The 72,089-nt window shown below is 44.9% G+C and overlaps 1 protein-coding gene across 4 annotated transcripts; it reads right to left on the bottom strand.

Moving 5' to 3' along the window:
• Positions 1-14,136: 14,136 nt before the first annotated feature.
• DAGLA (diacylglycerol lipase alpha) lies at positions 14,137-62,280 on the bottom strand. 4 transcript variants are annotated; one of them, XM_066583148.1, is made up of 20 exons: positions 62,201-62,280; positions 45,817-45,954; positions 42,264-42,475; positions 42,074-42,175; positions 40,047-40,185; positions 39,857-39,944; positions 38,396-38,530; positions 35,846-35,923; positions 35,635-35,759; positions 35,071-35,230; positions 32,925-33,008; positions 32,753-32,830; positions 31,800-31,880; positions 29,244-29,386; positions 29,091-29,159; positions 28,584-28,656; positions 28,290-28,486; positions 28,067-28,196; positions 25,499-25,689; positions 14,137-21,694 (listed from the first exon to the last, which is right to left on the bottom strand). In XM_066583148.1, the coding sequence occupies exons 2-20, from the start codon at positions 45,909-45,911 to the stop codon at positions 20,770-20,772; spliced, it is 3,105 nt and encodes a 1,034-aa protein (XP_066439245.1). In that variant the 5' UTR covers positions 45,912-45,954; positions 62,201-62,280; the 3' UTR covers positions 14,137-20,769. The 4 variants fall into 4 exon arrangements, with proteins under 4 accessions (XP_066439245.1, XP_066439246.1, XP_066439247.1 ...); XM_066583149.1 differs by lacking the exon at positions 62,201-62,280 and adding an exon at positions 61,922-62,032; XM_066583150.1 differs by lacking the exon at positions 62,201-62,280 and adding an exon at positions 46,479-46,569.
• Positions 62,281-72,089: the final 9,809 nt, after the last annotated feature.

Genomic DNA, 72,089 nt, shown 5'->3' with positions numbered 1-72,089 from the left:
TCAATTAAAGAGTTAAACTTGATCAAACGTTTTACAGGTAATGCATTCTGTGCCAAAACAATCAGCTTGTAACACTCAGAACTTGCAAATGAAGCCCAAGCGCTCATTAGAGGTCACTGAACTCATAAATGGCTGTTTCTGCAAAATCAAAACCACAGCCAATAGTGTTCACAGTGAAGCTCCATTTTTTGGCTGTCTGTCCAAGGGTGGTATGTCACTGCATTAGCCGCCGCGATAATCCGACCGCGGGTAACGCAGTAAATGCTTCCCATAGGCTGACTATGGAAAGCGCAGCACGACATCTGTGAGCGGAGAATCGTTGCGATTCTCTGCTCGCGGGATTGAAATCGCGGCATACTGCGATTTTCCGTCATTCTCCATGGTGAGCCCATCTATTAGATAGGCTCATCGCGGAGAGCTGTCAGTGCTCCCCCCTCCTCCCCTAGCGATATTCTGTCACGGCCGTGGACAGGCAGCCTTAAAGGAAATTCTGCAGGATTAAAGCACAGAACGCTTTACTATTTCTTGTACGTGTGTAGTGGCCCAGAGTGAACTGGGCCCCTCCATTATGTTATGTGTTTGTCTTGTGCAATGGTATCGTCAGTGTGTTCTATGTAGTATGCCTTTGATGTGTATTGCACCTCTGCAGCACTGAATGGGTTAAAGTCTGGGTTATGTCTGAGAAATGTATCTTGTTGTAGGTCATGTGATTACGTCATATATATGCGTTTGCAAGGTGTAGTGCAAGGGTGTTCTCTTGCAAAAGTGAAGCGAGTGCTCTTCTGCAAAGTTTTCTGACAAGTTAGTAGTAGAGAATAGTCTTAGTCTGCAAGTGCGCCACACGGACACGGGATGGTCTGTGAGGAAGAGAATGGAAGAAGCTGAGCAATTCCCTACTGCTTGGCCTGGGACTATTCTACCAGGGATGTGCCAGTGCTACCACTCACACTGAGTGAGAAAGGGATCGTTGCTTAGCGAATGAAGGCACAGGAAGCGTGAGTGTGGACCGGTAGAGAGTAATTGAGAGAAAGAGTAGCCAGGAGTGGGATCACACAGATAACTAGGACTGTGGATTGTTCGGATTGCCCCGAGAGTCCTCCCTGTCACATCACCTTCTCCTGTTGTATCTGTGCCAATCTACTGTTGTACCGTGGATGTTCATGGAAGTTACAGTAAACTGATATTACCGACCGTTCCCGGTTTGTCCAGCAAGTTATCCCTGTGTGCAGACTATTTATTAAAACACCAGGATTCATTGCAGAGAACAGAACGGTGGCGTCACGAGTGAAAAGAAGATTTCAGGTAACCTTTGGTTACACTTTCCCTATGACCTCCCCCAGCAGTAACTTGGACCGGTCCCGAGTTACCCCCAGGGCAGGAGATAGTAGAGCCACCGTGACGTAATCTTCCTGATCTACCCTGCCATCTCCTTGGCTGGGGGCCTGCTCCTCGGACACTGCATGTGCTCGATATAGCAAGGACTTCACAGCAATCAAGAAAGCCTAGTTTATGCAAAAAACACTACACTACTAAATTGATATAGATCAGTGGTTCCTAAACGTTTTCAGCCATAGAATCCTTCTTGAAGCAAAAGTTTCTCATGGAGCCCCAAGGTGTGGTTGGGGGAGGGGTTAGGGGCGCGACTTATCACAACATGTGATTTTTACCTCAGTCATTATAAAAAGGACAGGGCCATTTAAAAAAAAACAGAAAGGAACTCTTGAGCGCTGGATGGGCTATTGATATACGTTATATTTAAAATTAACATTCTGCAGAATTAAATACCGCACCACATGTCAATATCCACGCGGGTTTTGTGCAGATTTTTTTGCACAGCATGTGGATGGGATCTTCAAAATCTCATCCATTTTGCTGCTACTGTAAATTCCACAGCAAAACAGCCCCATGTAGTAATAGTGACCCCCTATATTAGTGACCCCAGTAGTAATAGCGTCCCCTATATTGGCCCCAGTAGTAATTGTGCCCCACATATTGGTTCCAGTAGTAAGTGCCCGCTATAATGGTGGCCCCAGTACTAATAGCACCCACTATGTTGGTGGCCCCAGTACTAATAGCACCCACTATGTTGGTGGCCCCAGTACTAATAGCACCCACACTGTTGGTGGCCTAAGTAGCAACAGCACCCACATTGTTGGTGGCCCAAGTAGCAACAGCACCCACTATGTTGGTGGCCCAAGTAGTAATAGCGCCTCCTATATTGGTCCCAGTAGTAATAGTGTCCTCTATATTGGTCGCCCCACTAGTAATAGCGTCCCCTATTGCAGCCCCAGTAGTAATAGCATCCCCTATATTGGCCCCAGTAGTAATAGCGTCCCCTATATTGGTGGCCCCAGTAGTAGTAGCGTCCCCTATATTGGTGGCCCCAGTAGTAGTAGCGTCCCCTATATTGGTGGCCCCAGTAGTAGTAGCGTCCCCTATATTGGTGGCCCCAGTAGTAATAGCGTCCCCTATATTGGTGGCCCCAGTAGTAATAGCGTCCCCTATATTGGTGGCCCCAGTAGTAATAGCGTCCCCTATATTGGCCCTTAGTAGTAATAGCATCCCTTATACTAGCCCCGGTAGTAATAGTGACCCCCTATTGCAGCCCCAGTAGCAATAGGCTCCCCCATTGCCGACCCAGTAGTAATAGGGTCCCTCATTGCTGCCCCAGTAGTAATAGCATTCCCTATATTGGCCCTAGTAGTTATAGCATCCCATATATTGGCCCTAGTAGTTATAGCATCCCATATATTGGCCCTAGTAGTTCTAGCATCCCATATATTGGCCCTAGTAGTTCTAGCATCCCATATATTGGCCCTAGTAGTTCTAGCATCCCATATATTGGCCCTAGTAGTTCTAGCATCCCATATATTGGCCCTAGTAGCAATAGTGACCCCCCCCCCCCAAGTGTGGCCCCAATAGACATAGCACCCCCCATTACCACGCCAGTAGTAATAGGGTCCTTCATTGCAGCCCCAGTAGTATTAGGCCAGTCTCACACATGTCGTCGGTAAAACACCGCAATGTTAGTTTCATTTTCAGATGCAGGGACCGATGCTTGTTTCTTGCGTGGTGAACTGTCGTTTTTATTGTTACCATTTTTGGGTACTTATAAGTATTAAAAAATTTTATGAATTTTTTTTTAGAGGGCGTGGAGAAATAAAATACATCAATTCTACCAATTTATTTTTTACAGCAGAAAAAATACATTTATTTAAAAAAATGATACATTTTTTCTGTGGGTCGGTACGAAAACTACAATGCCAAAAGTATTTTTTTTTTTTTAGTTTTTTCCACTTTAAGGGCTTATTTACAACGTTTTCATGGCCTGCCGATATATGCTTCCTTCTAAGCAGTTCTCCCTTCCCTCCCACTCACCGGCTCTCTGCCTCTCTCCTCTAGTCCGGTGTTTGCAATAGTAGGGGGCGAGGCGGGGGCAGAGCTAAGCTTTGCTCTGTTCTGTCCGCTCCCATTGCTGGCTATGAACAAGAGAGCTGGTGAGTGGGAGAGAAGGGGGGGGGGGGGGGACTGCTTAAATAAAAGAGTACATATGGTCTGCCATAAAAAACGTTGTCTAAATAAGCCCTATGGCAATAAAAACTATTTATTTTTTGGGGTGGGGGGAACTTAATTTCTTATTTACATCCTTGCATTTAAAGTCCCATAACTTTATTTTTCCATCCACAGAGCTCTGTGAGGGTTCACTTTTTGCATGTCGAGCTGTGGTTTTTATTGGTACCATTTTGAGGGTCATACGGGTTTTTTGATGACTTGCTGCTTTTTGGGGAGGCAAAATGAACAAACATAAGCATTTTGCCTCAGTTTTTAAGAGATTTTTTCTTACAGTTTTTGCCATTTAGGATAAATAATGTGTTCAATGTTTTGTACAGGTCATTATGGTTACGATACCAAATATGTGCGCTTTAAAAAAAAAAAAAAAAAAAATTATAGAAACAAAGGAAAAATGTGTTTAAAAAAAAAAAAAAAAAGAAAGCTCTGCAGGTTTTTTTTTTTAAACATTTTTTCATGTCCTTGTAAAGCTGAGATCCCCAACTCCAGTCCTCAGGGCACCAACAGGTAATGTTTTCAGGATATCCTATGGTAGGAACACCTGTGGCAATGTCTGAGGACTGACAATAATTACATCACCTGTGCAACACTGAGGAAATCCTGAAAACATGACCTGTTGGCGGACCCTGAGGACTGGAGCTGGGGAACACTGCTGTAAAGGACTTGAGCCATAAAAGCTCTGCTCGCTACGGTAATGCGATATCTCACAATAACAATCCCAAGCCCAGACACTAGTCCCGATGTCAAACCCTTTACATGCCACGATGTACATTGATCGCAGCAATTAAGGGCTTTACGAACGGCCAAGTCCCGCTGTGGGATGGCTCTGGCTCACTCCTAAGCCCACACTATCCAAAGGACAAAAGTTTATGTCCTGTTGCGTTAAGTACGCCTCAGCCAGGATGTAAACTTCCATTCTATAGCATCAAGGGGTTGTCAGAGTTGTAATATCTGGGTCCAACCTCTTCTCCATGCAGTAACATAAAATAATAGTCATATATTCACCTCTCCCTGCTGTGTTCTGCACCAGAGCCCGTCCCCTGTTCCGGTCTGTGCTTACAGCTGCAGTCCTGCCCAATTTATGGGACGTCACGGGGGGGGGGGGGCTGCAGTCAATAACGGGACTCAGTGAGCGATCAGTTGTAGAGCAAAAAGATACATGTCTACATATGGAGTCCGATAGAGCAGTGCTCCCAAACTCCAGTCCTCAGGGACCGCCAACGGGTCATGTTTTCAGGATTTCCTCAGTATTTCACAGGTGATGTAATTATTGTCGGTGCCTCAGACATTGCCACAGGTGTTCTTACCATAGGATATCCTGAAAACATGACCTGTTGGCAGTCCCTGAGGACTCGAGTTGGGGACCCCTGCGATAGAACATGCATTATATTAACTCTGAGGTGTAGGGTTGTGCAGTAGAGGCCCCATCCAGGTCTATGGAAGTCCTATTATGGCTTCATCCAAACAGAGCTGCAATAAGGCCGTATACATGGGTCTAGAATTACATGATTTACTCTTATGGCACCATTAATACCTGGAAGATGAAGAGGCTTTCAGTACAGAAAGAAAACAACAATAAAGACCCTACCCACCAGGGTTTACAATCTACGATTACCTACGAGACATATTAATATGATACAAATACTATACAGGAGCTATGTTTGGGTATAATCGGCCATTGTTAAGTGCGATGGATATGCAAGTGTTCCGCTCCTTTCCAAATAACCTGGAGTGAAAGGGATTAACTCAAGGGAAAAGGTGAAAGGTTGCACGGGTGGAAAACTCCCAGACACTCCACTTTTGTTCGTTATCTTCTGTCACCTAAGCAACAGCTCTGGTAAATATCTGCATTATTAATAATTAACCAGGAACATGACATTAGGTAAGAGGACGGACACACGGAGTAGCCTATAGCCCACACCGAACATTACTGTAGATTTCTCAAATTTTCTCTGAAACCTCATTCATGCCGTGGGGGGTTAGGGTATTTAGACAGAAGATATAGAACATCTCTTTCACTTTCAAACATGCAAATTGGCCCTGGGGTATCTTTCCCAATGGTGTAATTTTAATTTCAGATGGATCCGAATTATAGAGAAAAAAGGTTCTTGGACACACTGTGTTTTAGATATCCTCGCATGGCATTAAACTGATGTTGATTGGCTCTGACATGTAGATTCTGGGTTGTTCGGCCTATGTATTTTTGATGACAGGGACGCTTTATCAATTATTAGATCCACGGTTCAAAAACTGTCTTATAATGAGGGGGTTAATCCGTTCCAGATTCAATTGTCTTACGTTTATGACAAATGTTAGCACAACACTTGCACCCACTCTTACCACATCTGTAGGAACCTTGAATAGAGGCTCCCATCTTATTGATAGTTGGAAGTGTGCGACTCCTTCGTGGACGCGATGGAGCCGGGATATTTTCAAGGTCTTATTTCTCTTAAAAATGTAGTCCCCGGTGACACCTTCTGCCTCCCAGCTACCTTCAGCATTCCAATTCTTCAAAATCCCAGATCCATAATTTACAGAAATGTATTGTAGACCATCCCCAACACCAAAATGGCTAATGGTGGGGAACGTACTGAATATCCACACTACACGGGTTTCTATATCTGATTCAGATGAAATAGAGAAGTGTAAAAACTTACCTTGCCAAAGCTGCCTCTACCCAGTACCTGATGGAACCTGAACCCGTGGATGGTAAGTCGGGCGCTGGACCTGGGTGTAATGGCAGCGTTGGGTCCTGAAGGGAGAGAATAAGGAATACCTTGTGGAAGAAGTGTAATTAGACAAGCAGAGAACACGAGATGAGTCTCTAGAAAACGGTTGTCTGCGACCTGCTGAGTGATACCCAAGAAATATGGTATCAGAATCATAACGACGGTGGCTCTACCAAACTTCTCCCCGGAGGGATGCGTACAGCCTGAGCCAAGGCACTGCTAGGCCTCTTCCAGGAAACCCTGGGACAGCGGTTACCTGTATAGTGGTGTAGTGGACTTGAGAAATTGTCACACGTGATGCCACCGTTCCTTCACACCGTTGGATGTCTGGCGGGAAAATAATAGAGTCCACACACAGTTATATTTGAATACCTCAATCACTGGGAACGGGTAGTGACTGGAACTTTACTTCTTCAATGCAAACTTCTCACACACCAGTGCAGGAAGAACAGTTCAGAAGAGGTCAGGGAGGAGAACACAGGATGACACCGGGCCTACAGTCGTAGTTATCTGTATGACTCAACTCCTGGACGGACACGGACACGGACATGGACACGGACACACACACACACACGATGAAACCAGGCCTACAGGCTTAGTTACGTGTAGGACTCCACTCCTGGACAAATGCACCGGAGGTAGACACAACACTCCACTGTCACTCACAGTTAAGTATCTTAAACACTGCGCCGTGGGTTCCTTTCTCCAATCCCTCTCTAGGTAGGGGTCCTGGGATGGGAACATCAGGATACCTCCCCTCAACTTCCATTCTTCACTACATGAGGGTTGAAGGTACACCCATGTGGCCAGCACTCTCCCTCCACAGTCTACCGTTGAAGCAATGAAACTCAAAAAGCCCACACCTTTTGGCTTGCACTCATATTTATAACTTACATACTCACGTGACAAGACAATTTGTTACATTTTCCAGACATGTCCCAGATATTCAGAGACATTAACTTCTTACATGCTGCACTTGTGCAATACACATAACTAGAGACAAGACAGTTTGCCCAGTGCATCTACACTGAAGACATAACATGTATGACTATTATGGAGGGGCCAGATATATAGACTTTGGGCCACTACACCAGCAATGCCCATATTTCATGTCTGGATCCTGGAGGGTGATAAGTAAAGTTGCTGGAAGTTAGGGCAGTTCGGGAGATGAAGGAAGGAAATAATCCGGGCAAAGGGCAGTGCAGCGACTGAGGTCCAAGGCACACCACTGAGTAGATGACGGGGTAGCGGTTTAGGATTGTCACTGTGGCACTACCAACTCTTTCCCTGAGGGATGCATGTAACCCTTGGCCAAGGCCCTGACAGGCCTCTCCAGGCAACACTAGTGCAGTGGTTACGTGAATAAGTTGTGTTGTGGACTTGTAGAATTTTGTCAAGGGTGACGCCACTGTTCCTTGCTCCGCGGGGATATCCGACGGGAAATAAGAAAGCCCACACAGAGGTTAACTTGATAACATTTAGTTGCTGGGAATGGTCAACACTCCACTCACTGAACACTCACTTCTGTAGGATTCTCGACACTGCACGGTGGACTCCTTATTTCTCCTTCTTCCGTGCTCTCACTCTCTCTTAGGGTAGAGGTCCTGGCAACAGACCTCCAGGATACCTCTCTTCCATTTCCATTCTTCACCACATGAGGGTTAAAGGCACCCCCATGTGGCCAGCAGTCACTCCTCCTCTCTCTGACTTAGTCAAGCAGGTTCTCTCGATCTCTGGTTCTCAGGATCGCTCTTCATTTTCGCCTTGCACCCACATATATCAATCATACCCCGGTGACATCACAAATTGTTACATTTCCAGACATAACCCAAACATTCACAGACAATAACTTCTTACATGCTGCAGGTGTGCAATACACATAACTAGTGACAAGAAAATTTGCACAGCGCATCCACAGTGAAGACATGACATTTAAGAGAATTATGGAGGGGCCAAATACAGGTATTTCGGGCAACTATAGTAGTTTTGTCCAATACTCAGTGCAATGACTTGTCAATCATTCTGTATCTTCTGCTCTTACTGGTTACATTATCACTGGGGTCTGCTCTAAATGATCACATTGTAACTGGGGTTTCTCAAGTGTATAGGGGTGCAGGAATACCTGAAAATGCTCTCTATTTTAACCTTTTAATGACTGACCCATGTTAGGTCTTAATAACTAACAATTTTTCAGTTTTTTCATCATCACATTTCAGGAGCCGTTGCTTTCTTATTTTTTCATTGACATCGTTGACTGAGGGATCGTTTTTTGTGGGGAAAGTTGTATTTTAATGGTACTATTTTGGGCCACAGATAATGTGTTGTATAACTTTTTTTTTTCTGGGAAGGATGGAAAAACTGAAATTCCTTGTCGCACGGGGGTGGGGGGGGGGCTGTCTTAATTTTTCATATGGGGGTGGGCGCTGTTATAACTTTTAGCAGGGGGTGCTGTCATAACGTCTCGCATGAGGGTGGGTGGGGGGCTGTAATAACTTTTTGCATGGTGGTGGGGGAGGGGGGCTGTCAACATTTTGCAGTGGGAGTATGAGGGGGCTATCATAACTTGTTGCACGGGTCCGTGGGGTAGGGGGCTGTCATAACTTTTAGCAGGGGGGTGGGGGTTGTCCTAACTTCTCACACGGGGATGGGAGGCTGTCATAACTTGTTGCCCGGGGATGGGGGAAGTAATTACTGTCGCTGCCACCAACAGACCCAGCCACTCACCGACCTGTGTAATCCTGCCTGTGCAGGAAGGAGAGGAGGCGAATTGTGACTATTGTGAATGGTGGGTCCTGTGTTACCTATATATAGGATGTCTCCTCTCAGTGTAATCCTGCCCTGTGCAGGGAGGGGAGGAGGTGAGCTGTTACTATTGTGAATGGTGGGTCCTGTTACCTATATATAAGTATCTCATCTCAGTGTAATCCTGTCTGTGAGGGAGGTGAGCTGTGACTATTGTGAATGGTTGGGGTGCTGACAAGTTGTTACCACGGGGAGAGGGTTAGGGTAAGGGGTGCTAACAAGTAGTCGCCGTGGGGAGGGGTGCTGACAACTAGTTGCCGCAGGAGGGGGCGAGGTACTGAAAACCAGTGGGAAGGCAGCACAACGGAGCCATCTTTGAAAGCTGCATTGAACATCAGATTACAAAGTAAGAAACTGACACTCCAGCTGATCCGCCTGCCAGTCTGAGCCCCTGTATGCTGTGCGTTACCATGCTTACTGAAAGGAGAGCAACATTTTTATTAAAAAATGTCACCTTGCATAGTGGGACAACCCCTTTAAGTATAGAGCATGTGCATAGTGGAAGGTCATATATACAGAGCTAATGCTGGTTAACTCACAGCATGATCCACCATGGTATTACTCAATTCCAATCTTCAAGTCCCCACAAATGTCCTGATTTGGTAGATTATGTGAATTAGGATTACTACAACAAGGCTGAGCAATGAAATGTATGCGAGGGCTTCATGGATTGCACAGGACTGCTGTACTTCCTCCTGTGAACCCTCATGGGCTTCTAACGCCACTTACTGGCTATTGTTGGAACAGAAGATAGTCTGAAGACTTGCAAATGGTAGAGCGGAGGAGAACACCTCTGAACATAGGAATCGCGGGATATTCTACGGACTCCATAAGGAAGTAGACAGGAAAAGAAGGGTAATGCCTCTGCATGAAGTCCGAGGCATTTGGAGAGAGGAGGGAAAAAAAAAAAAAAAAAAAAAGTCACAGGCTGCTCTATCCTGGCCTGTATTATGTGCACACGTATGCAGAAATTGTATAGTGAACGCTCTGAGGCCTTGTTTTCGCGACTGTATGAGCTGGCGTGCAAGAGCCTCGCGCACCGGCATGCAATGACATGTCTACTTACTGTGTGCCACCACTGCCCATGTACTATCTCAGCATATGTGCGCACATTATACAAGCCAAGATAGAGCAGATTGCATTTTTTTTCTTCTCCTCTCGAGAGTAAAACGCACACGGAAAGAATGCTGGTGTGATCTTGAACCTTCTGAGGCCTTACTCATGCGACTGTGTGAGCTGGTGTGCCACGTGCAAAAGTGTCGGCAGCAGCACGCAGGGACATGCATACTTACTGCATGCCACCAATCCCCAGGTACGACTATCCTACCAAGTAATTGGAGACCTGAGCAAGAATCAAAAGTAGTATCTATTTCCATATGTTAATACTTAGTGGGACCTTTTTGGCCCTAATGACATTGGATATTCTCAGTGGCATAATTTTTCTTTTTTTTTTTTTTTAAAAACATCTGATATACTTCAGCTGGTATTTCCCTTCATTCATTCTACAAATGTCTGGTGAGTTCCCTCAAAGATGGACGCTGTTAGAGGTTTCATGACCCAACATTCCAGTTTGTCCAAAAGATGTTCAGAAGAGTTTTGGTCGGACTCTGTGCAGCCAGTCCAATCGTGGAACATCCATATCCTCAAACCAACATAAACCAGCGTTGGATTGATGACAAGGTACGGTGTCTTGTTGGAAGTATGGCCGACCATTCCCAGAGTATTACCACATTGTCAGCAGCACGTTGTTGTCCAGGATGTCAAGGTACACTTCCATGTTCATGCTTCTTGCCACTACAACCACCACACCGCACAACACATCCCCAGACGAACCTCTGCCGTACTTACCGTGTTTTCCTGATAAGCCCTACCCTGACTTATAAATTCCCTCCCCCCAAAATAAGCCCTAGCTATACCACGTGACAAAAATAAAAAATACTCAACCAGCAGGTGCCATCCTGATCCCTCCTGTTGAGCTGCGGTGCTCCAGCAGGCTTCCGTGCAGTTCTGAATACCCTGCCTCCAGCAAGCGATTACTCTGATTGGTTTAGGAGCGCTACCTCAGTCAACCAGAGCAATCGCTTGCTGGAGGTGGGGTATTCAAGCCCCATCACCAGCAAGAGATGCTCTGTCGCCATTTAGGACTGCTACGGCGTGGAACCAGGTTGTCACCAGCAATGAATCCAAGGTGTTTAAAAAAAAAAACCAAAAAAAACAAAAAACGACAACAGCTGTATGTGTTTGAAGACCCAGGGGTGAGCGCCTCAATCCTGCCTTTGCTGTGGACACTTGTCCCCACTGCTGGTGTGATCATTAGGGAACCATCAGGTACAACAGTCGGTTCCCCCTAGTGGTGGTATGAGGGACAATGACAGGTCAGCGATATGTTCAGCCACGTGTTCCTCTCATGGCGGCTTCCAGGAGGCATCTTCCAGCTGGATAATGCTCGGCCGCACACACAAGGGGGTCACAGGAGCCCCCACAACATTGTCACACTTCCATGGCCTATCTGGTTACCAGATGTTTCGCTAATGGAACATGCATGAGCCCACCTGGTACACCAACTTCGACAACCTACAAGTTTGCATGGTCTAGAACAGTGTTTCCCAAACTGTCATGTTTTCAGGATATCCTATAGTAAGTACACCTGTGGTAATGTCTGAGGACTGACAATAATTACATTTCCTGTGCACTGAGAAAATCCTTAAAAAACATGACCTATTGGGGGTCCGTGAGGACTGGAGTTGGGAAACACTGATCTAGAGGCTCAGTTACAGCAAATGTGGACAAATACTCCACAGGATACCATACAGAACTTTTATGCGCGCCTGTATCACATCTTACATCCAAGCTAGAGGCGGTACAACAGGGTACTAGAGCCTCCATGCCCACTCGTATCAAATCTTAAATCCTAGCTAGAGGCGGTACAACAGGATACTATAGCCTCCATGCCTGCCCATATCACATCTTGTATCCAAGCTAGAGGCGGTACAACAGGGTACTAGAGCCTCCCATGGCTGCCTGTATCACATCTTGTATCCAAGCTAGGGGTGGTACAACAGGGTACTAGAGCCTCCATGCCCGCCTGTATCACATCTTGTATAGAGGCGGCACAACAGGGTACTAGAGCCTCCTTGGTCACCCGTATCACATCTTGTATCCAAGCTAGAGGTGGTACTACAGGGTACTAGAGCCTCCCTTGAAGTGTTCAGTTTTCTGCAATAAATTCTCCTTTTGCTCTGATATTGTGATCACTTACTTCTATCAACATTACAATCACAGAGAAAGTCTGTCAATTCTGACAACTTCTAGAGATTTTTTTTTTTTACGAGTGTACCAGCTGAAGTGTGTATAAAGTATTCCACACAAAGTATGTGATGTCATTTGGACCAAAGGAGGCCCCACTATGTAAATACTTTTTGATCAGGCGTCCAATTACATTTAGTGGGTTCGTGTATTTTTGTTGCTGGATAGTAAACTGCATGTTATATCCGAGGAGACAATATCCCAGGGCGTGACAGTGGCATGTGTCAGACATAAAGTAGAGAACATCCCCGTACAGAAAGCATCCCATGGAGCAGGTAAGACACCAGTTGGAGGCCCTGCTGCTCCTTTCTAGGAAGCCAGCCTCTGTACATTGTTCTACAGCCTTTGAGCAGACGGCTCTGAGCCCTCATACTGGTAAGTTTATGGGACTCCAAAAGTGAACGTTTTTTTCATAGGGTGTTGCCAAATATTCATATTTTGTGACATGTTTAAAACCTAGCACAACTGAGGATCTAAACAACGAAACTAAGAGCATTATGGATCCCCAGGATGCTGTGATTGCAGGTCATTCGGCCCATAATGGAGCCTGGACATGTAGTTATCAAGAGCCCTGTGATGTCTGCACACTTGAAGGGGTTATTGAGTATTAGAAAAACATGGCTGCCTTATTCTAGAAACACCACACCTGTCCATCCATAGGTTGTGTATGGTATTGCACCCTCAGCTTCCCTAAAGTAAATAGGAGGTGGGTAGCAATACAACATGACCTGTGAACAGGTGTGGAGCTCGGTTTTCGCAACCCTGTCTAGTGCTGCACCCCCAGTGCCTGCTGCATGGAACCCGGAAGAAGCGGCAGAAAGTCACATGGTGTTCATTGTGCACATGACTGCTCAGTCATTCATGGTCAAGTAGACAGCTCCATTCCCACTGCGGTGGCCAGGCTTAGTATTACGCATAAAGTTCCCATTCACTTCAATGAGAACCTTGCCTTCAGCACCAAGCCTGGCTACTGCAGTGAGAAAAGAGCTGTCTGCTTCTTGCAGTAATTAGCTCTGTGCATAAAGCAGGGCAGCCCGACAAACAGCTTATCAGCAGGCGGGAATCCCTGGTGGCAGACCCTTGCAAATCTACTCTTCATGGCCAAACCTAAGGGTAGGCCAGCAATAGTTTACACCTGGACACGCCTTTAACCCTTTCCAATCCACTGTCTGATGTCTCAAGACATTATGATTTAAGGCTGTACAGCTCTGATGTTGGAAGACGTCCGTCGGGGTTCTCTTACTGTATATTGCCAGCCTCTCTGCTGTCGAAGCCTATCCAACGTGTCACCTCATGCAGTACTGGCTTTAGCCAGCAGATAGTGCTGTTGTGTAACAGCAGAAAGAGTAAGCACCATAGGTAAACCAGAATAAAAATTAGATTGGAAAGGGTTAAACCATGCACACAATACTGATAAATGCATTGCCTACATATATACCATCATGTAGTTTTTATCTAGGAAAACAATAGCTATTAGGGCATCAGAGAAAAAAGTTCCTCCATCCAGAGTCACTATCAAGCCATGGCTCACATGATGGGCTCTGGCTATTTAGCTGTCCATTTAATACAGTACCTATTCATGTGACTGGCTACATGTAATACCAGGTTTTACCTGTAGGGGCACTTGTAACTTCCACCATCAAAATCAGCTAGTCAGAAGTGGTTTGTAATGAGAAATTGTTACTGTACCACAACAAAATAAAAAATAAAAACACACCGCGACAAAATAAAGAGTTTCATTTTTTTAATTAATCTTCAGTGCCATTCCAAAATGCAAACTTTTTTTTTCTTTAGTGTTAACATAGTGAGTCAGGAATTAGGGTTACCCCCCCATCCCATCACTTGGCAGGCTCACCATGACGGTTATAAAAACAATGGTCCATATTACAGGGATCACACGCAGGCATAGTGTTAAAGTATGGCCACGGTAGTATGGCCTTGAATTAATATGCAGGCAGGAGGTCCGGTAACACTGCAGACAGATGAGGGAACTGTGAGAACATCACAAAACCTTCATAATCCACAGTGTGTGGAATTAGAGCATTAGTCGCATCGACAGACTCATTTTGTTATTCGTTAAAACAAATCATTTGTGCAAGTTACCATTTAAAAAGCAGTGTAGAAAAAGGATTGTTATAAGACTTACATCACATTCTTCACTCATTATCTTCTTAGACCGACCTATTATAGAACAAACTATGCAAAGCCATTTAGAGCCAATCCATGTGACAGACAGAAATATTACTGGGTAACAAGTCAGATGGCAACTTAAAGCGACACTCCAGCCGTGAGCATAACATCTTATACAAGTCGTCAGGACCCAGAATAGAGGCTTACCTGATATTTATGTGCCTTGTGGCTTTTTTAATTATATTTCTATCTGCATCATTAGGTAAAGCTGCGACTACAATTCACCTACAATGTCTAGAGGAAGTCTGAGGTAGCCTGAGACACACCCTGTCTCATCATTGGTTCAGGCTGCTGCTCTGCCCCGCCCCACTGCAGCTCTGCCTCCTCCGATTGGCTGCTATGTATACACACACAAGTTATCACAGCCTGACTAGGAAGGCAGTGGACAGAGAGGTAATATGAATTACAGTAAAGACTACTAAACCATTACTGAGAAAAGCACGACTATCCAGTAATGGTCACATAAAAGGCAAATGAGCCTTCAAGGGGTTGTGCCAAGATACACTTTTATCATTTATCCACAGAAAAGGTGGTAAAAGCCTGATCGTTGGGAGTCTCACTGCAGAGACCCGCACCGATCCCAAGAATGGGGGTCCCACTTCCTCCATCCTACTAGCTGTGGGCTCGCTGCACTCCCCCTACCACCACAATGAGGAGACTCAATGGAGCCATGATCGCGCATGCTCAGTGCCCCTCCATTTTTAACAGGACTACAGGAGACAGCCGATAAGCCATCAGCTATTTCCCTCAGCCCCACTGAAACTAATGGAGTAGCAGCCGATTGTGTGTGGTCATAGCTCCATTCATCAAGATGTCACTGCGGGTGGTAGAAGCATCCACGTGATGACGGGAAGAGGATGAGGCGGGACACTTGGTCTCAGAATCGGTGGAGGCCTCAGTGGCGAAACATCCACTGATCAAACCTATGAGAAGTTCATTTGGATATAACCCCTTTAAGAGTAGCAATACATATTAAATGTATAAATCAGCCAAAGCCCCCCCAATTACCTAATGTGTCTGGGGGCCTCCCAACTCTCCCCAATGGCAGATGTTTGGGGAGAGGAGGATCAAGGAGTTGGATTTAATTTGCCCCAAATCCTTTTGTTCACAGGGAGATAAGCCGCTGCTGGCTTTCCCCCTCTCTACATTCAGAACCCAAGCACGTTTGGCCGGGCCATAGATGCTTATCTACAGGGTGTCAGGAGAGATAGCTGTTGGCCAAATGAGCGTCTGGCAGATTGCCATCTAACGTGTATGACCAAGCTTAGTAAGAAGGAGACTGGAGAGTCGCTTTAAGGAATGCTACCGAGTGCCATTTCTTATAAATTGGTGGACAGTTCTATGTTCACATCACAATCATCTCTATGGGCCATATCAATAACTGTGCTGTAAGTAGTGAAGAAATATCAATACAGTACTTCTATTATACATAGGTGAAGGGTTGTCCTGTAAGGAATGCTAACCACAGTGGCAAGACTTTTTGGATAGGGTTTCCATGACATAAACTAGATTAACCCATTACCTATACACAGCCATTTGTGAGTATATTGATTTACCATGAACTATAGAAAAATCAGACTGCCTCATGCTTTGGCATTGACAATATTACCTTGTGGATTATAAAACCCGCATTGCTGTCCGGTACGATACTATTGGCGACAGTGCTAAAGAATATGACCGACACCATCAAATGGAAATCGTGCCTGGTACAGTAGGCAGGACAACACAAAACAGTAGCGAGTCCCACTTCCGTCCATGAGAACGACAGAGCTACCGTTGGTGGTGAAATCATGCAGCAATGTCTCCTGGTGGGCTGGAGGTTGATGCAAACCACATCAGTAGAATGAAAGGCTATCCACTGTAATATAGGTAACCGGTCGAGTAAAAGCCTCTATTAATATAAATAGATGGCACAGATTTTTGGCACGTTCGTAGAAATAAAACCAAACATGTCTTGCCACCAATGTGTCACTGCCTGGGTGGGTTTTGATACGGATTTTGTTGCGTTTCCCTCATCTTTCCGTTAAGACCCCTTAATGTGGTTCAATGATCCAATGAAATATATACAGCCTGAAAGACGGGATTGTACGCCCTTCCCAGGGTATGGGGCCGCCCGTCCCTTTTTTTACAGTCTGTATAGAATATACAAGAACATATGTATATATTTATATATTTATAGGATATGCTATATCTTTTATATGCTTTTCTTTACAATATTAAGTTTTGTATTTTTTTTTAAATCTTTTTTTTTTTTTTTTTTTTTTACATAAAACTACAAGTGACACCGGGCAATGGCACAAAAAACACAGCAGCGGGGTGGGGACTAGAACATGCACAGTAGCTTGCCTCTTAGCAAGTCGTCCGTCCCTCTGTGCCTTTGCGAGATGGCATCTGCCTATAAATACTACCAAGGTGGCAAGGGCTTAGAGGAAGGAGTTGGGTTAGAGGTTCTCGGAAATTAAGGCATTCTTATTTGCACAGAAAGAGTTCAGCCAACTATTCGGAAAATCAGTAGCCCAATAAGGCACTCAGGTAGAGGGGTTCAATAAAAAAAACCCTCATATGGTAAGAGATGTCCTGAGTGCCTGCTGCCCGGGCAGTGAGATAATACTAGGGCACCATCTTCCCCATTAATATGACATGCACCTCCGTTAACAAGATGGTATGATGTGCAAGGTCCGGTGAGCCCTCAAGGTTTGTCAAGCCAATAGGTCTTGGCAAAAACTGGAGGTTGAATGCTCAAGTCCCAAGGAGGCGCAGCCTAACCACAATGGAAATTGCACTCCTTACAAGATCAAGAACTTAAAGCAGGGGGTGAAATTAGCGGTTAGTGGCAAAAATGTGCATTTGGAAACACTGTACTGAACAAAATCGAACACGCTCATGAAGTAGCTATTGTGCAAAGGACATAAACTGACTCCAGTGTTAAGATGTCCCCTGCGAGCCTGAGAGAGGAGAAGATAACCCATAGGAGAACCACAACAACAAAAGGGCCGACAAACAGAAAAAAAAAACACGTATATAAAACATGGGATATGAGGGGACAATAAATACACGATTAAAAATAAAAAAGGCATTAAAGTTCCAAAACACCACATTAAAAGCTGTAAAACCAGTTAGGGCGTCGGGACTTCAGTGCAACTTGGAGGCCATTTGGCCCTCCTAGGAAGCCTCAGCCCCAACGATTTTGACACATGAAGGCATCTTTCAAAGAACACATTATTATGTGCACAACGTACCATGCTATGAACAGTTTAACGAGAGGGACAACTTGGCTCTTCTCTGTATTTAAAAAGAGAGGAATCTGTCTCATTTCCTTCCCATACAAAAAGATAATCAAGAAGACTTTGGATTTTTAACCCATTGCTGCTAAGAGAGTCTCAATTACATAAAAGTGCCAACCACAATGGCTCCAAAGAGTACAAATCTGGCACTCCATACGTTGAGTAATTTACTTGCCAGCCCCACTGCCTAATAATAAAAAAACACAAAAAAAAAACTGATGCCATCCCAGATGGCACTGCGCATCTTGGCACTTTTAAATCCCCCCATTGATGTTATGCTGGAGGAATTGCTTGTCTACCATCCTCTTTGACACATATAGTAGGTTAACAGTATCTAGCTTGTATACGTTCTACATCTACATTCCCTACATAGCATTCACGTTAACTCTTCCTTTAAGACCTTAGCTGTTCATGATGGCATGAAAGTGTCTAGTAATTGGCAAATGATTTGACTTGATCAACATACATAAATTTGGCCATACGGCAGATGTGTATCACAGAGGAAAACAAAATAAATACTGCATTATTAGTACGTACAGAATAATCTTCATATAATCCATGGTTTGTTCTAAAGAATCTCTAGAGTAATGATGGTAAAACACATTGATAGGGGAAGGGGGTTAGAGTGATGAAAATCCACCACCAACTTTCCTTTCGTAAACCAGATAATTAAAAAAAAAAAATCTGGTAGTCGTAGTCAGAACTTTAATACAACTTTTTTGAATTGTTCCGATTGCATTAGGGTCTCTACCTTTTGTAGATCAAATAATAACTCAAGTTAATAGTAATATACTCCAACAGTATAGCAAATAGTGCTTTCACTTAGTTTTTTTCCTGGCTGCAGCCATGAAAGAGATTAGGCTGGGGTCAGCCGCTCAGGACCCTGACCAATCAGGTAACTGTTGTAAGTGCTGCAATACAGAGCGGTCAGAGTGGAAGTTGCTGCTCCGACCTCTGTGTAGTGGCCAGCACTTGTAACTGCAGGTGTAGCTCCCACTGATTTTAATGAGAGCTCCGCCTACTGGGGTCAGAGCAACGGCTTCCTCTCCGACCAGTGTATTATGGTGCTGACATTGTCACCCGATCAGCAGACCCTTGCCGATTAACTACTGATTACTTTCCCCAAGGATGGGTCATCAATAGCAATTTCCTAGAAAACCCTTTTATACTTTTCTTGTCACATGCAGGATATTAAAAGGCAGTCACTAAGTTGTAGTGTTGGTATTTGTGCTGGGTAGAGATATTAATGATCTCTACTCTCTATAGAACACTTTTTTTTGCCTTCCTCTGGATCAACATGGGGGGGGGGGGGTTGAGAAAATAGATTGAACTTGATGGACATGTCTTTTTTCCAGCCTTAGATACTATGTAACATTGTTTGGCTTGTTCAGACAACCAGCCATGTTACTAAAGCTCTGTTCACATCAGGATTACATGTCCCAACATTTACCTTCAATGGAAGGCTGCAATGTATCCCATTGTATAGACATGGACAATGTATACCACACATTATACATTTTTTACCACTGTAGATGTGTGTGTGAAATAGCAAACTGCACTACGCTATTCCATATAGAAAAAAAAAAGTGTACCGCTAAGTGGAGACCTAAGGACACTCTTGACATCAGTCGAGTGAATGGAGCCTTATGAATACAGCAGGCATATACAATGAATACAGGCTGCAACTATGTTATCAACATAGCCCATGGAAGTTGGAGAAAGGTAGTTTTAACTACTGCCGTTTGGCTAATTGCCATCTTCGGTTCATGACGAGACTAATTGGGGCTCATATTTCTTTTGAATCCACATATCCAGATTCCTGTTTCTTCCAGATCAGCAGGAAAAAAAAAAAAATCTAAATTTGGTGTAAAGGTAGAGAACCCCTTTAATTACCCATAAGACATGGCTAAGAATATAAAATACAATCACAGCTGACACCTATGTGTTTATGGCATAAGATACTTCCAATGTGTCGAAAATGTGAGGCAATACTTTGTTGATTGAGTGTATGGTCGTGAGAAAGGCCGATCGTAGTGGAATCTATGAGGTCTTCATAGTAGTGCACGAGGGGTCTGAGGAGAAGAAAAAGGCTGAATAACTGTCAGTAGGATCTAGGTCTATGGCTGCCTGGAAGAGAAACACTGCCGCAACTCAAGATGGCAATGGTTATATGTTCCTGCGATGATACAATCAAGAACAGAACGAATATTACTTGCCCCACTACTTCAGATATAACTCGGGGACAGGTCCGGCTTACAGACTGAAAGATTAATAAAGGATGTCTCACTTGGACCCGGCATGGTTGCCATTCTCCTCTGACATTCGTCTTTTTAACCGCAACATGGCACATAAATTATGTAATGAAGGCAGAAGGGTGTCCTCGTTTGCCCCACTTTCAATTACCGTTGGTACTCTACCTACACCTCCTTTACACAAATTGTAATAGTAGAACCTAATATAAATACCCAATGGCAGACGGAGTTAAAACAACCCTGAACGCCAACACAGTTTTTTTGTCTGTCGTCAACCACAACATCTCAACAGACTCGTGAAGCAGATTGGCAAGTAATCTTGGCTGGTAAAAGACAAGCCATGCAAGACTGCCAATGTGGTGGCATCTTCTTAGTGCAATGTATCACTTTTCCTTGGTTTGTGATCTTCACAAAAAAGGTTCAAAAAAATCCCTTTCAGCTGCCGCGAAGTCTGTAGCACAGGGGTGCCACAGGCATAAAAATTGATTGCAGGAGGGCAGCTCTCTCCCTTCGACTCAATTACCACAGGTAACCAAGCTCTGGCTTATCTCTTCCTAGTGTAAGCTTGCATTATTCTACTCCTAAAGCTGCATTTCCAATCAAATATCCTCTACTCGATTGCTTATGTGCGTTTTGCTAGAGAGCGGAGATGAGCAGTTCTTCCTTTTTGCCGTGAGTTGGCCCTGTGGGTGTGGCAGTCCGGGTGGGATCGGGGGTCAGGCACTCCTGGCTGCTCATCCCTGTCGGTGTAAGGTCCATGAGCTCACCTGAAGAGCTAAGAGGGAAGGAGGCAGAAACAGATATGCCAGATGACGGATCTGCTGAGCCAGCAAAGAGACGGGGAGGTTTCGGTACCAGATTTGGCTCAAATTGTGCTCTTAGCAGTATCTCCTGATCACTTACAGATTTGGGTATTTCACGGTCTGTTCCTTCTGATACCATCATATGATAAAGGTCCTGTAAAGATCCACTTTTACTGTCTAGATTGAAAAGACTGTCTATAAATTCTGCAAATTCTAGCACTTGAGGGCTTGGAACTTGTGTGAGGCGTCCATTCTGTAAGGCCAGCTCCTCCTGAGCTGGGGTCTGGACCCGAGCGGTCTCTGCTCCTGCTGCGGCCGCTTCTTCATCCCACGGTGGCAAATCTCCAGGCGACGAACGACCACTGTTATGGATAATCTCAGTGTGCTGACTCTCTTGAGAGTGCTTAGAAAGGGCATCCGCTCCAAGTAGCTCTGTGCGGGAGCTCAGGGATGGATTCTCCTCAGGAATGGTGGGGTCAATGAAGAAGCAATGCGACTCATCACGCTCCAAAACAGCTCGCAAACTTGGTGAACCGCGAATACTTCGGAACCCGGAAGAACGCCTGGAATCGAAGCTGTATACCGACTCGTTGTCCGAGAGGCTCTCCATGGTGGCTAATGGTGCTCTACGGTCTTGTAAAGACACGGCCAGGCAATCCTTGGTACTCATGAGTAGAAGCTCAACAGGATCCTTTAGCACCGGGGACAAAAGCCGGGAGTCATAAAATCCCTCGAGGCTGATTTCAGACTGCTTACTCCTATAAAGAGGAAAAGAACAAAAACAATGTGATATAAAAAGGGAAGAAGATAAATGCAGAGATAACATTCTGCCTTATTACTAATTTAATGAAAATAATACGTAACAAATACAATTTAGTGATAGTAATATTAATTGAGTTTTTATTCGGTCTGCATTGACTGGGGATGAGTTCAAAGACTGCTTCAGCTCAGTCAACATGCCAGCAAAATGTATTGTACTCTATAGCTGCAATGGCCAACTAGTGGGCTCAGGATTACATGCAGCCCTCATGCACCCAATACATGGGGTCCCTAGATAAAAGCACATTTATAGGGCGCCGCTGACTTCCACAGGGTATACTCTTGTACATTGGATGCTCTGCTCAAAAATAGAGAAAAGAAAAGCTAGCCTCTCCTGTCCTCTGTGAGGGGGGCACTGTGGTCTCTTAATCATCTCCATAAGTTGTGGGCAAGTTTTTGTATCCATATAAGGATCTTGGCTGGGGCTTTAAAATTAAATATGTGGCTAGAACTTGGTCACAAACATAGCTGTGTCTACCCTCAGAGCTGACTTGGCTGAATGTAATGTGCAGTCCTTAGACTTAAGGACCCCCAAAAATGTTGGGTTGACCACCTGTTTATGGCCTACATACTGTATTAAGCCTTTTCCTATCCAGTGTCAGACCGTGTCCGGCACTGAGATTTCCCTGCATATTTCGGATAATCTGGCGAGGTTCGACACAGGTTTCTAACACTATGCAGGACAGAGCTCCAATATTGGAGGTTGTTCTGCATATGTAAATTACACTATGCAGGACAGCACTCCATCAGAATTTTTCTACAACTAGGCAAAAAGGCCTTTCTGTTTTTTTTTTTAAACTAAAGCAGCACCACTATTGTTCATGGACCATCCCTGATATTGCAGCATAGTCATCATTCACTTAAAAGGAGCAGAGTTCCAATACTAAACACAATCCAAGGACAAGTGTGGTGCAATGACTTGGAAAAAAAAAAAGTTGACTTTCTCTAATCTCATACAACCGGATTGTACTTTACAGGTCAGGTTGTAACATGACAACCATAACTTTTTGTCAGGACTATGGTGACCTTATGGTGCTGTGGCTGTGCAAGGAGCAAAGTTGAACACAGATGTAAAAAAAAATTCAAATAAATTCCCAGTGTGACTAGCATTCTAATTCTTTGGTCATCAGAAAACCATGATGGAACAAGGGGCATACCAGAATATATAATTGGCAAAAAAATTGAGGAATTCTTGTGCCTTTGCACTGCCCTACACATTTTTCACGAATAAATAAATCCACAATTACAGCATTTGCCACTTGCAGTAACAAATTTTGTAGTGTGATCATCAGACATTTCAAATCAATGAGGAAGATTTTCATTGGTCAAAACCCAGATTTTTTAGAACCAGAGAAACTTAACATTAACAAGTCAACAAGTACTTGTATACAGGTGGCAAAAATGGAGGAGGGAGGAAATATTAAAACATGACCTGTTAGAAATACCAAGCTAATGGATTTTTCCTATCAGTAGTAATGCCAACTGAATGGTTATTTAATTAATTAATTGACCCCCTGCTTAGCATGTGGTTTTAGAGATTTGCAGTAATGGTCATCGGGGGTTCAGGCAATCCTCAGATTATCACAGCTGCCTAGTTCTAAAAATCTGCAGTGGTTGAGGGTAATGGACACCAATGTAATCTCCTGACATGTCAGATCACCTTCGTCCCCATCTGGATAAATTCCCATTAATATTTGAGGAATCACAACATAATACTGAATGTAGTTGGAAAATTAATAGATTAGACACCGAGTGCCAACCAAAGAGCATTGCTCTTCTTGAGAATGTGTGGCCATGTGATCAGTCATAGAAATCTGCTTTAAAATCAATATGTGTGATGACTATTTCAACATCAATATCAAAATACATCAGAACTGACAGAACACTAACCAAATTACTCAGAAATGAGGGGGAAATCCTAAGGGGAATAGTCCTATTTCTAAAGAAAAGTTTAGTGGGCCGTTCAGTTTGGTCAATCCCATTGTGGATTGTACAATCTAATGACAGGTCACCGCAGTGTAGATTTTAGCACTGTGGCCCTTTTAGTTGAGAACCTCTAATGCTGCCAATAAAGGTAAACCCTTGCTAATCTGACTGCCATTCCTCCACACTCCCTAAATCCATATACATGCTCACTCAGTTTGGTCTGGGGTCAACCAGGAGAGGATAATAAATTGCTGCCAGACACCTCTGGCAGTAGCTTATCTCTAGTCGGTATGTCGATATGCCCAACTCTTCTCCCTCCTCCCCATCCGTCTCTCCAACATCGGACATCAGGATTTGGGCATACACAATATACACATTAAATCGGCTGATTCTGCCAAAACCAATGTGTATAAGCATCTCAAGGCTGAAGGAAAAAATAAACTTCTCCTGAGGTCCCTGGACTTCTGTGCATTTTCCCATACCCACTGGATGTATTCCTTACCAAGTTCCAATGAAATGTATTTTAAGTTTATTTTCTATCTACACAACATCCCATATAGGCTTAACCCATTGCTGAGTAGAGATCAGGTGACAACGTCTTAAGGCCCTTAAAGGCAACCTATCAGTAGCCTTAATAGAAAATCAGAGGTCAAAAGCCGAGACTGAACAGCGATGTGTTGCTTTGGAGTCGTTCACATCATGCTATAGCCTTCTGTTGAGGGGGGTGGGGGGTGGGGGCGTTTAAAAAATTTTGTACAAATTGAGATTTACTCAAATTGAGACTTCTTCAGAACACAAGTCTGAACAGAACTTAAGACTGTTGCCCATATCAGAGATCAGCTTTCATTTCTTAATTCCCTCTGGTAAAAAATGAAAGCCCAGCTCTGATTGGTTGACAGTTTTGATTAATGAGGCCCACTGCGTTAGTACCGGGACCCCGAAAGCAGTGGAAGGTTCCCCACACGCAAGCATATTTTGGGCTGGGTTCTGCCTGTGCTGATCCAAAGAGACACCAGTCGGCCCAATTATATACCTATGACGATATGAACATTGATATGTTTTCGCGTGGCCCAAAGGTGCGCATAAAAAAAAAAAAAAAAAATCCTCCTTGCATTTTCTATTTATTTGTATAACACCAACATATTTCTGTTCGTATCACCGACGAGAAATAGGACATGCAGGTACATGTTAATGGGAGTCAAGCATCTTGGGCACAACTTGCATTCACAGCTAGTGTGCCCCCCCCCCCTGCCAAATCTATGAAACACAAGCCCACATTCACATTAAGAGCAATTTCACAGATTTTTACCATTGCTTGCAATAAGAATTCACGTGACAGGAGTTACCAATTCACAGAATTTAGGGACTAATGACAACACGATGTTACTTACAGCTATGATACAGGATGATAAAAAGACATCATAATTGTAAATATGATAAAAGATTGAAAAAGACTCACAGATGAGAGATTACTAATCACGACACAAACAGGCCATGGTAATGCAAGAAAAAGTGACAGAACAGTGTCCATTACACAGATGAACAAAGAGAAATGACCCCAGACAGGACCCTGAATAATGAGGACAAGAAACATGAGTAACGAAATGGGGGAAGGGGTTACATCGGGGGGGAGAAAAAAAGAAATGAAGAATGGAGTCATAGAAGATCACACCATAAAAACATTCAATGGATCAGCAGAAAATTCCACAACCCAAAAGATAAGGGGTTAATCATTCACAAGATAACCCAATTCACGGCACCCCAAAAAGGTCAGCAAACATTCCTCTCATAAATTGCCCTTCACATTCCCAACTTACTTGGTGCTGCTATTCCTCCTGTTGGCGTTTGTGCCAGGCATGATGGCAGGGATCACCTCCAGAATGGGAGGCGACAGATGTGGCGGCTGATTAAAGATCAGTTCTGGGTTCAGATCTACTTCTGTTGGACTCACCATCACTTTGGCAGCTGAGAGGAGGGCAGTTTTGCCCTTGTTATAATTTTCTAACACCTATTTTGGAGGAGAGGATAAAAGTTATTGTACATACAACTTACACCCGTGTTCACATATGCTTTAGAGGCTACATGCAGAACCCCTGATACATATCTGGAATAGAATTCGGAACGAAATAGCCCGTTGTGCTGTGCTATGTTCCCAGGAAAATGCTGGGCAGCAAACCAGCAGCACAATGGGCACCATTACACTGAATGGGTTTGGTGGGCACCATTCGTGGCAGGCATGTTCTTGATCAGCACTTCTGGTATTTTTTTATTGTGCGCTTATAATGGATCTGAACTACAGAAATATTTACCATAGATATGAACATGACATAAATTAATGAACCTCGGTTACAAATGTAGACTAGGCCAAAAGTAAATAATCATCCAAGTTAAAAGGGCTGTCTGGGGCTAGAAAAAAAAAGGGGGTTTTTTTCCCCCCCCCCCCAGCCACTCTTGTTCATGAGCGGGGGCTCGTATCATAGCGCATGTCAATTAAATTGAGCCAAAATGCAATACGGGTGGAAGGGGGAAAAAAGACCCCTTTTGCAATCATGGACAATGCCTTTAAACCCAAATGTTTTAGTTAGTTTTTAGAGATGAGCGAACGTACTCGGATAGGCACTACTCGTCCGAGTAATGTGCTTTATCCGAGTATCTCGCCGCTCGTCCTGAAAGATTCGGGGCGCTCCACTGCTGACAGGTGAGTCGCAGCGGGGAGCGGGGCAGAGCGGGCGGGAGAGAAAGATCTCCCCTCCGTTCCTCCCCGCTCTCCCCTGCAGCTCCCCGCTCCGCAGCGCGTCCCGAATCTTTCAGGACGAGCAGAGAGGTACTCGGATAAAGCACATTACTCGGACGAGTAGTGCTTATCCGAGTACGTTCGCTCATCTCTATTAGTTTTCCCAATTTTTTTTTTTTTAAGAAATCTCAGATTGTGCAAAAGTTTTAGACGTGTAGAAAAAGTGCTGCAAAGTAAAAACCTTTGCAAAAATAGAAGTAGTCTGATTGGCTTTATGTTTGGGGTCATTACTACAGAATAAATTTGGAACCAATGTCATCAAGAATTAACTACAGTATAAAGAACAAGGAGTCCTGGAAGTGAGGATATGGCCCCCACAGAGCCCTGATCTCAACAACACTGAGTCTGTGTGGGATTACATCAAGAGACAGAAGGATTTGAGCAAACTGTCATCCCCAGAAGATCGGTGCTTAGTTCTCCAAGATGTTTGGAATAACCTCCCTGCCGAGTTCCTTTAAAGACCATGTGCAAGTGTACCTAGAAGAACTAATGCTGTATTGAAGACAAAGTGTGATCACACCTCAGGGCGCTTTCACACGGCCGAGGAAATCACGCAAGGTTTGTGCGTCACAAGATGTACAAATCTTGCATCAGTATGAACCCCATTTTTTGAAGGGATCATATACATGAGCAATTTTTTACTGTATTGTGGTGTTGGAAAAAAATCGCGGCAGGTCCTATCTTTGGGTGTTCCCTTGGAACATATCGCCCATTACTTTCAATGAAGCCGGTAAAAAGTATCGCACAGCGTGCAAGGTGCATGCGAGTGCGATGTGACGGTTTCCATTGACAACAATGGGAAATACTTGCCTCCACGTGTCAGAGGATCACTACTTACCTGAAGTGACGCGTTTTTTGACACAAAAACACCTCGCATCCGCAGGCGGTGGGGTGGGGTGGGGGGGGGGGAATTGGCACATTCTTGAGTGTGATAGCGGGCTGAGTTTCATGGCCCAATGTTACGCTTGCCTGTGTGAAATTAGCCCAATATTGATTTGATTGAAGGCCCTTTTACACACAACTCGCTCAAACGTCCGAAAATGAGCGATAATCATTACACGTAAATGCGGGCATCACACAGTTTGTTTGAACGATGATTTTAAGGTTAACTTAAAAAGCCATTGTGCAGCCACTGAAAGATAAAAGCAAACACGTTTATCTTTCAATAGACTGCACACTGTTCTCCCCATGGCATGTTTACACTAGCCAGGAGAGAACAATGCAATCTGCTGGCAGCCATGAGAGAACAAAGGAATGTGCTGGCAGCTGTTTGCATGGCTGGGTGTGTGCTTAAACACAGGCTGGGCTCTGTAAAAAAAAAAAAAACTCCTGCAGGCCCTTTTACATACAAATGAAGATGATAAAGTGTTAATGGCCATTAACACTTTATGCAAATAGATTGCTATATCTTTCAGTTGTTTGAAAGGTCCCTTACATTTCTCTTTTGATCATTCCCTTTGTATATTATTACTTGTCCAAAAACTATCACTACCTTTATTTTTTAAAGCATTCTTACTTTGCAGAAGTTTTCCCACAACTGCCAAAAATGTAGGCGCAGTACTGTAAGGCCATAAAGCAAAATGACCCTCACCTTGTTCAGCCCTTCCATAACCACATGCGGAAGGTGTTCATGCAGCATGGCAGGAGAGATTATTACTTCTTCAAATGCTTTGTTGTCTCCCCAAATGGCAAAGTATGTAGGTTCCTCTTGATCCCAGAAACTATGAACAGAGGTTATGATGAAATACACGTGAATGGTCCCAAGTCATCAGCTCTACATAGTTACAGTAGATGTATACAACACTGACACTCACCAGCACTGCTCTGCCGGATGATTGTGCACAACATGAATGATTCGTCCAGGAGGGTAGAGCGGGGTGCTGGCTGACAGTGCTATGGTTAGATCACTGGGGTGAGTCCAGAGACGGTTACTGGGCACAGTTATCCCCTCAGATTCATCAGGAAGTTCTGATTTAGGTATACACTTAGTACCCCCTAAAATAATCCGCCACTAGGAAACAAGTCAAAGGATACATTTAAAGAGAGAATTGGAATAAAACCCAAACAACTGCAGCTAAGAAAACTCTATAGCACAGAAATCTTCCCACCTTTGGCTTATTACTCCTCTGAAGAACATCCAGGAGATGCCTGCGGAATCCTTCAAGTTGAGACAAACCAATCCTAAGAAAAGCAAAGATCAATATGCGCTCGAGTATGAAGGTTACACTATGGCAAACAACTATGGGTTGTTTTTGTAATAGTAACAAAACGGCCTTATGTTCACCTCTCTTGGCCCCCCGCATCTCCCGCCCCACTGCTCGGTCCTCCATGCTCTTTGTTTACAGGCTGCAGTCAGCCTGTGTAAGGGACGTCACAGGCTTCTGCAGCCAATCACAAAGCACAGCAATCCAACCTTGAGCTGTGTATTGGCTACAGCAGCCTGTGACGTTCCATAAATAGGCTGCTGCAGCTTTAAACAGGATGTCTCTGAGGAGACCCGGAGTGGCAGCACAGGACACACAGAGTTGGGAGAGGAGAGTTTGTAATGTTAATGCATGGGGCACTTTTTTGTATTAAGAAACACAACTTGGACAACCCCTTAAATTCAAAATTACCTGGGTACTAAGTCTTTCCCAAGCACTACTGATGTAACAAACTCCTTGGAATACTCCATAGCGTCCTCACTAAAAAAAAAAAAAAACAACATGTTATTAATTGAAGCTTATAGATGGCAATCCTGCAGAAGAGAACATTTGTAGAATATATACCTTAGGAGGCCCCCTGGTGGAGAGTAAGCAAAACACTTTAGGGAAGGGTACTGTGGACGGAGAAGGAAGGAAAGAATAGCAGCAGTGCCAGCTCCCAGCGAGTGGCCCACCACAATTAGGCCATAATGTTTGGTTCCACGTCCCTGGGAACACAAGAGGCAGTCCATGTGATAAACGAAGCTGTGGCTGAATCTATGAAAGGTTAGAACCTTATACAGCAGCTTGAAAATACAATCCACAGTGAAAAAAAAAAAAAAGAGGGTCATTCAGGTCAACTGATCATATAATATCACACAGTTCATTACATAATTGATAGTCACTTAAGAAATGGAGCTCGGACTTCTCTGAAGATGACCCATTTTGTACAAACTGCAGCTGGTTTTGTATGGAGTTCATCGATCTTAAAAGGAGATTTTTGGAGTAAAGCAGAACAAAAGAGAAGCCGGGAGATACACAAAGGAATAGAAATATCTATAGGGCTGCATTAGACGGATGGAGGCAGAAGGAGCATCCATATATACCCCCCAAAAAACCCAAACATATGGAACAGTGTAGCAGACTACGCTATTCCAATCAACCGTATCCAGTAAGGAGAGTATATAGCACAGTATACTTTTTAACATAAAAGCCTGTGTGTGACAGATTCCATCATTTGGCATCCATCACAGGTATTTGTTAACCCCTATATATTTATCATATATGTCATGGGGCGGAAAGGGGTTAACGAATGACTGTGATGGATGCCGTCACACACACTAATATATATATATATATATATATATATATATATATATATATATATATATATATATATATATATATATATATATATATATATAGTATACGTATATTATACACACACACGTACGTCTTGGTGAGCAACGGGTTGAGGGGAAATGCTGTACAGCTACAGCATATGGATAGCAGGGGCTCAGTAGCCGAGCATCCACCATCTGTATCAGGTGCCGACTGTGACCGACAACTGGGCTCCCACTATAACAGCAAAGATCAGTGAAAACACCCATTCTCGCCGTTAGTGCCTTATTACATGCCACAAGCAATGTTGATTGCAACATGCAAGAGGTTCACAGCCGGAAGGCACTCCCTCTGTGAGGTCATCAACCTTCCTCCACAACTTAACGTAGGACTGATGGGTCTGATTGCTTGATAAGTGATAATACACTGCAATACAGAAGTATTGTAGAGTATCATATGAGAAACCTTGATATTGCAAGTTACCTGCAGGGAGATGTATAAAAAAACAAAAAAACGCACAACAACAAAAAAAAACCCTTTAGGCCGGCTGCACACGGACGGATTTCCGCCACGTAATTTGCGGCGTAAATCCACTGCGTTGCCCGCAGCTATTAGGTTCTATTGAACCTAATAGCTCAGAGCTCATGGTGCGGAATTCCGCACCGTGAAATCACCCGTCCTCACCCGCGGCATGCTCTATTTGCCGCGGGTGTACGCGCGGACGGCTTCCATTGCAGTCAATGAAAGCCGTCCGTTCACGCTATCTTTCGCTGTAGCACAGCGGAAGATAGCGTGAAATCGCCTCTCCGCCTACCACTGCCGCCGCCTCATATGACGTGGTGGGCGTGTCATGTGACGTGGCCGGCATGTCACATTATGCTGCTGCGCGTCACGCCGAAGCGTCATGCGGGAGCGAGGACGCCGGATCCGCAGGTAAGTTTGGGGGTCTCTGGGGGGCGCCGTGACGGGAGCTCGTCACGGCCGTGTGCACTTTTCTTTTCTTTCGTTATAGACAAAGGGGGAATGTAAAAACAAACAAACAAAAAGAAAACACAAAAAACACACATTTATACAGGCTTGGTATTGCCATATTTGTAAAGACCCGTACAGTAAATTATACACACTTTTAATCCCATAGCAAAAAAAAAAAATGTTTTTTTTGGGTTTTGTTCATTTTGCCTTGCCAAAAAGCTATAAAAAATGTGAGACAAAAATTACAGTCTGCCACACAAAGAAAAATCCCTATACAGCTATGTTCACAGACGAATAGAAGTTATGGCTATGACACCCCCCCCCCCCTCCTTCCCCCCCCCAAAAATGACTGTGTCCTTAAGTCTAAAACTAGCCATGTCCTTAAAGGGTTACATATACATTCTGGTCTTTGTTTAATGGCTTTGCACAACATATTCATGAAATCAGACACCATTATGGCCTGTGCATGATGGATGAACAGTGGCATCTGTCACCCATAAGCTAGAATGGCATCTGTTTAATGGATACATCCTGAAAACTTTTTGACAAGCTGACATTGTATCGTTAGATGGATACCTTTCTAGCCTATAGATGCCACTGTAAGGCATCCGTCACAGCCTCCATTTACCACATACATTAGAAGGTATTCCCAGCACATACATTAAACAAGGACAACAAGTATGATGTGAATAAAGTCTTATACTGACATTTTCCCTTTTTTCCCCAGAGAACCGGCAGATTACTCAGTGGAACACAGAACGGAGGAAAGACACAACGGGGATACCTTCCACAATCATTACAATCTTACATGTAGTCTGTGTATCTTACCAAATCTCTGCCGAATGCCTGAGAGAGCACCATTTCTTGCTCCAACTTCTTCTTAATATACTCAGCAGAAAGAACCATTCCCTGCAAACAGCAAGACACCAGCATGGCATCACAGCTTCTCAGTTATAAAGGAGGACATTACTAGAGGGGTAGAGTGGATGTGTCACTCATCTCATTGCAAAGGTCCATGGCTCCTTGCACAACGCTGTTCATGATGTCACAATCACCACTAATACAGATGTTGTAAGACTGGGCGCTTTTACAGGGGCCGATTAATCATTCCCAGTGGGAATCTGAAGGATTATCTTTCGGTGTAAATACATGCTCCAACTGAATGGCGAGCAGAAATGCAGCGAATTCTCGTTCAGCCGGAACATGCGCTTACACTTAACGATAATCGGAGCATGAAGAAAACTTAATGACGGATTGAGCCATGTAAAACAGGCAGTCGTTCAATTTTGAACAACTGCCTGTTTATTGTGAAGGGAGGTTGTTGGGAAGGAACAATTCCCGTCCTGCTCAGCTTCCACTCACTGAGCGATGCTCGTTTCTGTGCAAAGATCATCGCAGTGACAACCTGTCGGGCATCTGCGCCCTACGGGACATCCCATGTAAAAGGGACCTATGAGGTTAAAAGAAAGGAGTGTCCCTAAACTTACAACACACATTTAAGAAAACATACAGCGAAGGGTCTGACCATAGCAACCACTCAAATTCCCTTTCCTTTGCAATAATGTGGATAAATGTACATTTCAATAAAGGGCAAATGAAGATTTAAAAAAAAAAAACAAAACCACAAACCCGCACACACACACACACGCACGCACGCACGCACGCACGCACACACGCACGCGATACAAATAAGCCAGCGTTTCTGACCTCTACACCTTGGATCACCTTCTATTAGCCAAAATGAAAAACCAATGGAAAAAAGAAAAGAAAGAGAGCCATACCTTGTGCCCTAACCATGTCCCGTGGTGTCCCTCTACTGGCAGGCGCTCAGCATCTCCCGTGAGGTCTGTCAAGGCATCCTGGGAATAGGATAGTGAGAGGTTTGGCGTGTTTTACATTAGAAAAATTAATTGCTCCTAAGACGGACAATAAATCATGTCTGTATTCCTCTACCTTTGGAGAGAGTGTGCCACGTATACTAATCACTACTTTCTTCTTCTCATGATCGACAGCCACAAAGAATGGCGTTTCATAAACCTGTAGAAGGAAAATAGCTTATAAAATGCAAAAAGACATCACATAAAAATATAGATAACCAAAAACCAAAAACTAAGACTAGTTTCACAATACAGGGGACCAGCTGGATGCAGAAGACAAGCGGGGACACCCTGCTTGTCTTCTGCATCCTCCGTTCGGAGCGCCCGGCTGTATAACACGATTATCGCCCAAAAGTTGCTCAAAAGCAGTCTTTTGAGCGCTAATCGTTGTGTCTAAACAGGCCTTTAGAGTTGTACGGAGTGACAGGTTGCTTGCTTGGCATCCTGCAATGTACGAATCTATTGATTGTTGGGGCTTCTAGCAGTTGGAACCCCACTCATCTCTCGTGGATAGGCGATTACTGTTAATGGCGTAAATACCCAATGAGCACATTAAAACTTATCATTTCCTCCAGTTGGACGTTATCTCACATTGTTTACCACACCAGAACCGTGGGCTTGACATGTAGAGTATAACCTGGCCGCACATCTACAATATAACTAATGCAATGAAAACTAGGTTTATAAAACTAGATTGATGCGATATTTACTACACGAACATAAAATGTTTGGAACGATGGTTGTAAATGTTTTAAGAACTGTCGAGCCGAGGATTCGGCTTGAACTGTTCACCGTCCACTGTATGGTCTTCTACGTTTTGGGGACATGGCAACAGTCAATTAGTGTATACTACATGTCTGTACATTACAGCGCTTAGTCTAGTATATGTAACTGTGGAGTCCCCAGTATATTCGGTGTATCCTGCGGTAATATCTTCTATCTCTGGTATACTCTACAGATTAGATCTACTACAGAGAGAGGCCGCGTGCAGCAGAGCTGCGTGTCTCTATACCCGAGTGCAGCAGAGCTGCGTGTCTCTCTCACTCTCTCTCTCTATTGAAAACAATGGGAGAACATCTCGATCCCCTGGCTGTGCTTGAGAAAGCCGTGTCGGGGAAATCCTTCAGCCCTTCAGGAATGTGAGGCTGCTTCCATGTGAAAATGCCTCGCATCCAGGGGTTTCCACATGTTTTAAATGGGAACAGTGAAGGTTGTCGCGCTCGCTTAGCAACGCTTCGCTCTCCCTAGTGGCTGAAGCAACGGCGCCGCTAGACTTCACATTGCAACTTTGAGCTGGCCCGACGCCTCATTGAATCAAACTCAAATTTTACGATTTTACAGTGGTGGTGAGGCTCTAATGAATTTAATGACACCAAAATCATCCAAAGGTCCTGCAAAGGGGTCAAAGTGTGGGGCAAGAAAAAGCCTGTAGGCTTCTTTTATCTTAGATTGCTATCGGACTATAAAATAATCCACTATATAGCTATATAAACTTTATATAATTTAAAAGGACATTTCTAGCTGATCCCTTCATGCGCCTTTACAATCAGAGCTGCTCTTTAGCAGATATCTGCATGGCCGGCTGGTTACTTACCGCAATTCTCTGGTGACAATTGTGACCGTTTTTACGTAAAGATTAGAGATGAGCGAGCGTACTCGGAAAAGCACTACTCGCTCGAGTAATGTGCTTTATCCGAGTATCGCTGTGCTTGTCCCTGAAGATTCGGGTGCCGCTGCAGCTGACAGGTGAGTCGCAGCGGGGAGCAGGGGAGAGCGGGCGGGAGAGAGGGAGAGAAAGATCTTACCTCCGTTCCTCCTCGCTCTCCCCTGCAGCTCCCCGCTCCGTGCCGGCACCCGAATCTTCAGGGATGAGCACAGCGATACTCGGATAAAGCAAATTACTTGAGCGAGTAGTGCTTTTCCGAGTATGCTCGCTCATCTCTAAAGATAACGCTAACGGTTATGCCAACTCTGATGGCTCTTCAGAAGCCGATGTGGTGACTTAACACCTGTGCGAAAGAACCTCGTCAGAGAAGGAGGAGAAAATAAGGGAAAACTATGTAAAGAATGGAACCTTAGCATCAGTCATGTGGTAGGGTTGGGCATGACTGGCTGCTCCATCTTTTTGCTCTAGCTTTCATCGATGAGTTCTATTGAACATTAAGTACAAAAGCGACTGAAGAAAGCAGTGTGAAGCTGCGCAGGAAAACCAAATGACTAACCGCATCATGACATGACGTGTACACAATGTCCACCATGTTCATGTTCTCATCCAGGAAATGACGTTTTATTGCAATTGCATTACAACCGCAGCAGTTATCCTCCTCGATGGTAACTCCAGGGGCAAAGCGCGGACGAGAAGAGCAGAGACAACAGCAGCTGCTACAGATGGCAAGCCGAGAATAGAAAGACAAAAAAACAGGGGGTACACGTTAGATAGAAGAGGCCAAGTTGCAAAAAAAACGTACAGCAATATATATGCAATGCACAAACAGACTGAACCTCATGTACATGAGCGCATTTCAGACCAGTGTCACAAGGATCCCGAATGTGAAGTTACTGCATTTCAGTGAGGCCATGCCCCATTAGATTCTATAAACTGGACCGGGGTGGAAATCTTAATTTATCAAACGGAATCCCACGTATAATTAAGTGGCTCCGATTCGGATCTATTGGTGCAGTGTATAACGGTCCAAAATGCGCGTACTGCGTACATGAGGCCTGAGTTTATTCATAGAATAGACAAAGTCAAATAAGAAGTGGGAAAGCTACTAGTGAGAACTCACGAGCAAGCGCCCGCCAATCGGCAGATGCCACAAGTTGGTTTCCGGATGAGGTACATGGGCCAGCCATATGCCGCCAGGGCAAACAGCATGTAATAACAGACCTCCTTGTACCGCTGCATCTCTTGCTGTAGTGAGAAAGACAGGAAATGAATGGTGAAATGACGGAGGACAGGAACTAACAGTGCGGAGGTGTAGACGCGGCAATACTCACAGTATTTTTTAGGTCCAGATATTTTGTTTTTCTGGTGACTGGCATGCCAGACAAGAAAGCCAATATATCGTTATTAGCCTGAAAACAAGAGGAAATACGGAAAGTTAGCTCAGATTTTGTTTTACAACATTAAATAACTTATTCCCTCTACATTACTGTCAAATTACTGATAGAACATTTTGTAATTTGTCGTACGCCAAAATATTCTTTTCCTGTAACGGAGAGAACTACCGTAGTTGTTTTTCTTGTCATCTTATAACATTTATAGAGACAATAGAGGCCTAACTACAAGTGTGGCAACTTACTGGAAGGGGTTCAAAACGCACATCTAGCAAATGGGGTGTCTGTGTATTAAAAGGTTGTACCGAGATTACAAGTTATCCACCTACGCACAGGATAGGTGCTAACTTGCTGATTGTTGGTGGTCTACCACGGAGACCCCCCACTGATTCGGAGAACGAGGGTTTAGTGTCTCCCGTCGTCCTCACTACAGGGTTACTGAACCCCTTTACCCCACAATGAGGAGACCGAATGGAGTGCTGGTTATGCAAGCGCACCAAAACTCCACTCACTTTTAATGGGACTGTGGAGATAGCCGAGTGGCAAACACTTTGGTACTTTTGTCAGCCCTACTGAAATGAATGCAGCGCTGAGCGTGCATGCTCGTCCGGCGAGCCATTCATTTTAATGTCACTGCAGGGGAGAAACGAACAAGCAGAAGGGGACACGAGACCCCCATTCTTGAGAACGGCGGAGGTCTCAGTGGTGAGATCCCTACCAATCAGCAAGTTATCAGTTATGCTGTGGATAGGTGATAACTTGTAATCTCGTACGATCCCTTTAAAAGTTGATATTTTTACTTCTGTATCATAAAAAGTTTAATTTCTACAGATTTTCAGATTTTACAGAAGGTCTTTGCATTAAATATAGACAGACCTGAAAATTAGGTACATGTCTTTACAGAACTCAGGCGCTCTATGATATCCCTCCGTCTCACCTTCTTCTATACGGTCAACTTTGGGGAATTTTGAAAAATAGGTTAACTGATATACCCAAGGAGCGGGCTACTAACCCATTTATGGCTTCATAAATTCCCTCCTAATCTAGACCCTATATTTCCACATCAGGAAAAACCATGGGGGTAAAGGTTACCCCTTTCAGAGATGGACACGAGAATTGGAAGACCCTTAAATGTGTGACAAAATACTTGAAGGGTGGGATCAGTGAGGAAAGTCATTGCTAATAAAAAGTGGAGAGCAAATGCCGTTGATTACAATACTTGCTAAAACCACAAATTCCAACAATAATGGATGCCGTACAGCTAGAGATGAGCGAGCGTACTCGAAAAGCACTACTCACTCGAGTAATTTGCTTTATCCGAGTATCGCTGTGCTCGTCCCTGAAGATTCGGGTGCCGGCACGGAGCAGGGAGCTGCAGGGGAGAGCGGAGAGATCTCCCGCCCGCTCTCCCCTGCTCCCCGCTGCGACTCACCTGTCAGCCGCAGCGGCACCCGAATCTTCAGACCCGAGCACAGCGATACTCGGATAAAGCAAATTACTCGAGCGAGTAGTGCTTTTCCGAGTACGCTCGCTCATCTCTACGTACAGCCTATCAAACTCTCCTTTCACATGAACAGAATAGAAACACAGGCTGAGTCAAAGGCCAAAAAGTTCTTTCGGCAATGGCGCTCCTTTATACGAGCATTTTTCACCACTACCGGAATTATGGCATGTGTATCTCCTTTTAGACATACTACTTGGTACCTCACTTTGGAAAATGCAGATCAGTTAGGGAAATTAAAAATAGACGGTCACCCCAAGATGAATCACAAGTGACTTTTTGAACCATTTGAGTAAAGCATAAAGTCCAGGCAGCATGAGATGAAAAAGTTTCAATCCTTTATTCCTCCATAAACAAGAACCAGCGACGTTTCGACCCAACAAACAAATGGGTCTTTATCAAGCTGGTTCTTGTTTATGGAGGAAAAGAAGGATTGAAACTTTTTACATCTCATGCGGCCTGGACTTTATGCTTTACTTGGATGTCTGTTGGTCTTGATCCAGACCATAACCGGGCTATGCATTTTTTCTCCCTGCCTTGAGTAAGGTATACAGAACACCAAGGGACGGTGAGAGCCCCTATTTGCTGCTGTTTACATAAGTTTATATTTTTGAACCATTTGAGCTTACTAATATCTCTATCCCTAAATTCGATTTTACCCATGTCTACATGATATATGCCTGGACACTGTACAGTCCACCAGTAGGGAATGGTACTTAGAGGAACAGGACAGAAGAGATTGTGCAGCATAAAGTCAGACCTGACTTACTGCAGTGGTCTGCACATGTACACGGCCTTATACAGGAAATTCCAGCAAAGACCTCAATGGAATCTCCTGTACTCCCACAGCCGCTGATCTCCTCATCCCTTTTGTGTACTGATCAGGTGGTCAGATGGACCCTCTGATAGTCATGTTCCTGGTCGAGTTTGTATTCTTAGTCGGTGAAAATGATAAGAAGTGTAGGTCGCTTTGACCAAAAGAAGCTTACCTCATCCAGCACTGCGTTACGCTTTGCTCTTTGCCTTTGGCGCAGTAAAACTAGCCCAGCAATGATGTCAGATGGAACAATATCCAGATCTCGGAAAAACTCAGCAAACAAATAGGCAATTTCTGAATAAGCGTCCTGAAAGACAAGGCAGAACTTACATGGTACAGATACAACTATTGTATATATCATTGGGAGACTACCTTGGTGAGCCAGGGATCTAGTCTAATTCAGAAGAGGAGATATGAATGTCCTGAGTACCTTGTGAGACATCATTCCATTGATTTTTATTTATATACATTTGTTGAAATTTTTTTTAAAGATTTTATGTAAAAAGTGACAAAAGCTAAACATTTTCACATATAATTTCCCATACAAATATAGTATAGATTGCAAATCAATTAGTGAATATAGACAAATGTTTTCTTCTAACTAGTGCAGAGCCATTGCCTCATTTATCAAAACTGTCTTTGGGCTCCTTCACAGACAGGACACTGTAGAATATTCCACTGTCGGAATCCGCAGGTCTAAACAGGGATTTTGATGCAGAATTGCTGTCAGAACTCATCCATTCCCAATTCTACAACAAAAGCTATGGTATGGTGGTATAGATGTAGTGAGTATGTCCCACGATGATTCTTTTTACACCGTAGTACGAAGGGTTTCCTGACAAGGCTACAGTAGCCCTATCCTTATTTGAGAAGCAGATTCTGATCAGGGTTGCCCTTTTCAGAGCAGCTACCCTGCGGTAGGTGTTCAAGCATAGGGTGTAACAGGGTCACATGCCAGTCATCCAGAGTCTGTTGTGCTGAAACAACCCAGCCATTTTAATATACGCGTCGTCAGCGTGTCAAGGAGTTTATCCGCCCATGCCATCGGCATTGGCGCTGATGCCTTTTTTAATATACATCTAATAAAAAGTTATATTTTAATACCTTATGTTCTTTGCTGACCTGATTTATAAGAATATTTCCATATTACCACTAAATTAAAACATTATGATCAGGGGGTGAGAGTTTGAACCCGAACTGATCCAGAGAACAAAAAAGTCATGTTGGCAGTTCTCCAACACAGCGGCAGCTTGACCACCTGTCCCGCAGGGAAATGTAATATAGCTCCATGAAAGTGACTGGGAACGTGCTGTAGTTCTCTGCACAGCGAGTGGTTTAGAAGGCGCCATCTCCCATTCACTCGCAATCAGCGATGGGGCTGCTGCACTATTATTCTACAGCTAGATGGGCATCTATGCAGTCAGATCCCTACTGATCATTCAGTAACTGCACACCTTGGTTGATTTGTTAAAAAAAAAAAAAAAAAAAAAAAAAGCTCAATAAAAATGGATTTAATTTAAAAAAAGTAATTGCACACCCCCTGGAAACAGCCCATTATAATTTTTTTTTTTTACAATTAAATACATTTCCTAATCGAATATCTATTTGCTGGATTATATCTGTATATACTCACAGACTGAGAGTCTTTTGTGCGAGTACAGCATAGGAAGACTTTCAAGCGACGGGTCCAGCTGCTGGCCTGTCCTTCCTCCAGACGGTGTCTAAAAACAAGCACGAATAAAAAGGGTGATGTTGCAGCAAAAAAACACCCAAAAACAAAAACTATGAAACAGTTCAAAAAGTAGGACAAAAACTTTATTTACCGTAAATTATAAGTGCGCAAGTTCCTTTGTCTTCTCTTTGTTGCACGTAGTTTCACAAAGGTTCTTCCAGTTGGATCAAACACACAGAGAACAGTAATGCAGACACTGAGTATGACCACCCAGTTACACACCACCATCCCTATACAGACACAGTAATAAGAGGAAAGAAAACAAGAATGGGCTTAAAAAAAATATAACGGTTGGTAAGAATAATCTACAAGGTGTCTCAATGTTGTGACCGGGCAAATAGCGAGGTAGACTTCATTGCATTGCCGAGTTGTTAAATTTAATGTAGTTTAAAAGCATCATTTTCTCTGCTGGATGATGGACTTCTTTCCTGCCCCTCCTGGAACTCAAACTCGGTTACCTGCTGCCTAGTTAAACCAGCACCTCCCTAGGGAAGATGCCAGTCATACTCTTAGGAAGTAGCCTGCTTCTTGCTACGAGTCTGTGCTTTTCAATGTCATCTATGCAATCACTTTATTCCTCCAACCCTGGTCATCGATCCACAACTACTCCACTGACGCATCTAGTGGGATCGCCATTTTCAGGGTTGGTGCTCTGCTGTCACGACAAACAGTAAACAATGCCGTACACAAACGCAGAGTTACGTGATCTAATAATTTACGGAGAATGTGGAAAAAATACCAGAAGGGTACAAGAGAAATACCTGAATCGGCCAAGAATATCACAGATGTTTATAACCAAGTTATCCAAAGAGTCAACGTGACAGAACAGGTTGTTCCATACCGTGCCAGAAACCTCCCAAGACGGCAATGATGCGGCTATGCAGTTGCAGAAGCCGCAGTTCTGACTTTCTCCAAGCAAAATCCCATGTCTAGCGTTCAAGCAGCGGTACAGCATGCAAGTTTTCCAAAATCCAAAGTGCATTTTTATCTGTGTCATGAAACAACTTTATCCAGAGAATGCAGAAAGTCACATTATTTACTGCGACTGGCAGTTATGGAAGGCAGGCGAGGATTCCGATTCTACAACCTTCATCATATGGACTGACGAGTCCAAATTCAGCTGAGATTGAGTATTCAATAAGCATAATCAACATGTTTGGGCGAGACAGAACCCATGGGCCATTGAGGTGTGTTGTAATCAGTGACAGCTAAGCATTATTGTCTAGCCATGCACATTCAGCAACAGCTAATCAGTTCATTTCCTTATTAAGAAAACATCAAAGGAAAACTATATCTGCATCATTCAGCAATACCTTGAGGCCTTTATTAAAGAATTACCCCTCGTACAGTTTCTTAGGCCTGTCTCACACGGGCGAATATCTATTTCGGAATTGGCGGTCGGTGTCCGCAGCAAATGGCAGGCATTCAATGGTATGCAGAAAAAAAAAATAATAATAGCAGCATGCTCTATTTTGCTGCAGATTCCATGCGGACGGCGAGTGAAAAACAACATTTTTAATTTTTTTTTTTAAATCTGAATCCGGATCGTTCGTGTGAGTCCAGCCTAATGACATACTTTCAGCATGATGGCAGCCAGAACCCAGGTGAGACTGGCTAAATGCTGCTATAATGGGCTGCATCCTCAAAATTGCACGATCGCTCACTCACTAGATCACAGGCCACTTGATCTTTACGTTTGTGGGGGGGGGGGGGGGGGGGGGAGCTGGAGGAGAGTTTATGCTTCACCTGTGAATGGCATAATCACACCGTGTTAAAAAGGACAACTGATGTGGGACGAATTAATTGCTGCTGAGCACCAGTGCATCCTTCGCATACAGCTTTGCATCATTGCAGCACGACACATCAAGAACTTTCTCTTCTCGCACTTAAATGAGGTCACTCCAAATAAAACCATTTCACACTTTATTCTGCTTTCACCCCATTTTCCGTGCACGTAGTTTCCTAGCATTACTCATCAGCAATGCGGTGAAGCCGACCTCACTGTCTGCCCTATGAGAACACTAACTGGGACACCCTGGATAGGCAAGTATGTCAGCTACAGATATACACAGTCCCGCTCTCCTGTGGCGGCTATATAAAGAATTTGGCTCCACTTACCCAGAGTAACGTTCTTCGCGGTGACATCATTGCAGGATGTGTAATACTGAGCGAGCCAGACAATACCCACGATGGCATAAACAAACTCAATCACCAGAATTGCTACAAGGGATGGAAGACGGTGTAAATGGACAATATGTTTTCACATTACACATGCCAAAGGGAAAGCCTGCCTGTAGAGCTTACTCACCGAGCCGGACGTAGAGCACATACTGCATGGAGTCTCTGGGTTCAGTGTACAGGATTCCCCCTCTCATGCTCAACCAGATGATGGCCACCTCCGCTATCATGCAGCTGAGCAGAATACCCAGGTACCCCCGCCCGTGATCCACCAGATTCAGAGAACATGTTTCATGCGGGTTATAGGTCAGTCCAAAGAGAACCACAGATAGGATAACAAACCTGGGGGGGAAAATGGTTCAGAGAAAGAACACAGTTAAGTCACCTAAATCACTATACAGTAACATAAGTTTATGCCCCCCACCGCATCCCAGAGTCATTACAGTAAAAACATTCCTCAATCACAGGTGTACTGATTACTAGCAAGAGTACCAATGCCAAGTAGCTGCCGCAAAAGCAAATCACATTTTTAAGAGGCATACGGCAAAAACCCCATGATTCAAATATAATCTTGATCTCTTTATAAAATAGCTTAACCCCTTCCTGGATACAATACGCAGCAGATGTCGGCTGTCTTTGACAGCAGACCTAGCAGAAATCTTAACCCTTTAGACACTGTCGTGAACACCGATAGCAGCATTTAAGCGTCCTGCCAGCTCAGGCTGTCTCCCAATAGGTGCGCTCCTTAACGGAATTGTGCTTGGTTACCACGGCAGCCTGGGATTTAGTGAGAACCCCAAAGCCTGCCATGGGTGCCCTACTATTAAGATATGCCTGGGGTGGTGGTGGTGGTTGTGGGGGGGGGGGGGGGTTGAAGTGAGCATTGCCTAATTATAATTATCTTTTTAACAGCTGTGCATGGCATAGAATAACAATAAATAAGTTAAGTGGGACAACCAGTATATAGAATGCCTGTAAATGTACAATATATTGTGATACTGAGGTATTGCAGTACATCATATATGCGATCAGACAATTACCAGAAAAAAAAAGTAAGAAGAGGAGATTAAAGTTTTACTATTCGGAAATATAAAAATATTGAAAGTTAGCCCCAGTCGTCTGATGCAGAAATGAAAAAATAAAGCAGTTTGGCAATTCCAATGTATTAAAATGTTACATTAACAACCAAATATGGTGACCGCAGCAAAGAAAAAAAAAAAAAAAAAGCAACGCCAGAACGTTGTTTTTTTTTCTTATTACCCTGACGCCAAGAAGAAAAATAAGCGATTAGAAAGTCACCAATTCAAAGGACAGCTCACGCAATAAGAACACTCACAAAGCCGGAAAAAAAAAAAAAGTCTGTGTGAAAAGATGGCAATAAAAAAAAAACAAAAAAAAAAAAAAACATGGGCGGGAGAAAAATAAGTATAAAAAAATATATGCCTAATGCTTCCTATACACAAGTGAGGGCAATATCAGGCCGTAAAACCAGACGATATTGTGCTTTCTACATGGGGGGATGGAAGGCGTTTTCCTGTCAAAATGCTTCCCATCCCTTCAAGCAAGTAGCATTGGGCCGCTTCCACACGGCCGTGAAAATCGTGCAAGATTTGGACATCATAAGACGCATGAATATTTACCCCATTTCTTTGAATGTGGTTATATACATGAGCCTATTTTTTTTTACATCACATCATGGTGCGGGGGAAAAAAAAATGGCGCGATGTACTGTCGTTGGGCATTTCCTCAGAATACATCGCCTGTTCAATGGGGCTGGAAAACACATTGCACAGCGTGCGATGTGCACACGAGTGTGATGCAAGATTCCCCATTGAAAAAAGGGTAAATACTTGCCCATCCTGCAACGTGGCTGAAAGCCACGCCAGAGGATCGCAACTTTACTGAAGGGATGAGGAGCATTTTGACAGGAAAAACACGGTTGCTTTAGAAGTTGCACCTGGGCTTCGCATCAGACAGCACTCCGACATCCCGTCCGCATGCGGAACATGGCACATTTGACATGTTAGGCTGGGTTTACACAGAGCGGATTTGCTATGGAAATTCCGTGCGGAATTTCGCTGCGGCAGATCCGCCTGTGGTCGCTAATCCCGGTGTTAGCCAGCCATGTGGACGAGATTTGTCAAAAATCTCGTCCACATGGGATGGGCAATATGTCGCAGCAAAGCAGTCATTAGCCGGCGCGGATTCCCTGGCCACAGCAGGTCTATTTTTTTCCGTTGTGGCTGCGTTCCTCTCTTTGGGAGCGCCGCACGCAATGGAAAAGCATGCGGCCAAGCTGCTCCAAAACCGCATCCAACTGCCGCGGGTTTTGAAGCTGTGCTTTCCCGGCGGAAATCTTGCAGTTTTTCGCTGTGGTAAAACCGTGAAATTTCTGGCGGGTTTCCGCCCTGTGTGAAGCGTTAGTCTGGTCTAAAAGTTAGATAAGAATAGGACATGTTGTGATTAGATATTTTACTCCATCACCCCCAGTAAAAGAAAAAATATATTTAAATGAATGGGTTTTATTTCCATCAGATTTTCAGCCCGAGAATTGGACGCAAAATAAAAACGTCCGTGTGCAGCGAGCCTTAGAAACTAGTTGGTTTTTTTTGTTTTTTTTTTTAAATCAGAGAGGTTTTCTTATCTCATATCATCATGGCATGCAGCTAACATATGCCATCACTTTCCGAGATGGATCTTTGGGACTCCCACCGATCAGAGAGTGTGGAAATTGGTCAGATCCTGCATCTCCATCACTGTCCAGGAACAATACTGTGTAGAGAACCTCAGCATAGCCCCATTCAAGAAGCAGGACAACATCTAATGGTTTCACATAAAAAGGTCACACAAGATCATTATTTCTTCTAAGGATACAAAATGTCAATCAAATCAAAGCTTTCCATCTTAAAAAGGAGGCCAACACCTTCCATAGCGGTCTCAGCATGATAGCTCTTCCTCCTGATCTCTCCATGCACATGAACTTAGTTTGGCTGAAGAAGGGGGTGGGGGGGCGAGAAACGGGCATTCTCAATGGGTAGAGGGAAATAAAGCAGCTGCCAGATGCCTATCTGAAACTCCTGGCGTCTTTCTCCACAGATGATAATGTAATCTCAATTCTGACCAGCTCAGATTTACTTGGGTTTGTGTGTTCAGTTTCTAGTCAGCTTCTCTGTCTTTGTGATGCTATTACATGGCCCCTACCACAGAAACTGCTTAGAGAGAGTCGTAGACACTCCTCTCACAATAACGGATCATACAGCTCCTGTAACACAGTTATAATAGAGGAGATCATAGCTTATTCTCATCATCTGTAGCTTATTTAGGTGAATACAGAATGTAATGTCTGTGTTTTACCTGCAGCTGAAATGGTCATGAGACTGATGTGAAAGTAAAATTTTCACCATCAAGATGGTGCCCGACAAGCATCAGACAGGAGGCTGCATTGCATGGAAGTGACCGTAATATGCATAGGAGACCTCCAGAGTGTGGCAGACAATCACGTTAGGGAGTCAGTGGTAGAAAAACATTTTGCGATCTTATTTCCACATGTACAGTTTTCTAAAGAGATGTAGGCTCTTGTCTGCTAATGAGAAAGCTCTGTTGTGGGATTAGAATTGGATTACAGTCCAGCTTCTCCAATCACCACAGATTACGAGAACCACACAACAACCCTTCTTACTCACCACGTGCTGTGCAGTACAAAGAGGAAAATTCCCGGCAACACCAAATCATCGCTGCCCACAGACCAGCGCCGGCGGAACACAACAATCCCTGGCATGGTGAGCAGCAGACACTATGTCACCGCGGCCTGCCTTTACTGTCTGTAGGAAGAAGAAATAAATAAATTATGTGCTATAGTATATGCACTTTCTGGTATTAATTGCCATTTTGTTACTAATAGATCATATAACTTTTATATCCAAAAACACCCAAGACGGGTGACCGTTCCTAATAGTGACATTTAGCCCGGTTCCCCTATTCCCACACTGTTGCACAACTAAGTGTACAGACTTTTCAGAACAAGGAACTGACATAAATATCCAATTATGAAATAGTTTTGAGCATTCACTTACCTTCCCTGCATGCCTAGCAGGCATGTTAATAGTTAATTACCATAAGGTATCCCCATTATTATAGACATTACATCAGCACCAGAATAAAACGGTCTTCTCCGCAGAGCTTACAATCTGGCCTTTCATAACTGCATGCGACTATACGTCCAGCTTGGAATGAGCGTTGGGCTCCGGCTTCTTCTGCCGCCCCAGGCCTCGCCCAGAACAATTGTGAATGTACAGTGAAGACTTGGGCAGCCGCTATGTAACAAGCGGCCTCTGTTCCTACTCACATCAGCACCCACCACCGTCCATTCCTATCCCAGTCCTCGGCTTATTTCTAGAGCCGCTACACCTGCTGTAAGAAGTCCCTCTGATACATCCATCTGCTAGATGGGCGGCTTCTTAGAAGACTTTGGTTTTCCTACCATTTGAGTCTCTTGATCTTATCTATTCTCCGCACGTCTGATCTCAGGTTTCACAACTCCAGTCAAAAACCACCGCAACCACTTGTGGCGTCCCGCTTCCTCATTAGAGGGATAACGCCTCCCTTCTTCTACAAGTGGCCATTCGCCTCAGACGTCTGTTGGTAGACAGATATGCCATCTAACTTCCCCATTTATATAATATATATATATATATATATATATATATATATACATACATACATATACACGCTTGGCTCAGGAGAGGGGAATGAGCTGCTGCTGGACACCTCTGGCGGAAACTTATCTCCCATGAAGGAAAAAAAAAAGGATGGGCAATGTTGGAATCCAACAAGCTACGCTCTCCCCTCTCCTCTAAATGGGTTAACAGGGGGCTTACCTATCCTTAGTGCCGGTGATCCAGGGTTGCAACCAAAGGATTCACCAAGTCTCGTTGGGAACTGCTGGCATGACGACACTCAGGATGTGAGCTGATGCCAAAAGGAATGGGTGGGATGCTGCTGCCTCCAATTGGCAGGTGGCGGTCAGCTGACTCCCGCTGTTAGAGACCAGGTGAGTCGTGGACTGCAGCACTGGATCACCGTTACGGAGGACCAACTATTTTGCCAATTTTATTTTTTTTAAATATAGAGCTAAATTGGTTCATTTTAATTGGTCAACCCCTTTAAGTCCAATGTTACGTAGATCAGTATTAATAAGCAACCCAACTTTTGGAAAACACGTACTATATTAAGAGGTGCACACCTCTTACGGAGACTGTCTAATAAGTTTTTACCTGCCCTACAGAATGTGCAGTCCCAGCTTCTCTAGTATATGGCAGCCATAGCGAACGCACTCATCCACATACTTCAATGGGACTGCCAAAAGCTCCGCCATCACTGGCAGTCCCATTGAAGTGAATGGAACTTCAGGACAAGCTGTGGCGGGACTCTCTCCATGACGGCACGTAAAAACCTGCCGCGAAACAACCCCATTATTATGCGCACCGTGAGCAGTTGTGCGCCAAAAACAGGACGTTTACGCCAGTTACAAGCTGCTGTAGACTTCCGCTAAAATTTATGCCAGTTTTCCGCTGTAAATTATAGTAAATGTGAAGGACTGGTTGCTATGCCCCTCCCACTAGGCTCCACCCACTTGGTTTAAAAAGTGGTAGAGTCCGTATAAATTCTGAAAAAGGTCACAATTTTTGACTCTCAACATCCCTTATGCTAAAACTGACTTTTTGATGGCAGGATTCTAGCAAGGAGAATAAAAGGAAACCTCAGCATAGGTCAACATTAGCCAAGCTCCCCTCCAAACAGCAGATTAGAATGAACTACAAATGAGGGAACTGTCAAAATGCCATCTGTAGCGCAGTGGCCTAGTTTGATAGTACAGCCCTTGCCCAAATAAGGAAGATAGAACAATACCCTCTGCAGCGCCACCTATTGGATGGCAGCATTCCTACAAATCAATGTCCGACCCATATACTGGTCTTAACAAGACCTCTCCCATCCAGACTAATCAGCGGATCGGCGAAATTTCCACGACGACTGCCGATGTGCTGTTGATGAGCCATTCTAAGGATATGTCACCGAAGGTTTTTCTCTTAGAAACAGTGTTGAATGGACCCCATTGACTATAATAGGGTCTGTTCACCTTCCGCTTTTTGTGCCAGACCTGTGACAGAACCAGTCTTACTTAACTACTCATTGCTTCAGCTCATAGACATAACCCTTCAGGCTCCGATTAAATGCATTTCCCTGATATTAAGGTTTTGGATACAGGTCTTCTGAACTTACTGGTTACACAAAGGGGCGGACAGAAGAAGACTTGCTGCTGCATTAATCAGGGTTTCCTCTCTGATCGCCATGTACTAGATGAAGAAAGCGTAAAACTTTGGACTACTTGCACGCAGATTACCGCTACAATCCGAGATTCACTGTCTGAAAGTAACAAGCATGTAAATCCAGCCGAAATGTAATCATGCCTAAGAGACAAGACACAATTAACCCTTTGCTGCAGAAGTCCACACCGCGTCTTCTAAATCCACCTCATCATGTATTCCAGGACATAGAACATCTGTTTACTGTTCCCGTTGCACAACCTGCTCTCTGGAACTTTGTACTCCGCTCACAAACCACATATTTTAAGCTTCCTGAGTAAGAATGCGGCTTTTGTTACTTTTTATTGCATTTGTTTCATTCTGAGTTGTAGGTTACAGAATAACAAAGTAACACACATAGCTGATATATATGGGGTGGTGGAGCTCTCTTGTGCCAGCCTGGCACATGGGTACAGCACTGTGGGCACACAGAAGGGAATTAGGTTAGGGAGTCTATTTTTTGATGCTGCAGAGTTGTTCTATTGTTAACCACAAGGAGAGGTTCACCAATGACCACCAAGTTCCCTCTATGACAGGTAAGCTCGGCTATGAAGCACTCCATTGTGAAGCCCCCCAAATATCTCAGTTTCAGACAATGCCTCAATTTCCTGCTCTTGAGTGTAGACATGAGTACACAGGACTCATCAGCAGCTAAAAAGCTGATTTACTAGAGATATTCATGACCCCTATACTAATACCTGCACTGTATTTCACAGGGAGGTTCTAACCCAAGCAACATATTTCCAGCCAGAAATCCCATAACAACTAACCAGATGTCTCCGACGTCCTGCTCTCCCTTCTGCATCGTACTTGCAGCGCTCACTCATCGGTCCTGCATCGCACTCACCGTCTCTTCTATGTCTGGACTATTGACTTTCAGATCGATATTGACAGTTTGATCTTTGCCTGGTGTAGCAGGTGTAAATGGGCTCCACACCATCATTTTCTACAGACTGTTAACCATTTCCTGGGCTGAGAATAGTGTAGCTGTCTCTTTGACAGTCCCTATACCCACTCTGAACAGGTTGCAAGTGTTTTCGGAGTGGGAATACATTCATCCAACAGCTATTACCTCCAGTTCCCTCGTAAACAAGCACTTTCTGAATCGCCATGTGTTCATGCTGTTGAGATGGGGGAGATAAGTGGATGCAGAGATTCTTTGCAGCCACTTAACGAACTGAAAAGCAAAGGAAGATTTAAAAAAAAAAAAAAAAAAAAAATCAAACATGTCCAAATCCCATTTGCCCGATCCTTGTCTCCTTCAGCGACCATCAGAAAGTCCCGCATATCCAGTCCTAGCTGTGTAATCTAGTGAGAAATGCCAACATGCTGTAGGGATTATTTAGCCAGGGCGGTTTATATAGTGACGGAGGCCAAGACAAAGAAGTGTGTGATGCGCCAGTACACACACCTACGTGAATAGTTTACACAGCCTTGTTCTCACACGAGTAGAGGGGCACATTATTTGGGACCTCTTGCTTTTATGCCACCACTTCATGCTCATGCATAGAATTAGGTTTCCTTTTTTTGGCATTTTCTGGGAGGGAACCATTCAGGTCACATTTATAGTTCACTGTTCTGTCCTTAATAATACAGAAACTACAAATATGATGTAATATGTTTATAAGCCGTTAACTAGTGACTCCCCTTTTCCTCCGCGCTCCTAGGCGATACATACCAGAAGCTCAATATGCTTTTATTAGTACAACAATAAACTGTTCATCTTGGATGACAGCACCCATTGTTTCCAGCTCCGGACTACAGGTGCACCATCTTCAAGAAGCAGCGCCGCACCTGTTCCAGGACTGTGCCCGATGTTATGGCCGCTGGCTAGGGCTGGTAGTGCCTCGCCTCACCCTTCTGTCCCGCTGTTTGCGGCCGGATGCCGCACCATCATCCCAGCTGTCAGCAGCACCTGTAGGGTGAACGCGGGATGCCTCTTAAAAGGCTAGCGCTCACCCAGCTTTTCCAACCTCAACTATTGCTGATGCTTCTTTGGTTATATAACCCCAGAAGGACCAGGGTTAGAGATGAGCGAGCATACTCGATAAGGCAAACTAGAGACGAGCGGGCAGGTACTCGAATAAGGCACTACTTGCTCGAGTAAAGATTCGGGTGTCAGCAGGAGGCGGGGAGCGGCAGGGAGATCTCCCTCGCTCCCCCTGCTCACCGCCGCAACTCACCTGTCACCCGCGCCGGCAGCCGAATCTTTAGAGATGAGCAGGCAGGTACTCGAATAAGGCACTACTCGCTCAATTAGTTTGCCTTATTGAGTATGCTCGCTCATCTCTAACCTGGTGTTTTGGCCTTAAAGGACCAGATATGTTTCAGGGATTTTACCCAGGAAATGGTTTTAAAGGCCCCATTTTTTTAACAGAGAACTATTTTTATATCTTTTGTTCACGGAATTTTTTTCTGTTTTTTTACAGGTAAAAAGATAAAAAGTAATTTTTACAATTTATGGCTTAGTTTTAAAATTAGTACATTTAAGCTAAAATAAAGTACATGAATGGGTCCCCATTTTGATTCAATCTATAATTTGTAAAGTCTCAGATTAGAGGGCAGATACGGCGAGTGTTTAGGTTGGCGTCAGTGGGGAGTCTTTAATATAAAATATATATATTTTTTCCCCACACATATACATTTTTAGGCCGCCTGCAGACGGGCGGAAATTCCGCGGCAGGATTTCCCGTGGAATTTCCGCCCCTGGAAGCTGCCATAGGATTGCGTTAACAAACGCAATCCTATGCAGACGGCCGTGATTTGGCCGGGCGAGATCTCGCGCGGCATACTCTATTTCTGTGTGGGGCTCGCAGAGCCTCGCACAGAAACGTCACTCACCGGCCGCCAGCTTCGCTCTGCGCATGCGCTGGCTGCCGCCACATGAAAGAGCCGGGGCCATGGGTGCAGGTGAGTGTCACGCTGCTCTCTGCAGACGTTCGAGTCGGGTCCCGCTGCGAGAATTCTAGCAGCCGGATCCGACCCGGCCATCTGCAGACGGCCTTACTTTAATTCTGCAATTTTTGTTTAACTTATTCTTGTAACTATTTTTTTTTTAATACATGATCACCAGGTAGAACAGCAAAAGCAGCACCTCTCCTTTCTCCATTTACTATATAGAGCTCATTGAGCGCTATGTAGCTCACAAAAGAGCTTCCGCCTTCTCTTCCGGATCCTCGCCTGTCACTGACAGCCAAGGACCCGATTTGCTCCTGCGATATTGCAATAGCGGCAGCTTTAACCGCATGCAATATTTTTACCAGCAGCTGGGGTTAAAGCTCAGGAGCAAGCCCTATACAGTACATTTACCATGTCTGGTCCTAATCAGATTAAAGGCGCTGAGCCAAGTTATTAAATTATTCCCTATTCACAGGTTAGGGAATAACTTTATGATAAATGGGGGTCTGACCTATAGGGCCCTCACTGATCTCAAAGACCGGTCCCAAAAGTTGTAGTTCCATTTAATTCAAATTGGAGTGCTGGATATTGCAGTTTACAAGCACTTAGCGTTCTACAGTGCTCTGACTGAAATTAATGGAGCCGATGCATGCATGGAGGGATCTTCGGGACTCCTGTTCTCGAGATACATTAGTGGGGGTCCAGCTGCTAGACCCCCACTGATCATGAAGTTATCCCCTATCCTGTGGATAGGGAATAGCTTCAGAACTTGGAAACAACCCTTTTACGGCACCTCGCACACTGGAGGATGCTGAGCAATAGGTCCTGTTTGTTGTGTGAAGGAGTTTCCAATTCGTGCTTCATTCCTGGCTCTGACCCGTGCTTGTTCACCCAGTTTTCCCAACTCCTTCTGTCTTGACCTCAGCTTTTTTCTTGACTATGATTACTGCCTGCCCCGACCTTCTCTCGGTCTCTCCATTTCACATGAACGCTGCCTTTCTGACCTCAGCTTGTTATACCGACTACCTCTCTCTGTCCCTCTTATAATGCACTACTCTTGGGGGGTAACAGCCAGAAGACCCCTTCAGCTAAGACCAGATCCCTCAAATAAGGGATTGTCTATTCTTGTCACATGTCCACGAGGAACATAGAACCATCATTTGATGACAAGATATGGCGGTGAGTACTGAAAAGGCATTTTAAAATTGGAGGTCAGGTTTAAAGAGGATCAGAGTTCTTTAAATCGCTCCATTCAACTGTCTATTATAAGTTATGAGGAAAATAATAGCATGCCGTGCGCCCTAGCCCAAGGCTCCGCTCATCGTGAACCAACACCTTGCATTTGCTACACAGAGCAATTTACAAGCTCCCTCATGAAAAATTAACAGAGCAATTACAGTGCCTTGTGAAAGTATTCACCCCCCTCGGTGTTTTTCATGTTTTGTTGCATTACAACATGGAATTAAAAAGCATTTTAGTTTAGACTTTATGTAATGGACCTGACAAAACACTCAAAAACGTTTCACCGGAATGGAAAGAAAAAAAAAAAAAAACCACTTGAAAAAATAACTAAAAGTGAAAAGTTGTGAATGCAGGCTCATCACACGGGCGTATGCATATTTCGGTGCGTGAACATTCAGTGTAGTCACAGGCTGAAATACACTGTAGTGCTGCGTTTACCTGCCCATCGCTAGTCTTTGGGCAACCCACGGAGCCCCATTATATCCAACATGGTATCCATTATACCACAATGGAAAGGACATAAACATGAGAAAATACTAGGATTCTGGCGTGAACCACAGAAGAAAAAGTGATAAACAGAGCTATTTTCTAGACCAGACCTCTATGGCTCGAGCCAAAGTCCTAGTTTTTTTTCTCATACTCTTCAATGGCCATTCACACTACTTAGCTGTTGGGCATACAAGTGTTCCTAGGCTGGCAGCACCCTCCCTCCTCCTCTTTGTCCCACATGGTGCTCCGACCTCTTTTTTTGTCTATGGTTCACGTATGGAAAAGACATGGCACAACTACAAACCTGACAAGAGAAGTCCGCCCCCCCAAAACTCACAGACTGGGCAAAGAGGGCATTAATCGAAGACTCATCAATGACACCAGTACCAATAACAACTCTGAAGAAGCTCCAAAGATGGAAGCATCTGTCCATAGGACCACTATAAGCCGTACACTCCACCGCGTGGGGCTTTATGGAAGAGTTGCCAGAAAAAAGCCATTACTTAGAGAAAACCAGAACACATTTGGAGTTCGCTAAAGAGCATGCAGTAGATTCCCCGAACACGCAGAAGAAGGTTCTCAAGCCAGACGAGAAAGTTGAACTTTTTGGCCATCATGGGAAACACTCTGTGGTACAAACCCAACACTTCCCCTTACCCGAAGGACACCATTCCCACAGTGAAGCCCGGTGATGGCAGCATCATGCTGTCTGAATGCTTCTCATCAGCAGAGACTGGAAAACGGCTCAAGATTGAAGGAAAGATGGGAGGTCAGTAAATGCAAGGCATTTCTTAAGTAACCCTTTTTGGGTCTGCTAGAAATGTGAGACTAGGACAGAGGTTCACCCTCCAGCCGGACGATGACCCTAAACATACTGATAAAGCTACACTGGAGGGCTCTAAGGGAAAGAACACATGACTTAAATGTCTTGGCATAGTGGAATCAAAGCCAAGACCTCATTCCAATCAAGAATCTGCGACAGGACTTCAAGACTGTTGGACACCAGATAAAACCGGTCTAAAACGGAAGAACTGGTAGAAATCCTGATATCTAGATGTGCTAGGCTAATAGAGACACTATTTGGGGAGCAGGAAAGGGGAATCCCATTGGCTGAAATGTTTGTCTCTGGATGGAACCGAACAGCATCGGGCGGACCCCATTGACTGTAATGGGGTCCACCCACTTCCCGCCCAGCTGCCCAGTTTTGGGCCAGAAGAAAAATAATGCATGCGGTGCTTCTTCTGGTATTTGCAGGGGGATCTGTGACGGAAACTCCAGATTGAAGCTCCAATGGAAATGTGAAATCATGCTAACTGCAACAAAAGGTAGCTCCCGGCTCCTCAAAGTATTGACTTTCAGGGGTGAACATTTATGCACATTAAAAGTTTGCTGGTTTTTTTTGGGTTCCAGTAAAAAAAAATACAAAACAATAAAAAATAAAAAAAAAAAGTACAAATGGGTCCCCTAGTGTACAAACAAGAGGTCATACTCGCGACTCTCCACTAGTCCCCCACTGTTGCTCTGGGTCCCCGCTGTGCCGTTTTATTTACCAGATGCTGTCAGCCTGTGACATCCCATAAACCTGCTGCTGCAGCCAATGACAAGGCTCGGCGATGACTCCTGAGCTCTGTCATTGGCTACAACAACCCTTTTACAGGTTACCTGCAGAATGCAAACATGACGTCAGCCAGGAGACAAGCAGAGAGTATAAGCTCTTCACTATGTTAACATACTAGGAGTCCAGCTTGTAAAATATATAAATATTACTATTATTCATTAAATCTCAGATAACCCCTTTAAATAGAACCCCCCCCCCACCCCCACCCACCCAAAAGTGACATGAAAAAAAAATCATTAAATTTTAACTTCATGCCATAATGGAACGAGACGACCACCAGGGAAGAATAGCTTTGCGAGGGGTTGTACGGAGCATGAGAAGCCTATAGAATACGTCCAACCACAGATCATAGCCGGCACAGGTGAAAGCTGCAAAACACTGGTGAAACAAGTCATAAATCTGCGGTTAAGGACGGGACCCAAGAAAAAAAAAAAAGGGATCCCATTCTAACGTCCAAGGTTTCTTCTTTCTCTAGGACAATCAGGATGGCTCCCGGAGAGGATCGGGACAAAGCTTCCCTTTCTTCTTGTCTCCTCTGGTAATGTCACAGAGCCTGCAGTGTCATGAAGAGCCCTAACAGGATGTCCTCTGTAGTCAGGAGCCGCTTCCTATGTATCCTCTCCTCTCCATAATGCTTCTTGATACCCTTCCGATAAGCCCCATTCCCTGCCTGCTGATCGCAGCTATTTAAGCCCAGTGATTTGGGTGAGGCTGTAATACGGGACTAATCTCCAGGCGTACTAATTTGATTGTAGTAAAATCTCATATAATCGCTTTATGCTGCTGTAATTAAAGACAAGAGGATATGCGAGGCATAAAGAGCGCTGGAAAGGCGAGCCATGCGGCTTGGAAATAAGTGCTGATCGGAAACTTTATACAAAGTGAGGCTCCACCCACGAGATATTACGTGTATGCTCAATCCCCATGGCTTATCTTGGCGTGTATAATCCGTGCCATGATAGAACATGCGCATGTAAGACACAACACGATCTGCCCCAGGTTGGCAGGCATTATGCACAGAGTCTTTGGGATGTTAGTAACACTCGTGTGAGCGCGCCCGTACAGACCCTTCACAGGCCTCGGTCACATCGCTGGGCCAGACTCCTGATGCTTGGCTTAGTCACGAGGGTCCTAGACACCTGAGCCCCATCAATCTATCCATGGGATACAAAGGGACATTTACACTGAATTATTGCACCAAAGTGGCTCAAATGAACGAAATTGAGCGATAGTTACGCCAAAATGCAAAAAAAAAAAAAAAAGTTTACTATTCGTTATTACTGACAGCCAGCATAAAAAGCATGGCCGGTGCGCTCCCCTCCGGCTGCATAGAAACACTAGAATGTTTAGTGCTGGACGAGAAGTGAGCGGAGATCTGCCTAGTGGTGCCAACCGTCACCTGTGGAAGGGATATGAAGGCCTGCAGGGAACTGCGTACCCATTAGGGCGCATTCAGACGACCGTATATCGGCTGGGTATTCACGCCGGCCGATATACGGCGTCTCTCTCTGCAGGGGGAGGAGGCTGGAAGAGCTGGGAGCAGTGCTCTGAGCTCCCGCCCCCTCTCTGCCCCTCTGCACTATTTGCAATGAGAGGAGGCAGAATGGGGGTGGGGCTAAGTTCCAGGAATTAGCTCCTCCCCGTCCCGCCTCTCCTCCCCCTGCAGAGAGAGCCGCCATATATCGGCCGGTGTGAATACCCAGCCGATATACGGTAGTCTGAATGCACCCTAAGGGCGCCTACCCACTTGCGATTTTTTTTCCTGTGATGTTTTGCGTTTTTTCTCAAGAGCAATTAGTTCTTGTCCATCTGGGTTTTTTTTTCTGTTTTGTGGGTTTTTTTCACATAGGAACTGTCAGTTGCATATGTGTCCTTGTTTTTCTCTTAATGCACCCCTGATTGTCAATGGAGGGCTGCAAAAAACGCCGCGTTTTTCACGCGCAAAAATCGGCAACGCAAGTGGGTAGGCGCCCTTAGGTTGCCTTCACATTTTTGATAAAATCTCGTGACGCGAGACTGTGTGAAAACACGGAATTAGGAAACCAATGATTTTGAATGGTTTCATTCTCAACGAACTCGAGTGCATTGATTTGGAGGAGGATATTTACAAAAGTGGGTTTTTATATAAATGCAGCATAACCCATTTTTTATCTAATTTTCTGATTAAAAATTGCACATTCAAGTCAATGGGTGCGTAACAAGAAAAATAGAGTATGATCCATTATTAACCCGTGTAACTATGGGGACCATGGAAAAACAAATCGAAGAGAACCATAAAGTGCAGAGCCGGGACAATTTTTTTTTATTTTTTTTTTAAACATGAGTGAAAAAAAATAAAAAATAATAATCATCAATAGAAATCTCAAGTGGTGGGAATTATTAAAAACACACGATCATAGCAAAAAAACTGCACAACAACTGCCCGTGTGGATACAGTCTTAGGCTGCAGTCAGACGAGCGATGGTTTTTTTGTACGCAAAAAAAGAAATACATTTTTTTAAAAAGGGGTTTTCAGAACCGTTGGTTTCCGTCTTTTAGAGGCCCAAAATACTCGCACCTGCAGAAGATAAAGACATGCGTGCCTGTAAGGCGCACCGGTAAGGTCCGTGCTGCACGTAAAGACATGGGGTGATGTCCGCTAAACAGCAGTGTCACATGTTCAGTGCTCTGCTGCTTTCAATGGGGCCAGCGTTGCTGCCGCCACATTGAAAGTAATGGAATGAAGGCTACCCCCTAGCTGTTAAGAAAAAATAAAATGTAACTCACCTAGAAGCGCTGTCAGGCTCTTCTCCCTGTCCCCGTCAGTCTTCATCTGTATTCTGGTGGCCGGGGATTGAAAAAAACCCTCACCTCCAGAAAGCGTTGCCCCTAATTGGCTGAGCACTTTGACCAATCAGAGGCAGCGCTCAGCTGTCATTCAATGAATGGCTGCGCGATGCCTCCAATTGGCTGAGTGCAGTGACCAATCAGAGGCAGCACTTACTGGGGGCAGGGATTTCATAATCCTCAGCCACCAGAATACAGATGAAGACTGACTGGGATAAGAGCTTCTAGGAGAGTTACATTTTTTAATTTTTTATTATTAACAGCCAGGGATGATTTCAAGCCACCCCCTGAAAATCATCGCTGCAGGGGTTGCCTTCATCCCATTGCTTTCAATGGGGTGGCAGCAGCGCCGGCCCCACTGAAAGCAATGGGATGGCATTGCGGTCCTATGCCACAGCTGTGACAGGGGATTCTTTCATCCCTGCGGGGAGTCCCATCATCACTGAACACTGCGCGACCAAAATAGAATGTGTGCGTAAAAAAAATAAATAAAAATATTTTGCACATGCAACAGAGCCCAATGAAATCAACAAGCTTTATTCACTGCATATTGCGTATGCCAATGTATACCTGTGAATAAGCCCCCATAGCGCCGTATTTCGGAATTACTATTCTGCAATATTCCAACAGTACTAAGGCAACCGCGGGGCAGACGTAGTGGTACGCAGGTCTACAGGTGCAGTGGTTACACCACGGAATGCAACATTAAAAGGTGCGACTTCATGCACAAGAAAAATGGAGGTCACCGCGCACGCATCAAGCGGGACGGCGCTCTGCGAACAATACAAGACACTGTGAACGTCTTCCAAGTAACGCATGCCAGCACCTGTGTACATCTCAATCTGCTTCCTCACCCGCCCTGCAGAGGAGCACCCCTTCCAGCACCTCCGCCCCGCACACCTCAGGAGACAAGTATTTACTCCGGCGGCTGGAGATTTCGTAAGAAGCCTTACAGGCACGCCGATTTCAAGCAGGTGATAAATCTGCAGCGTCAATCAGATTCTCAGCGGCTCCGTGTGTGGTGAACCGACGGCCGCAGTCACACATTGTGGGGAGATAAGGCCGATCTTATGCAATCCAGCACTGAACTGGAGCGGAGAGCTTTACTGCTTCACCTTAAGTCTGACCCAACTTTTCTAGGCTCCTGAAAGGCAATTTAGTCTTGCTATGTATTGATGCATAACCTGTAGGAGCTGAAAGCAGTGCGGGAGCTGAAAAACAGTTTGCACTGGCATCACCTAGCTTTTCAGGTGCAGGTTACTTAAGGCCGGCTTCACACGGGTGTAAGCGCATTAGGACGATGGGCATTGGGTATTTGGGCACTCCGGTGCGTGTTTATGCCTCTTTCACACAGCGCAGGCATATTTGAGCGTGCATGAACGAACTATGCATTTTAGCTCGTGCATTGGTGTGTTTTACTGTACTTTTTGCGCCAAAAGATGTTCATTTGCACACCGCGAACAAAGACGCACCGACTGAAAAGAGTCTTAACGACTTCTGGATGTGTTCTTTTTTTCAGCATCTCCTTACATATTGCGCCCATGTAAGCGCCCCCAAAGACTTCAATGGGAAAATATGCAGAATAGAACGCGCTTTATTATTGTTGCCGCAACTGAAATGCATGCGCATAATACAGAAATGTGAGCGAACTGAAACCAACGGGATCTATTCATTGGGTATTGTGTATGCCAATGAATTCGTGTGAATAAGCCCTAAAGTGAACCCATCACAATGCAAATGCGGTCCAATCAGCCGTCACCGTGATGCGGAGCCAGAGGAGCCCAGCAGATTGATATATATTTAGTTCGGTCGGCTAAGTTTCAGTAGAACTTTCAACTGACTTCTTTAAAGCTTGGCTCATTCTGCGGTGAGGAGTCCAGTGGGCGGTCCCATCAGTGACTGTCACCTTCCCTGTTGGACCGCCCACTGGACTCCTCACCCCAGAATAAGCAGGGATATAAATGCATCTACTAGAACTTCTCCCAACAATTATATATCAACCTGCTCAGCTCCTCCTGCTCTGTAACTTGCTGTCCGCAGATTGAAGATACGTGACGGGTCCACTTTAAAAGAAAACGGTTGACTGAATTATTTTTTTGCTTTTATTAAATTTTTTTTTTTACATAAAAAGATTTGAAGATTAAAATTAACAGATTTTCTGATTTCAGTCCAATTGATGTATGTAAGATAAGAGCCAGCCCCCGCCTTTACAATGCCCCAACTGCAGTATGACCACTGGGCTCCACCATCCAGATGGGGAAGTGTTAATAACTACTCAACAGAATATGCGCATCGCCCTCCGCCCGGCCACCTCGCAGGATTTAACATGCCATTAGCAACGGTGTGATTGGGATTTACCAATAAGCCCCTTTAAGCTGGCTTCACACATGCAAAATTTGCGCATTCACTTCACTTGTCGTTTGCCATTTAATTTGTGCCGACATGAAATCCAAACGCCGATCGGCCCGGCAAACAGGCAGATGCTCATCTATGAATGACTGCCCATTCACTGTGAACAGAGGACGACGGCCGGAGGAGATCTCTGGCTCCATCACTGAGGGATTAGGACTCCTGTGCGAGCTCAGAAGCGGTAATTGTTGGGGGCGACTGTCGGGCGCTTAAGTTGCCCCATGTAAAAGGGCCCTAAATCCAGAGTGAACTGCTCCAAAATGTATTAACCCTTTCCAATCCAATTTGTATCCTGGTTTTCCTAGGGTGCTTACGCTTTTTTGCCATTATAATAATAATAATAATCTTTATTTGTATAGCGCCAACATATTCCGCAGCGCTTACATAGACAGGGGGAATACAGAAAGACAAAATACAAACATTACAGAACCACGGTTACATATAGTAATCAGTTGATGGAAACAATAGGGGTGAGGGTCCTGCTCCAACGAGCTTACATACTCCAAGTAATGGGGTGATACAGAGGGTAAAGGGGCTGGAGATGTGCACAGTATGGCGAGGTGGAGAGTGAGCGATGCTATACACATAGACAATGGTCAGACATTTAGCCGTGTGACGGCAGAAACGGTGTGACTGCAGGAGCGGTTTATGATGGCTAGCAGGGATTGCAGTCAGTAGGTCAGGGAGCATGTTATCAGGCGGAGTACAGAGAGGTTTGTTTAGGGAATGCGGTATGCCTCCCTGAAGAGGTGCGTTTTTAGAGCACGCCTGAAGTTCTACAATGGCGCTATCTGCTGGCTAAAGCCAGTACTGCATGAGGTGACACGTTGGCTAGGCTCAGACAGCAGAGAGGCCGGCAATATACAGTAAGAGAACCCCGACGGACGTCTTCCAACATCGGAGCTGTACAGCCTTAAATCATAATGTCTTCAGACATCAGACAGTGGATTGGAAAGGGTTAAGAGGTGTGCAAATTTGGCGCATCTCTGACCAGTCCGCATGCCGTTAAATCTTACATCTATGCCTGGGGTAGCTTAACACTGTAGTTTATGCCAGTTTCTGGCAAAAATGATGGTAAATCTCTCAGACAGCAGCTGGCAGTGCCCACTTTTTTTTTTGTGAAGTGCTGAAACAGACGTAAAAACAAAAAAAAACAAAAAACAAACCTGCCATTATTTTTTTTTTATTTTGCACAAATGCGGTATGTCAAAATATGCAACTTTTTACCCACCAAAAATTCTCATAGGTCATTACAGAATTTCTTATGAAAATCTTTTAATGGGGTTGAAGAATATAGTTCTCATTTGGAGCCCCTTTTAGATTTTACCAGTGCTGCCTCCTGAATAAAAATTAAAAATAAATTAGAAAACAAACAAAAAAAAATTATATTAAAAGAAAAAAAAAAAAAAAGAAAAAAAATGTTCCCCAATTTTACTCCAAAAACAGCACCGCTCTTGTGTGCAGGCAGTGTCCGGTACTGCACCTCATCCAAGTGCATGGGGTTGAGCTGCAGCATCAGACCCGTCCAATAAAGAATAACGGCACAATTTCTAGTAAAACACAAAAAAAAAAACCAACAGATGAGTTTTTACGATGGTAGAACCCCCCGGGGACGCAATCAGACTTTACGAGGACGACGGAGCGCAGGGTGTGGATGTTCTCATTAGCGATGGCTCCCATTACCACACATGCGCGGGCTTGCGCCAATTTGGGGTGCGGTTTGGTCCGTTCGTTCTAAGTTTACGGCAACAGAACACAGAAAAAGAAAAAAAATACTTTTCCTTTAAGAAAAAAAAAATGTCCCTAAAATAGACAAATTTATTGAGAATCCGTAAAACCTCACGGTACGCTTTAAGAAAAAAAAAAAGGCGCTAACCGCACAAGTACGGCTGTATAGGAGGTGAACTGCACCCTGGAGCCCGTACGGGTAACCGCAGCTCATACCTGCTGATGGTTTCCAGAGGTGTGCTCCATCTGTAGACACATCTGTCATGTAGAGGAGGACAGCAGTGGGAAGGTGCGGAGCCTGCAGAGACCAGTGCCATCAGATGGGCACACACTGTCATGGCACATAGTGGCACACATCTGCTGGCTGCAGAAGCTGTCAGCGCCCGGTGACATCACGCACAGCTGTGCAGCAGGCCGCCCTGCTCCTCCTCAGGCTCCACCACCTCGGGGGTCCCCCAAAGCCCACACGACCCGGCCCTCCATCACTGTTCTCACCTCCCGGAGGCTCCATGCCGCCTACTCTCTCGCTCCTTCTCTCCGTGATCCCGGCGCAGCGGCACGTCCGCACCGGGGCGGGACCTGACGTCACTTCCGGAACCTCCTCTCCCCCTTCTCGCACCGGCGGTATTCATGGCAACTGCGCCACCACCGTGACGGAGCGCAGGGATTGTGCTGACGTCATGGTGTGGCAGGGAATGCCCGGATGGAGGATAGAGCCTCAGCTGAGGGACGCAAATGCGAGAACGGGGCCTGATGAGGGCGAAAGGGATGCAGTTGCCCATAGCAACCAATCAGATCGCTGCTTGCATGTTACTGAAAAATAGAAGCTGGATGCTGATTGGTTGCTATGCTTAGTACCTGCGCTGGTGACTCGAGTGCAGAGATTCCCGCCAATAAGCCGCTCCCTTATGATGCCCAGTTTACCTCATGCCACAGTGTCACCTCATGCCCACAGTGTCACCTCCTCATGCCCACAGTGTCACCTCCTCATGCCCACAGTGTCACCTCCTCATGCCCACAGTGTCACCTCATGCCCTGCAGAGGCGATAATGGCAGCTAGAAAGAGTGATAATAGGCTGCACTTTGATTTGCAGTGTAACACAGTCCCCAATAAACAATGGTGCCCCTCCTAGGGAGAATTCACACAGCTCTGCAATTACATGAGGGGTTTTTAGTCACAGGCGCAAAAAAACGACACTGTGACGAAACCCCTAAACGGAAACAAATTTAAAAAACAATTTACTCGCATCGTGAAAAGAACACCTGCTTGGTGTCCGTTTTATTTGGCGTACAGAATGGCGCCGTCGCCTGCGTTACTCTATATGTCTGATATTACAGAAACAAATGGAAGCCTTATGAAACAAACTTTCCCTCACAGCGCTGTTTTCTGCAGCCATGACTGAACCCCGTGACAGAAACAAACAGCGCACTGAAAAACGCGGCGTGAGGGGATGTTCACACGTAGCAGAAATGATGCGGAATTTCACTGCAAAATCTGCAGCGTTTTTGCAAAAGAAATTAAGTCAAAATTGGCGCCGTTGGTGCGGAATTTAACTAGAAAGCAGCTGCGTTTCCGCAGCTGATGTCAGAAGATTCAGCGCCTCCAATGTCTTCACGTTCTCAGCGCCTCCTGCACCCGGCGGACTCTAGTGAGGGCAGTGCCGCTGGTCAGATGACGCGGAAGCGAGGGGAGCGCTGTATCTTCCAATTGCAGTTTACGCAAGCGGAGGGAAAATCGCCATTTCTGTGCGGATTCCACACAGACGGTTTCCATTGAACTCAATGGAAGCCGTCCAATCCGCGGCCAGTCCGCAATCACATCGGCTAGCAGTGACATGGGAAAAGCAGGACTTAAAAAAAACCCCGGTACTGCACATGTCTGACGGCACGCCGTGCGGAGCGTCCCCAGCAGAGCTGAAAACGAAAGTGATCGGGTATGCACAGGTGCCGCTGCTGGCGGAGTCGGATTCTGCTACGGGATTCCTCGTACATCCGGCTCTGCTGTGGGCGGGCGGCCTTACCCTGAACGCTCCCTTAGGCTGCATGTCCACGGGCGTAATTGTGCCGGTGATAAATTGCCGGCAAATCACGCTGTCTGAAGCTTTCCATAGCTTTGCTATGGAAAGCGCAGCTGTGGTGTCCATGAGCGGAGAATCATAGCGATTCTCTGCCCTCAGGATTCAAATAGTATAGTATAGTTTGGGATTACAGGGCGCATATGGCAACGGTTTTGGTTGGCGTCAGCTTTGGGTCAATTTCTTTTATATGCATATATTTTAATCTATTCTGAAATTTTTTTTACTTATTTTTGTAACCATTTTTTTTACCATCTGTGTCCCTCATGATGTCATATAAGACCTCTGGGGGTCATTCACATTGTCTTTTTTTATTTCACACTTTTCCACTGTAGATGGGGTATCCATAGGAGCCGCATCCAAAGGAGCCCCCGTTACAGGGGAAAACATCCCCCTGTAGTAACATCAGTCACTGGCAGAGCTGATCAGGGTCTACTAGGCCCCTGCAGCTCTGCTGTAACAGGGGGCTCCCAGTGGTCATGTGATCGCCGGATCGCATAGTGGGAGTAATACTTCCACAGTCACTCCTTAGTACACAGCGCTCATTGAGTGCTGTGTAGCCACTTCTCCTGTGGGTCATCGCATCAGAGCCAAATAGATTTACCACGCTTGCTCCTTAAGGGGTTAAATGGCAATCGTTCAGTCCTTCTCAGTCACTTATACCGCAAATCTGAAAGACTGAACAATTTTGAATGATTCTCGTTTGAACGAGCCAACAATGTATCTGCCTGTCTAAACAGGCTGCAGGGAATCAGAAAACCTGAATGCAGATGTGAAGAGAGCTGGCGCTGCTGTATTTATCATAACTACAACCGCTGGTTATTTTGTTAAGGACTTTCAAACCGCCAAAGATTAATTGTAAAATATTTACCTTTATTTTAGCTATGTAGGCAGGGTGACTAGATGTTCCTCTGTCTGCTAGCCCTCATTGTAGGACGTAGTAGCTGATAGGTTTATATCCTTTGGGGTTACGAGGGTAATTGTGTCTTAGTCCTAATATGGACCTATATATTCCTTACGGATTAGCTCCTGATGAACTGCACCCTTCTCGAACCGAGAACTGGATGAACTTACTTACCCATATGGAACATTCTTTAATCAGAGTTCCTTCCTTCACCCTGTTTGTCCTTGTGAGCACTTCATCCCCAGAGAATTACCATCATACGAAGTGTCTTTTAGGCTGAATGTACACGGGCGGAAATTCCGTGGCGAGATTTCGCTCAGAATCTCCGCCGGTGCGTGCTGCAATAGGATTGCATTAGTTTATGCAATCCTATACAGACAGACGCGATTTGACCGTGTGAAAACTCGCGCGGTAACAAAATTGCGTCATGTCCTATTTCAGTGCGAGCCTCACAGAGGCTTGCACTACTGCATCATCACTGACGCGCCGGCTCTGCACTGCGCACACGCGGCGGTGCGCCAGCCGGCACATCGCAGAGCAGAAAGAGAAGACGCCAGACGGGTAAGCGAGAGACACAGGTCGCTTCCCACTGCGAGAATCTTGCAGTCAGAATCCAACCTGGCTGTCTGCATTCACCCATAGAGATTGGGGACTGTCAGGTCACTCTCATTTGTCCGTCGGAGCCCTGGTTCTAATGACACTAATAAACTTTAGTTTTAATAATTGTCTATACTGTGAAGGGATAAAACATTAGCCGTAACATTGTTACAGGCTGCTGTGTCTCTCAGAACCATGTCCAGGCTCTTGGCTGAAGGACATGTGGTCTCATGGCATCCATTACATGCACTGCATTTGACATCCACTCACATGTTTGCAGTGGTGTCGTGAAGGATAAAATTGGACGCTATGGAGTGGAACCGGGTTGTCTTCAGCAATGAATCCAGGTTTAGTTTGTGCACTGCTCATGGCTGTGTTTGTGTCTAGAGACCTCGGGGTGAGCGCCTCATACTGCCTTTGCTGTGGAGCGGCACACTGCCCCCTGCTGGTGTGATGGTCTGGGGGGGTCATCACATACAACAGTCGATTACCCCTAGTAGTGGTACAAGGGACAATGACAGCTCAGCGATATGTTTAGGACATCCTGCAGCCACATGTTTTTCTCTCATGGCAGCTTCCAGCATGATAATACTCGGCCGCACACACAAGGGGGTCACAGGAGCCTCCACAACATTGTCACACTTCTGTGGCTGCCCGGTCAGCAGATTTATCACCAATAGTACATGTATGGGACCGTCTGGGACGCCAATGTCGACAGCCTATGAATTTGCACAACCTAGAGGCTTAGTTACAGAAATCTGGACTAATATGCAGCAGGATACCATATGGAACCTGTATGCCTCCATACCCGTCTGTATCACATCTTGTATCCAAGCTAAAGGCGGCCCAACAGGGTAGTAGAACCTCCATGCCCACCTGTATCCTATCTTATATCCAAGCTAGTGGCGGAACAGCCAGGTACTAGAGCCTCCATACCCATATCACATCTTGTATCCAAGCTAGAGGCGGCCCAGCAGGGTACTAGAGCCTCCATGCCCGCTGATATCACATCTTGCATTCAAGCTAGACACGGCCAAAAGTGTAATAGAGCCTCCATGCCCCTGAATCATATCTTGTATCCAAGCTAGAGGTGGTACAATAGAGTACTAGAGCCTTCATGCCCGCCCGTATTGCATCTTGTATCCAAGCTAGAGGTGGTACGATAGGGTACTAGAGCCTCCATGCCCGACCATATCACATCTTACATTCAAACTAGAGGTGGCCCAACAGGGTACTAGAGCCTCAATGCTTGCAGTATCACATCTTGTGCCAAAGCTAGAAGCAGAACAACAGGGTACTAGAGCCTCCATGCCTGCCTGTATCAAACCTTACATCCAAGCTAGTGGCGGTACAATAAATTATCTTTTTGCTCTTTGTTGATATTGTAATCACTTATATCAACATTACAAGCACATAGAAAGTTTAATTCCTTTCCGACAGCTCCCTCTAGGGGTGGGATTGTTTTTGACAATGAATGTAGTAGACAGTGTTTTTCTTGTTAATATAAAAAGAATCCCAAGCAGCGAAATTCCCAGTGTGTGTCAGCATCGGCTTCAGACATTGTTCAGTCGCAGGTCCAGCTACTACGAAGTACTGAGTAAAAATTGTACATGAAGAAAGTAAGGCACAGGGGGCATGTCTGTAGTAGTGGTGGTGCAGGTGTTAGAAGACAGGCTAAGTTGGCACTTCAAGCAGCTCCCACTGAAGCAACAGCTCCTTGTTCTGCAGGAGGTGAGGCAAACATGCAGAAAAGGTCCTAGGTCTTAGGCCCCTTGCTCAATGCAGAGCCGGATTGGTCCGCACGGCTCACCATCGGACACGTGCAGTACAGATTTTTTTTTTTTTTTTAAAACTACTGCTTTTCCCGTGTCATCAACTAGTGATAACGGAATCTAGAACCTTTCCATAATGTGATTGTGGATTGAACGGCATCAATTGACTTGCGGAATCCGCAAAAAAAATTGAGTAAGCTGCGATTTTTGGTTTCCGCAAGTGTGCAGGAAGAATCGATTTCCCGTTGCATGCTATGGGTGCTATTTGTGGTGGATCCATGATGCGGACGCCCGCCGCGGATTCCGCAGCAAATATCTGTCCATGGGCAGGAGCCCTTAGAGTGGGTGACACAGCATGCCTCAAGTACCACCACCTCCTCTTCCTCCCAGTCGCAGGCACACAGCATTCAGTCTGCACCAGTCGCCCATGAGCATTTCCTCTCTACTTCACCCCGTGCCAAATCCCCACCAACCTCCGAAGCAGTGCACATGGATCAGTCTGAGGGGCTATTTGATGATTTAGTGTCATGGATAACAACCGGGCAGTCCAAACAACCAGAGGGAGAAGATCAAGACATTGAATGTACTGATGTCCAACCATTTTTTCCTCCAAAGAGGAAGATGAGGGTGGGTCAGTGCGTACGGTCAGCCCTCCACAGGCAATATGTACTCAGAGGGTTGTGGAAACGGAGGTGCCAGCTCTTGGTGCTCATTGTGACATAGAGTCCATTCAGGAGGAGAAGGACGACGAAGTGGAATGTTAGGTATAGCAGACATGTTTGCTGCTCTGCTCTGTCTGTTATCTAAGTTAGTGTTTATTTTGCTCCAGCATCTCCAGAGTTAACACTTCCTGATGCCTCCACTCAGCTGGAGGCTGTTTGCCAATCACTCCACTATAAAGCTCCCCCAGACCTGGTCATCAGTGCTGCAGTGTTGTTGTACTTGTATGAGAACTTGTGGCTGCTGCTCCTGGAGTGATATCTGTTGCTACTGATCTCCAGCCTGCTGTAGCTATTTGCTACTTGTGTTTCTTCCACGTTCCCTGTTACTTACTCTCACCATCAGCCTCTGTTCCTACTTGGTAAGACCTGCTCTGGTGTTAGGGTCGTGACAGGATTAGTCGACACCCAGGTTCCAGCTCAGGGCTGTCCTTGTCAGAACGATTACCCTGCTCTCTGTTAGGCAGGGATTTTCCTATTCCTCTCCAATGCTCAATCCTATTTTCCAACTCATGCAAAGCTACGTGCTGAGAAATAAGTACCTGGTCTCTGGGTCAGCTGTCAGTTTCACTGGGTGGTATTTCTGTCCAGAGGGATGACACAGTGGTTCCACACCTGAATACATAACAAGGAGGTGGAAGATGATGAGGTGCTTGACCCAATATGGAGGAGGGAGGAAGAGGTGGACATTGCGGGGCAGCACCCGGCCAAGACAGGGAGTAGGATGTCACAGACATACATAAGGACTGTACTGTCCCCCTCAGCTACTACTAGTCACAGCAGCACCAACATCCGACCAACAGCTAGATCTGCTCACAAGACTTGTGCCGCCTGGGCATTCTTTGAAACTGCAGCTGATGACAGAAGAGTGGTCATCTATTAGATCTGCGGTAAGCATTTAAAATGTGGCAAGCATGTAAACAACCTCAACACATGTATGAACAGCCGCATGTAATCCCACCAGCCGCTGCCTTGGAGATCCCACCTGGGCCAGAGAGCAAAGAGTCAGCCTCATCCTGCTCCCTCTTCCGCTACTGTAGCTGACTCTTCTTCCATCTCCCTCCCTGGTCATGCAGCAGCCTCTGAGCACAAAGAGGCAGTTTTGTGTAAGGACGGTAGCACGACTACTTCAGGCCTCTCCTCCGCAATTGACAGTTGGACTGCAGGCTTCAGAGCCCAGAGTGGCAAACAGAGAGCAGACGTTGAGCTGCCACCATCTTCACAACTTTCAACTACATTGACATCTACTCCATATTTCAGCATGTCCCAGGTCAGCAGTCAGCCCTCCATATCCCAGACGTGGAAACGTAAAAAAAAATACCACCCCAACCATCCAAAAGTACTGAGCCTGAATGCAAGCATGGCAGAGCAGCTTGCAATGGAAATGCTGCCCTTCAGGCTAGTGGACACAGACCCCTTCTGCAACATGATGCTCAGTGCTAACCCACAGTACCAGATCCCCAGCTGCCATCTCTTTACCCAAAAAGCTGTCCTTGCCCTGCACTGCCATGTGAGTGATATCGTGTTCCTGGTGTTGAAAAACGCCCTCAGTGGATAGGTGCACCTGACCACAGATACATATTCCAGCAAGCATAGCCAAAGGCGTTACATATCCTTAACAGCACACTGGGTTAATGACCTGCAGGTGGGCCCTGAAGCCAACATAGGTGGTCCATGTTTCATGGTACCCCCAAGTCTTGCAGGACATTTATCCTTGTCTGTCCCCTCCCTTATTCTCCCAAAAGAAAAGTTTTCTAAAGCACAAGAAATTGCCATAGCTCTACAGCTGTTCCTTGGAGAAGGCCCGTGCTTGGTTGTTCTGTTCAGGTGGTAGAATTTCTACTTTGCAAAACTTATGACAGTGCTTTTAAAACAAGCAGCACACCTGCTGTCTGCCTTGGCATAATTTTTGGTAACTCTACGGCTTTTCCTTGGAGAAGGTCCGTGTTAGAGTGTTCTGTTCACCTGGTAGAATTTGTCCTTGTCAAACTTATGACATTGCTTTAAAAACAAGCAGTATATCTGCTGTTTTCTTTTGCACAATTTTTGATCTGGGAGACCCTATGTGGGCCTTCTTTTGTTTTCAGTGACACCCCTATGCTATGATTGACACCCCCACACCAATGTACACTACTTTTTCCAGTTTTGTGGCTATACAGTCTTTCCCAGATGTGTGGATGTATTCTCATGCCATTTTTTTGTAGTTTTTTTGGCTGATTGAAGACATTCTGGATGGCAAATTAGTGAACCCGATCTTTGCTCCCATTGACTTTAATGAGAGTTGGAATTGGCTTTCTCAATTCACAATGATTTTGGTGAATTTGGCCCAATCCCACCATGAACCGATTATTCCACTAATTGCTCATCACTAATTTGCAGTAGAAGCATTGTAGATGAGATCATAGAATTCCTATCCACACACTGCAGATTTTAAATCACAGCTTGTCAGTTTATGCTGTCTATTTTCAGTGCGGATTCCACCTCCTCAGATGAGGGGTTGAAATCTGTACAAAAATCCATGTCAAAAGCTGCGCCGAATTGTGCGGATTTTCTGCTGCAGATTTGCTGTGGTTTTTCTGACCCATGAGAACATATCCTAACGTCTCCTCTTGCTTACTGACTGTAGGATAAAGCTAGATGACATGGGGTAACAAAAGACTACTTGCGAAGTAGCGAGAGGAATCGTCCGGCAGGTAATTGCAGCAGTTTCTCTTATATTAAAAGGGTTGTCTGTAGTGAGGCAATCTAATACAAACTATCATACAGATGGCTGATTGCTCACTTTATTTCATGAAGCTAATGTCATCACATTACATCTTGTGCAATAGATACCAATTAATTAACAATCCATAAGTCATTTCTGAATCTACTGCAAGTAGTAAAATGACCACAAGGGGGCGCACAAAGTCTGTGATGCTTCCTAGTTCTGTAGAAAGAATTACATAAGAGGATGGGTTGTTATACAGAATGTGGGTAGTAGAATTGGTGACATTGCAAAGATGTTCATTATGGGAATTGCACCAAAATCGCAACAATGTTGCACTGACTTTGACAGCTAGAAATCAGCATTGTCATACTGGCTATATACAAATGTTAGCTGAGGACTACTGTGATTTAGTGTGTATGGCTAACGTTACACCGTAAACCATGAATCGCCATTCCTGTAGGAAAAAAACACCCGAGCCCAATAATACCAGTGAAGGCTTATTAAAATCCGTGCTGCACCACATTGTATATTTCTCTACTTTAGTCCCTGTATCGGACATGCAGGTTGACCGTTGCTAATGCTTCCTCTTGCTAATTAATATTTGGCTATCATGGGGGTGGGCGGACCATTTGAGAGCAGAGCCAACTATTAAAAAGGTTTTACCACAACTGACTTCTATGGGTAGGTAATCATTCGGGGTCTCACTGCTGAGTTCACCACAAATCCTGAGAACGTGGGTGCCGTGTCCTCCTCTTCTCATCACTGTGGGCTCTTTGAATGCATCCACAGTGACATCTGATTGAATGGAGCGGTGGTCGCACATGCGAGTGCCACTCCATTCATTTCAATGGGGGTGATGGAAATAGCTGAGTACAAGCTAAAGATGAATGGAATGGTACTGCGCATGCTCGACTGCCGCTCCATTCAATCTCTTCCTTAGGGTGACTACCCACTACAGTTTTTTTTTCCCTGCGAAATTCGCAGCATTTTTTTTTCTGCAGAGGTTTATGGGACTTGTAATGTTAACATCACGATCGCGCAAAATCGCAATTTACCGCGAAATCGCGATTTTGCATGATTGCGATTTTAACATTACAAGTCCCATAGACCCCTGCAGAAAAAAAAATGCTGCGAATTTCGCAGGGAAAAAAAAACTGTAGTGGGTAGTCACCCTTATTGTGGGGGCTGCAGAAGAGGGGGGCATGAGACCCCCGTTCTCAGGATTAGTGGAGGTCTCATCAGTGAGATCCCCACTGATCAGACTTTTATCACCTATCCTAGGTGATAAGTTAATTGTACTACAAACTTTTTAATAGTTGGCTTTGCTCTCAAATGGTCAGTCCACCCCTGTGATAGCCAAATACTAATTAGCAAGAGTAAATATACAGTAGACCTACATGTAGGATACAGGGACTACTTCACATTTCCTAAGGATGAGAAATACACAACGTGGTGCAGCAGGGGCACCTGCCTTACTATTTTAGGAATGGTGAAGGCCCAAGGAAAGGCATCTCCACAAATCATAATTAAGTTTGTATGTATGTACGGTATATGTGTGTGCGTGTGTATGTGTATATATATATATATACACACACACATTTGAAAAAATG

This window comes from Eleutherodactylus coqui, chromosome 11, assembly GCF_035609145.1.
Source record: "Eleutherodactylus coqui strain aEleCoq1 chromosome 11, aEleCoq1.hap1, whole genome shotgun sequence".
NCBI classification, from domain to species: domain Eukaryota; kingdom Metazoa; phylum Chordata; class Amphibia; order Anura; family Eleutherodactylidae; genus Eleutherodactylus; species Eleutherodactylus coqui.
Note: the sequence above shows the minus strand (reverse complement) of the source record. Positions and strands in the feature narration are given on the sequence as shown.

Coding starts and splice junctions, on each gene's coding strand:
- DAGLA (XM_066583148.1), bottom strand. CDS start 45,911: ATGCCAGGGATTGTTGTGTTCCGCCGGCGCTGGTCTGTGGGCAGCGAT. Junction 29,160..29,243: donor CCACCAGGGGGCCTCCTAAG/GTATATATTCTA, acceptor TTTTTTTTTTAG/TGAGGACGCTATGGAGTATT. Junction 21,695..25,498: donor AGGAGGAATAGCAGCACCAA/GTAAGTTGGGAA, acceptor TCCTCTTTATAG/GAGTAAGCAGTCTGAAATCA.